Source organism: Saccopteryx bilineata, chromosome 7 (genome assembly GCF_036850765.1).
Source record: "Saccopteryx bilineata isolate mSacBil1 chromosome 7, mSacBil1_pri_phased_curated, whole genome shotgun sequence".
Lineage (NCBI taxonomy): Eukaryota > Metazoa > Chordata > Mammalia > Chiroptera > Emballonuridae > Saccopteryx > Saccopteryx bilineata.
Genome location: NC_089496.1, coordinates 104691000 through 104762245, shown reverse-complemented (window position 1 = coordinate 104762245; position 71246 = coordinate 104691000). Strand labels below are relative to the sequence as shown.

The window sequence follows — 71246 nt, the reverse complement described above, 5'->3', positions numbered from 1 at the left end:
GGAAGAGCAGTAAGCATTCACTCATAGTAGTTGCTTCCTGTATGTGCCGTGACCAGGTAAGCCCGGGGTTTCAAACCGGTGACTTCAGCTCTCCAGGCTGATGCTTTATCCTCTGCTCCACCAGATCAGGCTTTGTTTTATATTTTAACAAAAAGATTGATATCAGACTTCTGGAGATTTGACTGGATATGGATGCTGAATGATGGATGGGGCCAGAGACAATCAGCAGAAAGGACGTTCCAAGCCGAGGGGTGACCTGAGCAAGCACACAAAGACCTTAGTTTAAACCGGTCACTTCTTCAGGACAGTAGTCCCTGGCTCCCCACATGAGGTCCCATCCCTGTCTCACACCGCCACTCAGCCCACAGTTCTCCTTTGGAGCACTCACTGCGTTTGTGCAGGTCTATGGCCCCAGCAAAGGAAGCTCCCCGAGGTAGGTACCAAGTCTGTCTTGGTCACCCACCACGTCGCCAGCTCCTGCTTCTGTACCCAGCACACAGCAGAGACTCAAGAAATATCTGTGCTTGAACAAAAGCAGGAACTAAGGCAGGAGAGTATATAGTTTCGCAAGATCAATAACGCATATGGCCCACACGGAGGGGCCTGGTGTTCCAAGGTACCGCAGAGCGGACCAGAAAGAGGACTGACTGGAGACCAGGGCCAGGCTTTGTAAGCAAGGGAGAGCTGCTACTCTTGTAAAGCACAGATTTCCTGGACAGTTAGCATGGTAGTGACAGAGAGGAAATACATAGTGATACATATTTGACAGGGCTGTTGGGTGGATGCAGTGCAGTCATAGCGCCTGGCTCGTGGAAGGTATCCAGGAAACAGTAGTTATTACTAGAGGAGGGAAAGGCTGGGGTCCACCAATCGGTTCACTCGTTTATCAGACGGATATTTGATGAGAGCACCTAGTGAGTCAGGGAGAGAGTCACCCCCCACTCCAGGATGCACAGAAATAGAATATATGTTCAAGGGTTTTAAGTCAAGTGGGAAAGAAAAACCAACCTTTATGCAAATCTCCAGTAAAAGTTGAATTTGAACATGGCTTAACCCCAGGCCCAAGGGAAATGGGGTCATCCTCTCTCTCCACTGAACTGAATGGGGCAGGACCTATGGGACAAGGGTCACTGGACCTACCCATCCAGTCACAGTGGAGACACTTACAACTCCCTGCCTGCCCTCCTCCAGGGAGGTGGCCTGTAGGGTGTGCTAATCACACAAGAGCATCCTTTCTGAACTTGGGAAGTGAGAGAAGGGTGGAGGCTGGGGTCCTGCCTTTAAAATCAGTTCCCGCAACACTGATGAGAGTGGCTAATCTGACTGACCACCTCTCCCTCGGGAGGGAGTGGTTAAAAAATGAGAAGGGTGAGTGGTCCCTCTGGTATTCTCTCAAAGGGAGAGAGAGACAGGGGTCTCTTCTTGGGCCTAAAGAAGAACTAAAGAGGAATGAAAATTTGATCCGGTTCTCCTTAAGGCCAGATGTTTGAGGTTTGGGGAGGGTGTGGCTGGATAAACAGGAGGATGCACGAAGGCATGCAGCCACAAAAGAGAATAGCAAGTCTGGGAAAGAGTCTGTAGGTCATTTTGTTCAGTGTAGTGACAGGAGAGGTTTCTGGACAGGTGGGCAAGAACGAGATGGTGTGTCAGGCTGGTTGATTTGAAGAAAGGTGTCTGCTACAGTCTCAATGTTTGTGTCCCCACAAATTTGTGTGTTGAAATCTTTTTTTTTTTTTTTTTTCATTTTTCTGAAGCTGGAAACAGGGAGAGACAGTCAGACAGACTCCCGCATGCGCCCGACCGGGATCCACCCGGCACGCCCACCAGGGGCGATGCTCTGCCCACCAGGGGGCGATGCTCTGCCCATCCTGGGCGTCGCCATGTTGCGACCAGAGCCACTCTAGCGCCTGAGGCAGAGGTCACAGAGCCATCCCCAGCGCCCGGGCCATCTTTGCTCCAATGGAGCCTTGGCTGCGGGAGGGGAAGAGAGAGACAGAGAGGAAAGCGCGGCGGAGGGGTGGAGAAGCAAATGGGCGCTTCTCCTGTGTGCCCTGGCCGGGAATCGAACCCGGGTCCTCCGCACGCTAGGCCGACGCTCTACCGCTGAGCCAACCGGCCAGGGCGTGTTGAAATCTTAACACCCAAAGGTCATGATATCAGTAGGTAGGACTTCTGGGAAGTACTTAAGTCATGAGGGTGGAGCCCTCAAAAATGGGATCGGTGCCCCTATAAAAGAATCCAGAAAGTTCTCTAGCTCCTTCCCTCATGTGAGGATACAAGAAGCCTGTGACCCAGAAGAAAGACTTCACCTCACCACACTGGCACCCTGACTTCCAGCCTCTAGACCTATAAGAGATAAATTTCTCTTGATTATAAGCTACCCAGTCTGCGGTATTTTGTTATAGCAGCCTGAACGATTGAGACAAAACTCAGAAACAAAAAGCAATCATTTATCCATGAAATACTAAAGGCATTCTCATTAAAGAACAGGCCAAGGAAATCTGTTGTTCCTCATATCAGCCAGCATTCTTCTGGAGGTTCTAGATGATGCAATAACACAGTACAGCAATACCTGAGAGATACTGCAGGTTTGGTTCCAGACCACCGTAATAGAGTCTCTCAATAATGCTAGTCGTCATCTTTTTGCTGGTGGAGGGTCTTGCATTCAATTTGTACAAAATGCAAGATCTGTGAAGTGCAACAAAGTGAAGCTCAATAAAATGAGGTCTGCCTGTAAATAAAACACAAAAACAAATAGGAGGCATGACAATTAGAAAAGACAAGACAGCCTGACCAGGCAGTGGCACAGTGGATAGAGCGTCGGACTAGGACACAGAGGACCCAGGTTCGAGATCCTGAGGTCGCCAGCTTGAGCGCGGACTCATCTGGTTGGAGCAAAGCTCGCCAGCTTAAGCTCAAGGTCGCTGGCTCGAGTAAGGGGTCACTCAGTCTGCTGTGGCACCCCGGTCAGGGCACATATGAGAAAGCAATCAATGAATAACTAAGGAGCTGCAACGAAGAATTGATACTTCTTATCTCTCTCCTTTCCTGTCTGTTTGTCCCCATCTGTCCCTCTTTATGTCTCTCTCTGTCTCTGCCACACACACACACACACACACACAAAGACAAGACAAAATTATCATTATTTACAGATATGACTGTCTACTTCTTGCTTATTACAGAAACAACTGGATTGGAGACTCTTAGGTCACCACAACAAAAATCATAGACTAATGGTTTAAACAACAAGAATTTATTTTCTCCTGGTTCTGGGACTGGACATCTAAATTGAAGGTGTCAGTAGGTTTGGATTCTCCTATGGTCTTTCTCCTTGACTTGCCGATGGCTGCCTTCCCTCTGTGTCCTCACGTGGCCTTGGCTCTGTGGGAGCTCATACCTGGTGTCTTCCTGTTCTTATGAGAACAGAGCCTCACTGTAATGACCCTTGAAAGGCCCTCTTGAAAGGCCCTATGCCAAACTACAGTCACATTAGGGACAAGAACATCAACGTCTGAATTTTGGGGAGACAATACAGTCCATAACAGGCCATTGCTGGGCTTGGTCTCTTTCCTGCTGAGCCAGTCTAGAGAAGGGAGAGAAATAGGAAGGGGGAGAGACAGAGACCCACGGTAGGTGAGCATGCAAAATCTCTCTGCCCAGTTTCTCCACTTCTTGGTGAGAAGCAAGGGGAAGAAAGGATTCTCAAAACTGACTGCTCATTAGAATAACCCGGGAGCTTTACAAAACTGTCACTGCCTGGGCCCCAGCCACAGAGTTTTTGAGTTAATTGGTCTAGGGGTGGGGGATGTCTGGGCTGGTGGATTTTTTAAATTGAGATAAACTTCACATACCATAAAATGTCCCTCTTTAAAGTGTACAATTTGGTGGCTTTAGTATACTCACAAAGTTGTGCAATTATCACAACTACCTAATTCCAGAGCATCTCCATCATCCCAGGAAGAACCTCCAGCCCACAAGCAGCCACTCTCATTCCTCCTTCCTCCTAGCCCCTAGCAACCACCACTTTACTTCGGATTTGTCCGCCCTGAACATGTCTCATAAATAAGACCGTACAGTGTGTGGCGGTTTGTGTCTGGTTTCCTTCATGGGCTTATGTATTGCTTTTTTTTTTTTTTTTTTTGTATTTTTCTGAAGTTGGAAACGGGGAGGCAGTCAGACAGACTCCTGCATGCGCCCGACCGGGATCCACCCTGGCATGCCCACCAGGGGGCGATGCTCTGCCCCTCTGGGGCATCTCTCTGTTGCAACCAGAGCCATTCTAGCGCCTGAGGCAGAGGCCATGGAGCCATCCTCAGCACCTGGGCTAACTTTGCTCCAATGGAGCCTTGGCTGCGGGAGGGGAAGAGAGAGACAGAGAGGAAGGAGAAGGGGAAGGGTGGAGAAGCAGATGGGCGCTTCTCCTGTGTGCCCCAGCCAGAAATTGAACCTGGGATTCCTGCATGCCAGGCCAACACTCTACCACTGAGCCAACCGGCCAGGGCCTGTATTGCTTTTTAAATGTCTCCAGTTGTGCAGTCAGGTTTAAGAACCACTTGGCTGGTGAAAGTCCTTCCATGAAAACAAGAGAACTTTCAGAGGAATTCCCAGGGGCCTCAGGTAGGGTCTCTCCAAAGCAAAAAATTCCCAGCAGCTCCGGCAGAAAAAGCTGGTGGAGGGCTCTGATTGGCACAGACTGGGCCACATGCTCCCCCCTCTGGCCAATCACAGTGGCCAGGGAGTAATTGCTGGATTACTCCTTTGAACTTTAGCCTAAGGAAAATAAGGGCATTGCTGATGGATTTTAAGTAGAAGAGGAGATACCTTTAATTAGTTTTAGAAACATTTACTTGTCTAGAAAGTTTAAACGGGTAAGGAAAACTAACTAACCTCAGATCCAGAATATTAAGAGTCTGATGCAATGATCCTACCAGTTAAAAAAAAAGAAAAGATATTCTATATCATGCACTGAATGTTTATATCCCCCAAAGTTGATATGTTAAACCCCTAACCTCCAATGTGATGTTATTTGGAGGTGAAGCCTCCAAAGGAGGAGGTGGGGATAACTAAGTTTAGGTGAGGTCATGACGGTGGGGCCTCATGATGGAATTAGTATCTTTATAAAAAGAAAGAGATCAGAGCTCTCTCTCTCCATCATGTGAAGACACAGCAAGAAGGGAGTTGTCTGCAAGCCAGGAAAAGGGCCCTCATAGAACATGGCCATGCCGGCTCCCTGCTCTTGAACTTCCCAGCCTCCAGAACTGTGAGAAATACATCCCTGTTGTTCAAACCACACAGTCTATGGTATTTTGTCATGGTGACCCAGCTTGACATATTTTCAAAGACCAATGTCCAGTATTTAAGAAATACAGAAGACTGAGGATCTAGTTAAATGACACCATGGGAAAGCCATCCACAAAACCCAGACTGTGGGAAACTACAGGGCAGATGATGTGTTTCATTTTTTCTTTAAATAAATAAATGCAAGGAAAAGAAAGAGATAAAAGAAGAACTGGCCCTGGCCAGTTGGCTCAGTGGTAGAGCGTTGGCCTGGTGTGTGGAAGTCCCGGGTTTGATTCCCGGCCAGGGCACACAGGAGAAGCGCCCATCTGCTTCTCCACCCCTCCCCCTCTCCTTCCTTTCTGTCTCTCTCTTCCCCTCCCGCAGCCAAGGCTCCATTGGAGCAAAAGATGGCCCGGGCGCTGGGGATGGCTCCTCGGCCTCTGCCCCAGGCACTAGAGTGGCTCTGGTTGCGACAGAGCAACGCCCCAGATGGGCAGAGCATCGCCCCCTGGTGGACATGCCAGGTGGATCCCGGTTGGGCGCATGCAGGAGTCTGTCTGACTGCCTCCCCGTTTCCAGCTTCAGAAAAATACAAAAAAAAAAAAAAAAATCAGAACCAATTTATTAAAAGACATTTAAAGATGTAGCAACCAATCACAATGTATGGAATTTATTTACATCTTGATTTTTAAAAACTTATGACATTTATGAGGAAATTGAAAATCTGGAAAAATAGATATTTAATGATAGTAAGAAATTATTTTTACTATTTTAAGTGCAATACGGTATTTTTAAAATTCTTATCTTTTAGACATTCATACCAAAAAATTAAAAAAAGGAAAGAGAAAAATTAAAAAACAAAATACAAAAAAGATATTCATACTAAAATCTTTATGAATGAAATGATAGGATACCTGAGATTTGCTTCTGTGATGAGGTGTAGATTGAAATAGGGATGTGGCAGGCCTGGCCTGGATTGACAGTTGTTGGGGTTGGAAGGATGGGAACACCAGAACTAAATAATATTCTGTCTTCCTTAATGTATGCACAAAATTTTGCATGTAAAAGTTTAAAAGCAACAAAAGTTTATATTTATATCAAAGCCTGACCAGGCGGTGGCGCAGTGGATAAAGCATCAGACTGGGATGCGGAAGGACCCAGGTTCGAGACCCCAAGGTTGCCAGCTTGAGCGCGGGCTCATCTGGTTTGAGCAAAGCTCACCAGCTTGGACCCAAGGTTGCTGGCTCAAGCAAGGGGTTACTCGGTCTGCTGAAGGCCCCTGGTCAAGGCACATATGAGAAAGCAATCAATGAACAACTAAGGTGTTGCAACAAAAAACTGATGATTGATGCTTCTCATCTCTCTCCATTCCTGTCTGTCCCTATCTATCCCTCTCTCTGACTCTCTCTCTGTCCCTGTAAAAAAAAAAAAAAAAAAGCAGTCCTTCCTCCATTTTTTTTTAGTGGTTTGGGTCTTTGTGCGTATATAAAATTACTAAAACTATACTTCTTTCAAAGAGGTGGAAGAAAAAAGAACACCCTGGATTGGGGGAAGGGTGTTAGAAAACTGAAGGTGAAGAGCCTAGTTAGGGGGTTGTTTGACCCCAAGAACGATGGTGATGACATGAGGGAGAAAAAAATAAAGGGATACTTAGAATGTGGAGCACTGGGTATTTGGTATATAAAGGAATTGTCAATTCTTTTATGTTTGGTGTTTGGTTGGGTGTGGAGAGTGACAGAGAGACAGTCACTGAGTATGAAGCCCAGTTTCTGGCCTGGGCAAATGGGTGGCATCATTTGCTGCTGCAGAGAACATCAGAAGAAGAGCAAGTTCAAAGGAGAAGATGGTTCAAATTCACCCAGTGACTTTGGGGTTCCTCCTGTGAGATCCCAGGTGGAGCTGCCCAGTTGATGAAGGGTCTGAAAAGAGGTTGGGCAGATATATGAAAAGTTGGAAGCTATTTAGCGTAGAGCAGGTGACTGCAGCCGTGTGGAACAAGGAGTGCCTGGAGAGGGACTAGAAAGGAAGAAAGGAAAGAAGAAAAGAAAATCTGGACCCAGAGGGAGGCCGACTTTGAAAGGAGAGGTGAAGAAAGAGGAGCCCCCAGGACAACTGGAAGGAGACTGCCAGACAAGCAGGAGAAGAACTAAGGAGTATACATTTTATGGAGTTATAAGCAGAGGAACAGGAAGAGGGTCAATGGTTTCAAAAGCCACTGAGCATTCGTACAGAGAAAGCAGTGAATGTTATCCATTGGATTCAACAATGAAGACATTGTTTACGACCTCCCGAGAGCAGCTCCCAGGGTGCTGAGCACATAAGCCAACTGCCTTGGGTTGAAGAGTGAATTGAGGGAAAACAAAGAGGCTTCTCATGGGCTGCTCTCCTTTGCATGGCCCCTTCTAAGGCAGGCTGCCCTGTCTGTGATCCTGTGGCCCTAAATAGCCATATCCTGTCATGTGAAGCCCGTGACCTATGACTTACCTCCTCAGTTGAAGAAATTACTGGGGTAATTAGGTTCCATTTCTCTGGGGCATCTGTCTGCTGACAGTGGGAGCTGAGCCAAAGATCCTGAGGTTGCCTGGAGTTGGAGTGCTCATTATGGGATGGTGCTAGATGAGAAGTAGAGAGAGGGGAGAATAGAAGAGATGGTCAGAGAGAAACAAAGAGGGAGGAGAGGAGGGGGAGCAAAGGGAAAGGTAAGGGGGGGAGGGGAGAAGAGGAACATCCGTTTCTGATGAGCTTGCAGTCTCCGTGCCAAGTTCCTGCGAGCACGCAGCCTCCATGCCAAGGCACCTGTGCTTCCGCGTCTTATCTCTGGATTTGTACATGGTTTCCTGTGTGTCCCTACAAGAAACCAGACAGATGAGTCTCTATTCTGGAGGAACTTGAGCAAAACAGAGAGTGAGGAAGTAAAGGTGGTGAGTATAGACAACACCTTCAAGAAGTTTGATTTTTCAAGGGAGGGGAGAGATGGAGCAATCCCTGTATAGATTGATGAGAGTGACTTACAGATATCTTAGTGCTGTTAGGAAAATCCAGAGAGTGAGAGAAGTTGTACACACAAGAGAGTGTAGGCCTGGGACATAGAGATGGATGGGACCTATCCTTTGCCTTCAGGGAGCTCCACACAGCCCGCGTTCTAGACAGCACTCCCCAGCCACCATGATCGAGTCACCGTGACGGGAAGCAGAAAGTCCATATAAGGAAACATGGCTGCCAGGGCTCCCCGTTATTGAATGCCCTACCCCTCGTTTAAATGAGCCTTAATAAAAGAAGTCAATTCCACAAGGGAGGGGCTGCTCGGCCTGTGGAGTAGCCTTCTCTCTGTCCCACTCTTCACTAATAAACTCTCTTTCCTTTTAAACTCTGTGCTGAATTGAATTCTTTCCAGCACAAAACCAAGAGCCCACAGTGGGTTACGGACCTTCGGGTATCTGGACCCCCAAACACCTGCATCATCTCAACATCCCCCTTTGTCACAGCCCCCTCAATCACGCAGCTAGACCGGATGCCCTACTCTTTCCCTCCAGAAACTCTCCCCTCTTCGCAGTTTAATCCTGTTGTCCAAAACTTGGTTGTTGTTTTTTTAAATTTTTTATTTGTTTATTTATTTTATAGAAGAGAGAGAGAGAGAAAGAGAAGGAGGGAGGAGCAGGAAGCATCAACTCCCATATGTGCCTTGACCAGGCAAACTCAGGGTTTTGAACTGGCGACCTCAGTGTTCCAGGTCCACGCTTGATCCACTGCGCCACCACAAGTCAGGCAAAAACTTGGTTTTTTAAGGGGAGCTTGGGTTTTGTTTTTTCTTTAAGTTTGCCTATTCTATCAGTTCCCAAGAAATTAGTCTGAAAACTTCCCAATACGTGGATGTTAACCTAAAAATAAAGAGCTAAAATGAAAGGCAACAAGTGTTTATTTGAGATCAAAGAATTGCAATAGAAAGGCACAGACTCAGGCAGAAACCCATATGTGTCCCGAGTAGAGAGTGAGGGCAAGGGGTTTTTGTGAGAAAAAGAAGGAAAATAATTACATGATAGAAGAAAGGACTTTCTGTAGCTGCGAACAGGCTGAGTTACTCTTTAGCTATGTACGTGGCTGGTTACTGATTCTAAAGAGTGTCCATTGTCATCTCTCCTTGTGGTCAGAATGTCTGCCTTCCTGTTTGCTTTATAAACGTTGTTTGTAAGACATGTTGCTTTGGCACGGTGAGAAGTTTATTTTGCCCAGTCCAAACATTCTGAAGATCCAAAGAGCAAGACATGTAAGTAGTTCCCCTGGAATGGCTGCTCTGGCTCTACTTTATTTTTAAAACTAATTTATTTTTCAATTAGTTGACATACAATATTATATTAGTTCTGGGAGTACAGCCCAGTGATTGGACATTTATATAACTTACGAAGTGATCACCACGATAAATCTAGTACCCATCTGCCACCACACACAGTTATTACAATATTATTGCTATGGCTCTGCCTTCAAATGGCTCCACTTATGGCAATTTTTCACATGGATTTGTCTATCTCTTTTTAATTCTGGCAATTTTGTTATCTATTTTTAGCCCTGTTATTTATTAGGTCCTAGATATCATATACAAAATATAAATACAACTTGAGGCTTGGGGCTGATGCTGAGGTTTATTTTTGCTTCTGGCAGAAAGTTCAGGTCTAGACAGATACCTTTAATTCCCATTATTAGAAGAAAATTTTATACCCTGATTTATCAATGTCACCCCATTAAAATTAATAAATAAAAAAGAAGGAAATTCTAATCAGATTGTGAATTAGATTATTTCTGATTCACAAATCTCCCGTTTTAGAAAATGGGAGGTGTGGCTTTTATTCATTGGAGTAAAAAAATTAATGAGGCCCTGGCCGGTTGGCTCAGTGGTAGAGCGTCGGCCTGACGTGCAGGAGTCCCGGGTTTGATTCCCGGCCAGGGCACACAGGAGAAGCACCCATCTGCTTCTCCACCCCTCCCCCTCTCCTTCCTCTCTGTCTCTCTCTTCCCCTCCCACAGCCAAGGCTCCATTGGAGCAAAGTTGGCCTGGGCGCTGAGGATGGCTTTGTGGCCTCTGCCTCAGGCGCTAGAATGGCTCTGGTTGCAACAGAGCGACACCTCAGATGGGCAGAGCATCGCCCCCTGGTGGGTGTGCCGGGTGGATCCCGGTCGGGCGCATGTGGGAGTCTGTCTGACTGCCTCCCGGTTTCCAACTTCAGAAAAATACAAAAAAAAAAAAGTTAATAAATTCACGGCTGTGTTCCAATCTTTAGACCTGTGCTGCTGCCTGTGTTTGCGTCCTTGAGTTGATATTCAAATAAGGCCTTAGTCTTCGCTAGTGCATCCCTTGTATTATACAAAAGGAGAAATAATGACAGAGGTATTCATTCTGAAGTGGAGCGACTTACTGAGAAAGCAGGGAAGGATTTCTGGGAGCTGGGGTAAAAAAAGAAGGCATAGTCAGGAGTCGCCCCCTTTTGGTCAATAAGATGAAATCCCTCACCTCAGATTTTAACAATTTGTGGGAATGAGTCCTTTATTAACAATCGGAAAGAAGCAGAATTTCTTGAAACCAGGGGGAGGGGTTTGCTAAAACACACAGTGAGTTGCTGACAGCGCTGGTGAGGAGCCAGGACCGCAGGGCTCTAAGCCTGGAGGCCACCAGGGCCAGAGGCTACCCGCCTTCACCTGTACTTACAGACTGATCCCCCTGGAGATTTCAGACCGTCCAATCGCTTTGGTGAAGCTGTAGCTCTAAAGAAATAGTCTGAATTTAATTTTCTGATGTATCAGAAAAAAACCACTTTATGCAAAATCGACCATTTCAGCCAGGCATTTTGTACTAATTAATAGTCAGTTATTCCAGGAACAAACTTCTTTCCTTCCTTCTTTCTTCCCTCCCTCCCTTCCTCCTTCCATCTCTCCCTACCTGCCTCCTTCCCCTCCTCCTCACCCTCTCTCTCTTTCTTGTCAGTCTAAGAAACTTAATTGTTAAAACTGTTCATGAAATAATTATGGAATGTCATTGCATTTTTATTTTTATTTTCTTTGTGACAGAGACAGAGAGTTAGAGAGAGGGACAGACAGGAAGGGAGAGAGATGAGAAGCATCAATTCTTCATTGCGACACCTTAGTTTTTCATTGACTGCTTTCTCATATGTGCCTTGACAGGGGGGGGGGGCTACAGCAGACCGAGTGACCCCTTGCTCTTGCCAGCGACCTTGGGCTCAAGCTGGTGAGCCTTGCTCAAACCAGATGAGCCGTGCTCAAGCTGGTGACCTCGGGGTCTCGAACCTGGGTCCTCCACATGCCAGTCCAATGCTCTATCCACTACACCATCACCTGGTCAGGCTGTCATTGTATTTTTAAAATATTTGCTGATATCTTGATCATTAGGGTAAAATACATATAATGAACCAAATGGAAGAATTACCACATCTTTTCCTTTTATTTATTCCCGAGGTTTTTGTTTTTGTTTTTGTATTTTTCTGAAGCTGGAAACGGGGAGAGACGGTCAGACAGACTCCCGCATGCGCCCAACAGGGATCCACCCGGCACGCCCACCAGGGGGCGACGCACTGCCCACCGGGGGGCGATGCTCTGCCCCTCCGGGCGTCGCTCTGGCTGTGTCGCGACCAGAGCCACTATAGCGCCTGGGGCAGAGGCCAAGGAGCCATCCCCAGCGCCCGGGGCCATCTTTGCTCCAATGGAGCCTTGCTGCGGGAGGGGAAGAGAGAGACAGAGAGGAAGGAGAGGGGGAGGGGTGGAGAAGCAGATGAGCGCTTCTCCTGTGTGCCCTGGCCAGGAACGAACCCGGGACTTCCACACGCCAGGCCAACGCTCTACCACTGAGCCAACTGGCCAGGGCCTATTCCCGAGGTTTTAAAAATATATTTGAGATAATGATCTTTTGTCCAAAAGAACTTTGTTATCCAATCAAAATTCATCAAAAATATCTCTATTTTTTTTAATATCTCTAATTTTTAAAACATAACTGGTCACCTATTGAGAGAAATTTCTACATTTTTCCAGCTGCTTCTATGTCAGAGGGTGGACCCAGAGAGTCATCTTAGGACTGTCATTATTCTTTGAGTGGATTCTTTTAGTTTTGAAAATGGAGGGCAAGTAGACACTCGTTGCCCTGAGTGGAAAGTGGCATAAAGCTTTTTGAAAGTGTTGATGAAGGCTGCCCCTCCCTTAATCCTTCCTGATGGGCAAATGCGGCTGCCTGAGAGAAAGGGTATAAACTCACCTGAGTCGAGGGGATTCCTGGGCACAAAATCTCCAGATACCAGCCCTCCGCCCCCCACCCCGAGATTCAAAGACAGGAAAACCACTTGCGGTAGATGAAGGATCTTTTGACAGAAAAGAATACCAAAGTCCCGAGGATAAGCTGTGAGAGAAATCTGAACTGGCAGTCAGGGGTGGAGGAGTGTGGGGGTGTGGGGTGAGGAGGGGGTTGGGAGGTGGCTAAGGAACTTAGTGAGGGTGCACTGGTGGACATACCTAGAGGTCCAAGGGTGACTGTCCACAGGTAAAAATCAGGTGACTATCCAGCTGTTAAAGTTGGCTAAGACCCCTGTTCAGGTGAAAGTGTTCAGAGGAGCCTTGTTCTGGTGATAAACACCTCCTCCATGTCACACCTGGAAGGGAATGTCAAAGGTCAATGTGCAGCCAAGTGGAGGGCTTCTCAGGGCCCCTCGTGCTTTTACCACTTGACGCTGAAGGCCACGGGTTTGCAGGCTTCTCTGTCAGCAGAATGTATGTTGCTTACCATCTCATTAGCCCTCTCAGCAGCCATATTCTTTATGCTAAGCAAACTGTTTATCTGTTTGTACTAATAGGCATGTGAGTTTGCAGTCCAATGACCTGGAAAGTTCCACGCCCATTATTCCTGGGCCTCAGGCCTGGGCTGGGTCCTCATGGGGACCACGTGCTGGTTTCTGCATAGGATATGGCTGAGGAGGAAGCTCTGGACCCAACTGCTGGATGTTATCAGCATGATCCAAAAGAGCTTTGAACTGAGAGCTTGGCAAGCAGCCCCAGATTGTGGCCTTAGGGATTCAGGCCAGGTCCTTACAAAAGGAGCAAGTGTCTACCCAAAAAGGATGGCCCTTGGTAAACAGCAACACTGAGGACACCTTGAAAGACTGGTGGTGAACGAATCCCATGTCCTGTCCCACCAACACCTGCGGAGGATTGAGTCCTGCTGACCGGAGTGAGTACACCCCTGAGGCTCCTGGACAATGCAGGGCGGAAGGGTGAGGCCCTGTAATGGAGACATGGGACCTCTTGTCCATACGGGCAAGCAGGTGCTCCAAGCCACTACCTGGAAAAGCTAGAGACCCAACTGTATGTGAACCCCTAACCATAAGTGGTTGAAGCAGATCAAACGAGGTCTAAGTCTCCTAGTTTGTCTCCTGTATAGTCCCCAGAGAAGCAATGCCATTTTCTTTCTTTGGCCTGTTGCCCTCTGCACACATGGCCCCAGATGAGGCTGGTATCATCCCCAAGGTCTCCGCCTTCAGGGGATCATGTTCAGACCTCATCTTTTCCTCTGCTGAAGGGATGAGCATTTGGTAGCTACGTTTTTGTTTTTTCTTAGAGAGGAGAGGGAGAGAGAGAGAGGAGAGACAGAGAGAGAGAAGGGGGGGAGGAGCTGGAAGCATCAACTCCCATATGTGCCTTGACCAGGCAAGCCCAGGGTTTCGAACCGGCGACCTCAGCATTTCCAGGTCGACGCTTTATCCCACTGCGCCACCACAGGTCAGGCTGGTAGCCACGTTTTGAGTCACGTTACTCCACTTCGCCACTCTGGCCCTAGCTGATTAGACCAGGGCAGTTGTCACCCTCTCTACAGACCCTTCTGCGACTTTCTAGAACGCTGCCTCACATAGCTGTAAGTCAGCAGAACTCCATCCTGTCTTCCAGAATGCAAAGAATCAGCTCCGACAGCCTTCTACCTTGAGAGTTCGCTCCACTGCTTATTCCCACACTGCAACAGTCATTGGAAGTGGGCATGTCCAAGAATTTACAGCTCATACCGATTCACCTTACAGATGCTGGAACTTGTCCACTGGATGTCCATGTGACTGATTCCCGACCCAGGTCTTTCTGCTGGAACTTGGTCTCTTCCGTCATACCCTTCCTGACCTGACGGGAGAATGACACATGGATGTGCAGTCCTCTGAGTCTGGCTGCATATGCCTTTAAGGCTGCAGGTCAAGAGCCGGCCCTCACATCCGTTCTGTGTAGCTCGACACCCACTCCTAGGGTTGAATTGGCCTACATTTTATTTGGAAATGTGTAAAGGGGCAGACTTTTTGTGTCTCGGTTTTGGAATTGGACTGTACCTCTTAGTCATTACCCACCCACATACATCATGTTGAGGGATGCTGATGGGCAAGTGCCATAGTTAGGTACCAACTGCCAGGGGCATTAAGGGGCGGTATGCACTCTCAGCCCCACTTCTATATTCCTGGGTGTCTCTGTGTTCCCTACGGCAAAATCCATGCTTAGAATGCACTGTAAAGCTGTCATCCCAACACGAGCAGGAGGCAGCAGAGATGGAGAGTGACAGCAGGGAGAGAAGAGCTGAGTCGTGTGTCCTCTTGAGGTTGGAGAGCAGGACCAACACCTCAGACCTGTTCCTTGGTCCTTTCCTCCTGTTACCAGCTGGCATGAGGGAAGACTGGTAGAAACAGTGCTCTCAGTTGAGCAAGTTGTCCTCAGGATTAAATGTGTCACGTGGTGTAGAATTAGCCACTCTGATCATCACTGTTGAACTGAGGGAGATCCTGAGGCTCAGGAAAGTTAAGAGCCCTCCTGCATTCACATTTACCGAATGAGGAAGCCAGAACTGGAACTCGGCCCACCTGACAGCAGAGCTGGCTCAGGGCCACCGCCCTCAAACGGCCCGTGAGCAGCGCAGGCCAGTAAGAGAAGGGACTTGACTGTGAGGTGACACCAGGGGCTTGGAGGCAGCCCGCTGATCTCCCCAGAATAGGGGCACCTTGAACTACGTGTGACAGGGCGCTGCTGGCAGTCTCCGAGGGAGGATGGAAGCCCAGGAGGGGCAGGAGAATAAGAAAGGGCGTGGCAAGGCGGGAGCGGGAGCCCATTCCGTCTCTCTGCGGCCATTGCTCCCTTCCTCTCTTCTGCCCCAAGTGGGGTGCAGTCCAGTGGAAGAAGCCTGGCCAAAGTCCTTGCTCTCTCAGCTCACAGGGGCCGAGGGAAGATCAGAAGGAACCGGAGACACAAGTCTTCACAGCACAGAGGGACTTGGGACTTGTAGCTGGCAGCCCCAGTGCCAAATCTGGCCTGCAGATGGGTTTTGTGGGGCCTGCTGGTTTCTTTAAAAAACATTTTAAAATATTTAAAAATTAATTCTCAAAGAACAGATTTCTGGCTTTTCTTGAAAATCTGAGAGCCATTTGTAATCCTGGACCCGTGACCCCACACGACAAGCCCTGGCTGGGGCTGAGCAGCGAGGCAGCCCCTCACCCCCACTGTGACAGCTGGCTCCGCCTCACCTCCACCTGGTGGCCTCTCGAGCATTAGAGACTGTGCCCATGGATTGGAATTCTAGGGTCCTGCAGACAGACTATCGGGTGAATGTTCACGGTCCTGTGTGCCTTGTAGGCAACGGTACCCCTAAGATTGATGTTCATCAGAGAGTACCCCAAACAGCAGACCCAGTGGTGCCCGGGCCTGGGGAGGGGAAGCCGGTGACCCAGTGAGAGTGTATACAGTATGTATCAGTCAGGGTTTCCCAGAGAAACACAGAGAGAGAGAGAGAGAGAGAGAGAGAGAAAGATATTTCAAGGAATTGGCTCATTCAATTGGAGGGACAAGCAAGTTGGAAAATCTGTAGGTCAGGCCAGCGGGCTAGAAACTCAGGCAGGAGCTGACGCTGCAGTCTTTAGACAGAATGTGTTCTTTGCCAAGAAACCTGTTTGAGGCCCATCCACACTATCCAGGGTCATCTCCTTTATTTAAGGTCAACTGATTGTAGATGTTAACCACATCTACTACCAAATACCTCCACAGCAACACCTAGACTAGGGTTTGATTAAATCCCTGGGTGCTATCACCTAGCCATGTTGACACATAAAACTAAAAGTCCTCAGTGTTAAGAGCCATGGGTTGGGGAAGGGAGCCAGAAGACACATGGGTGGAGTAGGTGGGGAGGAGGGCGAGCCTGTCGTTGTGATGGGCGGAGCCTAGGAGAAGGCTCGCCCAGAACTGCAGGTGTTGGCCCACAGGAGAGGGCGTGGCTACAGGGGGGATGGGTTACAGGGGGCAGTGTGGTGCATGGGACGCCAGGGGATGACTTTAGCGGGCTCTTTCAAAACACTTGATAGTAAAAAGGGTAAACTGAGGAGCAAGCAAGAGAGGGTTCTTTCCCGTCTACACTTTTGTAGGCAAAGGAGAAAGAAGGAGCCCGTTGTGAGAGTGAGAGAGAGGGAGATAGAGAGAGAGAAGTGGAAAGGAACAAGGGAGGGGCCAGTGGTGGGATTTCTCTTTGGACAACAGAAAGCCTTCTTCCTTAGCAACATGGCTGTGGAGAAAGCACAGACCCCATGTGGGCAACCCAGGACATGGGGCGAAGCTCTGGCTAGAGCAGATAAGGACAGGAAAGGGAATATTCTAGAAAACGCCCTTTCTACCAGGAATACTTTTTCTGATCCCTTCTTCACCTCCTCCAGGCTGGCTTCCAGTTGCACCTGGAATTCTGCCCACATTGTTCTGGGCTTCAAGTCTGGGGAGAACCCGAGCAGATGACCTGGAGTCGCCTTCCACTCGCTTCCACTGTGCACGAATGGCAGAGAGCATCACGGCTGGCTTCTCCCGCTCGCTCCTCTGGTCCCAGCCCCTTCTCGCCTTGCTTGGCAGTCTCCGGGGACTGAAGGGCTCTTTCTGGCCTCCGCTGGTTCCTGCCTGGTGAGAGGTGCCAGACAGTAGGCAGCTTGAGTACCCAGAGAGCTGGGGCTCGCCCAAGTGCACACACTGTAACTGGAGGAATTTAATAGTTTTTCAATAGCAAGAATATATAACATGGCAAATTCAGGTCATCCTTACACTTCTATGGCTTTCTATTGTTATTTCACATAGGAGGGGAGGAACCATATTTTTTTCCACGCTTAGAGCCTCCAAGGGATTCATCCAGCCCTGCCCCTCACTCCTATGGTGGTGGAGCTCAGAGGGTATGGTGGCACAGCCCAGAAACAAGCAGTCCGGCGCAGGAAGGCACGCAGAAACACCAAGGGCGTGAGCACCTGCTCAGGCTCCTTTTTGTGTGTGCTGCCTCAAAGTTCAAAACATGCTGGAACACAAAAAGGAAGGTATTTGCCTGAGTGACTCAGACATGTTCCAGCACTTTCCCACAGGCTCCTGCACATCCCAAAATAACAATCCTGGATCCTGTCCCCTGGCATATGATTACATTTGTATAATGTTACAGAGCAGTGGGCAAAGTGGCTACACTCACATGGGAGTTGCAGGAATGCACAGCTCAGAATGGAGGCCATGCTGTAGGGCTGAGCTGGAAGTCGGGAAAAAGCACAGAGACCGCCACAGGAAGAAGGATGGACTCACCAGCATCATCCACAGCACCAGGAGGGGCCAGGGTCAACACCTGCCTTTCATGTGGGGAGAAAAGGTCCCGACAGAGGAAACTACTTGCCCAAACTTACACATCTGGGGATGACAAGAGAAAGTTGGAGGGGGAGCTGGTCCTAAAGTGTTGCCAACTAATATTGATACTTGTTTCCAGATAGAAGTCAATTTAGCCTTGGAATCATTAATATCTTAAGAGAGCCTGACCAGGTGGTGGCTCAGTGGACAGAGCATTGGACTGGGATGTGGAGGACCCAGGTTCGAAACCCTGAGGTCGCCAGGTTGAGCAAGGGCTCATCTGGTTTGAGCAAGGCTCACCAGCCTGAGCCCAAGGTCGCTGGCTTGAGGAAGGGGTCACTCGATCTGCTGTAGCCACCCGGTCAAGGCCCATATGAGAAAGCAATCAATGAACAACTAAGGTGCTTCAGTGAAGAATTGGTGTTTCTTATCTCTCTCCCTTCCTGTCTGTCTGTCCCTATCTGTCCCTCTGTCTCTGTCACACACACACACACACACACACATCTTAGAACTTTAAGGGCCCCAGGCCATCCAGGGTCCCATAATATGCCCAGGTCTGGACAATAATACTGAAGCAGGTGTCAGAATAGACCTGCCCTCAGGGAACTTCTAGAGCTGCTTAGAAAATAACTAAAGATGTTAAACCTGTAAAACAAGTGGGCTCTAGACCAAAGGCTGGTGAGAGTAGAGGAAAGTCAAGTCTGAGGAGGGTACTGTCCAAGTAGGGGAGGTTTCACAAAAAGGTGGGCCAGACCTGGAAAGGGGGACAGAGAGTATGAGCACAGGCATCGAAGGTGGGAAGGGCTGGGGGGGCTGTGGACACTGAGGAAGGAGGTGCTCCCGAAAGCCTTGGAAACCAAACCCAGGGATCTGAGCTGCTAGTGTTAAGGCCGCAAGTGACGTTCAGAATAGATGCCATTCCTTATGAGTTCCAAACCGCTTGCTCTGGGAAGACAGAAATAATCTCATAGGTTTTAGACACATTATATAAAATAAATGTCCTGACCTGGGAAGAGGTGAGAAGTTCTTAGATAGCCCTTTCCCTCTTGACCACCACAGCCCAGTTGGTGCTTAAGATGGTGAAACTAACATGGCCTTGGATGTCTCCTGGGCCTGGATTCAAATCCTGCCTCTGCTCCTGGCCGTGGGCATGAGCACATCACTTCCTGTTTCCTCACCCAATGCACAAAGATGTTAAGAGCGAACATTCGTCATGTGCCATCCCAGCTTCACTTATCTGAATTTATTCATTCCCTCACTTACTTTCTTTTTTTTTTTTTTTTTTTTTTTTTTTTTTTGTATTTTTCTGAAGTTGGAAACGGGGTGGCAATCAGACAGACGCCCGCATGCGCCCGACCGGGATCCACCCAGCATTCCCACCAGGGGGCGATGCTCTGCCCATCTGGGGTGTCGCTCTGTTGCAACCAGAGCCATTCTAGCACCTGAGGCAGAGGCCACAGAGCCATCCTCAGCGAACAGGCAAACTTTGCTCCAGTGGAGCCTTGGCTACGGGAGGGGAAGAGAGAGACAGAGAGGAAGGAGAAGGGGAGGGGTGGAGAATCAGATGGGCGCTTCTCCTGTGTGACCTGGCCGGGAATCGAACTCGGGACTCCTGCACGCCAGGCCGATGCTCTACCACTGAGCCAACCGGCCAGAGCCTCACTTTCTTTTTTAACACTTGAAGAAACCAGGAAGGATAAAGCCATGTAACTTTTCCATTGTCCTAGAGCTATTACATGAAACTGTGATTTGAACCCAGTTCTGATTCAAGCCTGTTATAAACTATGTTTTCGTAAAGGGCGTTAAATAAAATTAAAACCCCCCTGACGCTAGGCAGATCCTCAGCAGGGATCAGTCTCCTACAGGGGCAAAGACAGCTGAAGAGCCTTGTGGCCAGGGACCCGTCTACAACCAGCCTGTTGCCCACATGCAGGGCGCAGGGACCGCCATCACAGGCCAGACTAACTCCTGTCCTGATAGCCACGTACCTTCTAATTTGGATGATTGAAACTATTCTAACTACACTAAAGGGTTACCTACTGCTGATGTTTAGTGATAAAAATAACACCAACCTAATTCAGTAACCACTCAAGAAGTCTTAACGCTGAGGCCCATTGAGAATAGATGCCCAAGTCACAGCAAGAAATGGTCACATTTTTCATCTCTGATTCATTGTAGAGATAGCCCAGCGGGCTCTCCCCCCTATTTACATGGTTGAGTTTCTGGAATCCGTGGCGTGTCTGTAGCAGTCAGCTTGTACTCCCCAAATAAGTTCACCCAGGAAGGATGCTGGCAGACTCCCACGGGAATAGCTTCAACCTTTCTCAACAAGCTAAGAGTGGCGAGTCCGCCAGCATGCACTTTTGAGCGGCTTCGTCAGGCACTGATATTAAACTCAATACAGGCATGAGGAACTTGGCTCAGGTCTCTGAAGTCAGCGTGCGCCCCAGGAGTCTTCCGAGATCTCAGGCCCACCTCCCTCTTTCCATTTCCAGGTTTACTTAGAAAGCAGTTAAGAAAGAAATCTAGCACATTCTGGGGCCGTGGTCCTTCCCAACCTCTGAGCCACTGGCACAGAAAGAAGGGTCCTCTTCCAGCCAGTGGCTTCTAGGAATCCAATCTGGGAAGAGAGCTCCAGACTGGTTTGGTGACTCAGAGAAGTGTCAGATAAAGATGACCCCAAGACTCTCAAAGAGCACGTTCCCAAGCCCTCCTGACCTGGACTCGAAACACCACCGTGGCCAGCTTCGGGCAATACTGGCAGCTGGTTTCCCTGTGCGCGTCTGAACCATCTCAGCAACCTGGTGAGTCCTGCAGATCGCCTGGGGCCAGGTGGGCAAAGACGTTGCCCAAGTGGCACCTTGGCTGGTGCAGTGTGCAGAGATGTGGCCCGCACATAGCCCTTACCTGCGTTCACAGCCCCAGGTCTGCCCAGCATGCACTGTAACCCGAGACTGAAAACTGACGACTCATTTTCTCATGAGTGGGGCCAGCAGAAGTGGTAGGAATCCCAGAGCAGGCTTGGAAATGCATCTCCATTTATTTTCCCTGCAGCCAGTGAGAGACCATCTGGATGCTGCCACTCTCTTCCAATTTTTACAAACCACAAGAAACAGAGTCATATTACTACTTTATTTTCCTTTTTTAAAATGTAGCATTAAAGTCATTCAACATACAGATATTCCCACGGCTCCTTACACATTTTATTCTATCTAAAGTTAAGTATTTCAGCTAGGAGATGAAGAAAATCGTCTCATTAAAATGGCAACATTTCTGACAAAATGGGCTTCATATTTCTGTGATGGGAAATCGATTCCCTATTTCCCCCCTGAAAACACTCCTCCAGTCCAGAGCTACAGGGAGACAGCTCACACCGTGGCTAACACGTGGTGCCCACGCAGAGAGGGCCCCAAAACAAGTGACGTTGTTCAACTTGTGAAACAAACAACTTCTTTATTTGTACAGTGTAAGAATAAGAATACTGAAGAAAAGCATAATTTTCCTTTTAGCCTTTTTACTGCTTTGCCTCCACCCAGGTTACTGCGTATCAAGCGGCTATGAATAGTAAAAACCAACTGATTTCAAGTCCCTGAAATGCATGCAACTTAGAATTCCCGAACCCGCGCAGTCAGTTCCGTCCCGAGTCTGCTTTTCACTGAGACTGCGGTGCTGCCGGGTCACCAGCCGGGTCTGTCGTGCTGCCGGGGTGGGAAGCGGCCGCTGCGTGGGCTTCTGGCTGCTGGGTCTCAGTCTTGGTATTCTCTCCATTTCCAGCACTTTTCTTGCTCTCGTCTGCTGCCACGGCTCCCATGATTTCCTGCAGGGGCTGATCGCTTTCAAAGGCACTGGGCTGCAGTTCATAGACCTGGACTTGACCTGGGACATCTATTGCTTTCTGCTCAAGTTTCTCCAGGATGGTCTGAACCTTCCTGACGCCGTCTCTCCGGGCCTGACGGACATCTGCTCGTCCTTCGGGGTCCACCGAATCCAGGGCCAGCAGCTCTTTGGTCAAATATTCTTCTATCATCAGGTACTTCTTGTCTGTCTTCTTACCTTCAAAGCTGTCCACAGCCTGCTCCAGCCCTTGCACCTTCTCCAGGATGGCTTCTACCTTCAGCACGCCGGGGTGTTTGGGGGGTGTCTCAGCTTCTCCTGGTTTTGGAGGAGTGGCTTCTGCCGGGGCAGGGCTGGGGGCTGCCCTCTCTTCGGCAGCCACATTCTTGGGGGGCGAGGGGACAGCAGAAGGGGCGGGGCTGGGACCGGGAGCAGAGGGCACCTTTCCCTCCACCTTCTCGGAGGGAGGTGGGGGCTTCCGGGAAACAGGCTGAGGATCCACCTCCTTTCGGATCACCTGGATTGGGACGTGTCCAGGAAGGACATCTGGTCCAGCTGGGCCTGGTTTGCTTTCTGGTTTCTGTTCAGGCTGGGGAGCAAGTGAAGGTTCTCGATGGGCCATCGGCTGCTGAAGAGAGGCAAGGACACAGAGGTGTTTTTAATAACTGGCTGAGGGTCACAGGATGCTGTCTGTAGCTACTACAATACTGATTAGAAAGAACACTGAGAAATGGCATTTTCTTTCTTAAAGTTTAACAGTATAGAGATCTTCAAAGTCAGTAATGGCTGTTACAGAGTAGAAATGTGTTAATCGTGTGTGTGACCAAACCACTTGTCACACTTCCATTCATCCCCTTGGTCTATTAGTCTGTTACCTCTCGCTGGGTTTTTCTGTAGATGGCATTCTTGGGGCAATAAAAAGAAAGCCAATGTAATTTTCAGAAACAACAAATACTAAAAACTCGTGCTGACTGCTGAGCTAGTTTAGCTCACTCAAAGAACAGTCCTGATGACTCAGACTTCCAGGTGACACAGCTATGGAGGAGTAATTGTCACTTGTTCCCTTCCTCATGATATGGGGACAGTCTCTCTGTTCAGACTGTGTTTTTCCCATTTCCTGTTTTGGAAAAGTTCAAAGCTTTTTTTTTTTAACCTATGACAGCCTAGTGGTTTCTACCCAAACTGATAGATGTTTTGAGAAAAAGCAAGATGTATGAACTAGTTAACCTTGTAGGAATTTTGCTGGGCACATCTGTGCCAGAGCTAACTACTCAGCCGGGCATCTCTGCACTGACCTCTGGCTGCATAGGCTAAGGCACTCTTTAATGTGACTAAGTTAGAGCCATGTTTTTTTAAACAAGCTATGCTTAAAAACCAAAATATCTTGGCTCATCTACATTTAAGTGAGTATCTAAAACCGTTTAAGAATCTCATATACCCCAATTTCGTCAGCTGGGAAATAAGAATTGGCTGGGGTGTGGGGCGCTGAGAGACCTGGGCCCCGGGTGTGTGAATGACGCCGCCTCCTGCCCAGCTGCTCCCATTGTGGTGGGACCTGCCCCCAGGCAGCTGCCCTGAACACAAGCAGACGCTGTAGAAAGTACTGAGGGTTTACAGCCAGGCCTGCTCCTGCCTTTCTGTGGATAACCAGCCATTTCCAGGGCCTCGTGCTCCCTGTTACACGTGTGTCATCTAGGGAGGGCTGTCGGGGGACCCGGGGCACTCCCACAGAGCTCCTCGCCCCCAAAGGGAAGCTGCGGTGGCTGGTCTGGCGACACTGACTCTCGTACCTGAGGCCTGTCGACCACAGTGGGCACGCGCCGGGGTGATGGGGAGTGCACCGGCGTGCTGCTTCTGGCTGGAGAGACCTCCCGGCTGGACGCACTCCGGGCAGGCGACCGGAACGGGGATGTCGCCCGCCGGGGCTCCCAGTCGTCCCCCTGGATCTTGTGGTACACGGGCTGGTGGGTCTGGTATTCGCCCTGCTGGGCTGGGTAGTGGGTCTTCTGGGCTTGGTGGAAGGGCTGAGCGGCTGGCCGGGAGACATTCTGCTCGTGGATCACAGGAATGGGGATGTAGCCCCGGGGCAGCTGGTGGCTGCCCAGGCTGCTCCTGCTGGAGGAGGGCAAGCTGGCCGAGGAGGAAGAGGACGAGCAGTCTGACGTGGCCGGAGACTGGGATCGCTGCAAGACACAGAAGGTAGAGGCGTGGCCCCACAGCGGACCCTCTGCCTGGCACTCTGCCCGCCTCTGCTATGTGCCTGCTCAGGACGGCAGGTGTACAGGCCCCCCATCTGCAAGCTTTCAGACTGTAGTGTTAGGGCGGGGTGCTCTGCAGCCAAGGGGCCTCGGTTCAAGTTCTCACCAGCTGAAGAGCTTCCCGAGCTTCATCCGCAACCTGGGAAAGGTACCTCCCTCCCCGGGCTGGCTGGAAGGTGTAAAGCAAGCGCGACTGTGCCTTCTCCCAGTGCCACAAACAAGACGTGCTCAGTACACTGCATTTGCTATCACGCGTCACCCTGTCCCTGCTGATCCCCAGAGGACTCAGCGGGGCACTGGGAACTGTGTCCCCTGTGCGGCCTAAGGCAGGAAAACCAAGAGGGCCTCCTGCTCAAGAACCCTACTGGGGTCCACTGGGCCTCAGATCTCGGCTGAGAATCCGATTAAGAATTATTCTCTAGACATACATGCACTGAAGTATTATTGGCTTCAGGCTTAAAACCCTGTTGCCAGAAGCTGCCTCCCTGCTGCCTTTGCTGGGTGATCTCTGATGCTCAGGCCAGGCCCAGATGCCCTGCATTCTATCAGGGGCCAGGCCGGGGGTGCTGGCAGAACCTGGGACCAGACTGAGAAGCACAACAGCTCCCGGTCGCACCCACAGGCTTGAGAGCCAAGCCTGTCCTTACCTCAGGTCTGTGGGAGGCTGGGGGCTGGGCTGCCACCGCTGCTACCGCCTGTCCACATTGTTTATCTGGCTGGGTGGTTTCTGCCACACCCTGCAGAGGTGACTGGGACCTCTGAGGAGCCGCAGCGGCGGCCTCGGTGCGGAATCGCTGCGCCCCGGGCTGAGGAGAGGCAGAGAAAGGCTGCGGCTGCCGGCTCTCCGGGCCTTCGTGGAGGACAGGAATGGGAATGTAGCCTGGTCGGAGCTGCGGGTACACCGCGTGGCCTTCCCGAGCGGGCAGCAGCCGGGAGCCCTCCCGGGAGGGGCCATTTGCAGAGGATGAAGCTTCCTGAAATAGAGAGAGAAACAGACGGGTCAGAGCTGGGAAGGAAACACCTGTGAAGCGGAAAAAGCAAGGCGCTGTGTGCTCCCACCTTCCAGAGTGACCCTGCCCCCCCCCCAGCTCGGCTGAGCCGGGAGCACAGCTGCCCCCCATTTCTGCCAGACCCCCTTCCTACAGAGGCTGCTATCTGGCCAGCAGTTTAAGTATTAGAGGCATCAAAGGAAATCAGATGAGCCAAGGTATCTGCTGAGCACAGAGAGGTCTCCATTGCCCACACTGGTAAGACGGTTCTTTCCCGGGCAGCACCGTGTACAGGTGAGCCACTGACCGTCTCCCAAATCTTCAGGGACCCGGATCAGCAGGTGCGAGGGGGATTCAACTTCAACTCGCCCAGTCAGAGCCAGCTTCTCTGCTTCCTAGCAATCCAGAGCTGTGCTGGCCCCAAACACAGGCCACAGCTTGGAAATCTCTGCACAAAAAGAAGAGGCTCCTCCTCTGGAATATCTGCAAAACGAGCTGCAAGGAAGGAAGACACCCAAGGAATGCAGGAGCAGCGCAGGACGAGAACAAAAGCCAGGGATTAAATGTGCTGGATTTCTGATGCCAGCAGAGCCTGCCTGGAGAGGCGTGGCCGGTCCCTCCATGTCCTCCCATGAAGCTCTCCCTTCAGTGGCCTATTTTGGGACCCTTGAGAAGGCCAAGCTCCAGATGTACCACAGAGAGAGATCCTGTTTCAGACGACGAGGCTGGCCAGTCACCACCAGGCAATGTCATTTCTCAGCAAGCAGAGGCTGGGCGACTGAAGCCAAGGAGCCCCCGGACTCTTGGTCCTGACATCTCCTGAGCACTGGATGGTCTTTTCACATGGGGGGGAAGGGGGGCTCCATCTGAGCGGATCAGCTATTAAGGAGAATGATCCCTGCTTAGGGAGGCGTCTCTGAACTGCAAACAAATGTCAAAGACTGAGCCTCTAGGAGCTTGCGGGGTACATAATTCCCACTGCGGCCAGCTCGGTCACCAGTATCGGAAACCAAGGGCTGATCTGCATTTTGAGTGATGGACCGCTGTAAATCTGCCATGTTTCTGTATCTGTGTGCACCAGGTGGCTGACCCAGGAATTCAGTCTTTCAAACCCATCAATTGCTTCCCTCCTGCTGAGCCCCTGCCCAGAGGCCTCCAGCACACAGCAGAAGCAAGGGTGTCACCGTGTCCTTGGGGACACCAACACACAGGCGCTCTCAGATTAGAATGTCCACGTGCTCAGGGTAGCAGCATTATTTTAGCCTGCTCAACTCTCAGGTCACCCAAGATCAGGGAGTGAGTCCAGGCCTCATATTCAAAACCGAATTCCTGACGTGAGACAGGCACCAAAAAGAGGTGACAAGAAACACCAAGAAGCTCTGTGTTACTTGGTGCTGACTCCTACCATGCCACCTGGGCACTTCTTCCACTCACTGGGCACACCACTGGGCACCCCCCCCCAGGGCTCAACCAGGACCTGGACAAGTCCTGGGACCTCTCTGCTGGCTGCCAGGGGCTCTGCACCCTCCCCGCCACCACAGGAGCCTTGCGCCATCTGCACAGTCCACGGAGCTAAGCAGTTAGCCAGCCCTCATCCCCTGACTACCTCCTGGTAAACATCCTGCCAGCGAGGGGCTCAGCACGATGGGGTGACCAAACCAGCAAGCACCAGCGCCGTCAGCGAGGGCGTACACAGGGCAGTTTAAGGCTGCCTGAACCAGACGGGAAGAGCGCTACCTGGAAGGCATGGGGCCCCTGTGGATGGGGAAACGCAGGGGCTTTTCTGGCTGGGCTGGGACTCCTGCAGACAGGTTACAAGTCCACTCTTACCTCCATTATTACCAGTTCTGGGACAGCTCTCTTTTTTTCTTTTTTCTTTTTTTTTTTTTTTTTTGGTGGCAGAGACAGAGAGAGTCAAAGAGGGACAGATAGGGACAGACAGACAGGAAGAGAGAGAGATGAAAAACATCAATTCTTCGTTGCGGTTCCTAAATTGTTCACTGATTGATTTCTTATATGTGCCTTGACTGGGGGGGCTACAGCAGACTGAATAACCCCTTACTCGAGCCAGCAACTTTGGGCTCAAGTTGGTAAGCCTTGCTCAAACCAGATGAGCCGTGCTCAAGCTGGTGGCCTCGGGGTCTTGAACCTGGGTCCTCCACATCCCAGTCTAACGCTCTATCCACTGTGCCACTGCCTGGTCAGGCTGGGACAGTTCTCTTAACCTCTATGACCCTTACTCCTTTTCCAGAAAAGGGAGATCACCACACCCATGTCACAGGACTGCTGGAGGCTTTATGAGAGCAGTCAAGAGCTGAAACACATGTGAGACCCCAAAGTGTCAAAGGAATCAAAACTGAAGGACAGCTCTGACGAGTTAGCTCAGTCAGTTAATACTGTTGTCCAGAAATCACAAGGTTGCAGTTCGCTCCCTGGTCAGGGCACATAAGGGAAGCAACCAGTAAATGCATGCCTGAGTGGAGCAACAAATGAATGCTTCCCTTCCCCCTTTCCTCTTTCTCCCTTCCTCTTTCTGTCTCTCTAAAAATCAATCGATCAATAAAAAAATTAAGCCCTGGCTGGATAGTTCGGTTGGCTGAAGCATCGTCTTAGAGCACAGAAGTTGCCAGTTCAACTCCCTGGTCAGGCACCTACAGTAGCAGCCTGATGTTCCTGTCTCTCTCTCTCAAAAAACAAACAAAACAAAAAACCTGAAGGACAAAGTGACCTGATTCCGGAAGAAATGGTAGGGACTCAGGAGGGTCCTGAAAGAACCTTTTGAGACCAGGAAATGCACTCTCTTTCTGGGCAGTGACAAATGAGGGTACGCTGCTGCACGAATCTATCAAACTGTGAACTTCTCTGGAACCCCACGCTGCCCGTTCCCTGCCACATTCCCCCCACACCGTCCGGTTTGCACAGGGGAGGGCCGCCAACCCTACCATCCCTGCACAGCCAGGGCTCAGCTGTGCCTCCAACTCAAACCCTGCCAGCCTGGAAACCTCACAGGCCTGGCTGAGCCTGGGCTCCCTGGGGGCAGCCTTGGGGACAGAAGGCGCTGGCGCTGGCCTGCCAAGAGCTGTGCACTGTATGCATCTCACTGAATATATACGGACTACCAGAAAGTTCTGTCCGTTTTTGGAATAAAACAAAATGCAAATTTTTCTTACCGTCAATAAACTTTATTAAATAATATAATTGCCATTATTAATTAGTGATTTCTTGCCAGCGTGAGGGCAATTTGTATATCCCATTTTTGAAAAATGTTTTATCTTTTGATGCGAAAAATTGAACCAGTGTTTGTTTGATACCTTCATCATTTTTGAATTTTTGCCCTTCAAAAAATTTTGTAAGGACAAAAACAAGTGATAGTCGGAGGGTGCTAAGTCCGGGGAATATGGTGGATGTGACAGAATTTCCCAGCCTAGTTCTGCAATTTTTTGACGAGTCCCCAAAGCAGCATGTGGCCGGGCATTATCATGATGCGGTATGATGTTCTTCCTATTGAACATCACCGGCCTCTTTTCTTGGACTGCTGTCTTTAAATTGTCCAGTTGCTGACAATACTTCTCCAAATTGAGCTTTTCATTCGGTTTTAAAAGCTCATATAATGTATTGGTCCTCAAATGTCCCACCATATACACAACATTCTCTTATTCAGAGTCAAATTTGGTTTAGAGGTGGAAGGGCTAGGTTTTCTGGGTTCACAATATGCCCTTTTCCTTACGATGTTTTCGTAGGTAATCCACTTTTCATCCCCAGTTATCATCCGGTTCAAGAAGGGCTAAATTTTGTTCCGAGCAAGCAAAGATGTGCATATGACGACTCGATCATCCAAATTCTTCTGACTTAATTCATGTGGCACCCATCTTGAATATTTCCACACCAATCCTATCTTCTGAATATGGTCCGAAATGGTTTGCTGAGCTGAATTAAGCCTTTCTGCGATCTCCGATGTTGTCAGAAAAGGATCTCGCTCCAACATGGTCTTAACAACATCGTCATCGATCAAAGATGGTCGCCCAGGATGTGGCTTATCAGAAAGGTAGAAATCACCTGTTTCGAATTTTTCGAACCATCTTCTGCATGTCCTATCAGAAACTGTACCTTCACCAAACACTTTCAATAAATTTCTACATGCTTCTGTAGCATTTCTTCCTTGTTGAAATTTATAAAAATTACAGTGGCGTAAATGAACTTTATCAGTAGCCATGGGTACACTATCACTTCACACATAAGACTAATGTGAATCAACTTTTAGTTAATTTGCTACGTCAGTATGTATACATTAAGTGATAAAAATAGAGAGGCACACATGCGCCAAATAAACGTGCTTACGTATCGAAACTTGTTGTGATAGAAACGAACAGAACTTTCCGGTAGACCTGATACTTTGTATTTAGCGACAGAGAGGAAGGACAGAAAAGGAAAAAGGGACGGAGGGAGGCTATTTCTGCCTGCCCCAGGGCCTGTGACAGCAGATGCTGCTTCTTGGGGCCACACTGGGGTCACTGTGGGCAGTGGAGTGGATGTCAGAGGAGCAGTGGGAAGGGGCGGCCCCTGAAGGTGAGTGCTGAACAGAAAAAGGTGAGGCCAGAGCCCCAGAGGTCCACTGTCCTGTGAGTTGCTGACAAGACACCTCACCAGGCCATGTTAGGAAACAGGAGAAGTCAAGGATGAGAGCAAGGAATGAGGACAAAGCTGGGGACAAGTGCAGGAAAGGAAGGGTGACCCAGGAGGAAGAGGGAGGAAGGGGCCAAGACTCGAGTTCTGAGCCTGGGGTCCACTGAGAAACGGCGCTGTCGGCCGGCGCAGACGGAAGGCAGGCATGGTCCCGGTGGCCTGGGGGCTGCTTCGCCTCCAGTCCGGAGGCCTGCTCTCCTGGGCCAGGTGAGTGGGTGCCCCCTCTATCCAGGTAATAAAACACCACACATCTCTTCAGGAGCCGCAGGTCTGAAAGGCAGTGACTCCCCTACCACGCCGGTGGGATTTTGTTTAGAAAAATACTGCTTTAGATACATCTTCAGTTTTACAGAACAGACAACTGAACACTTCTTTCTACATGGATGAAGAATTTAAAACACAAATAATTCTGAAGTCTGTACCAGGAATGAGGACGCCACCTTCTAATGTTCTACTCCAACATGTCTCTCTGTACCTCTCCCTCAAAAAACAAACAAACAAAAAACCTGAAGAACAAAGTTACCCAATTCTGATTCCGGATGAAATGGCAGGAACTGGGGAGGGTCCTGAAAGAAGCTTTTTTTTAAAATTTTTTAAATTTATTTTTAGAGAGGAGAGAGAGGGAGAAGAGAGAGACAGAGAGAGAGAAGGGGGGAGGAGCTGGAAGCATCAACTCCCATATGTGCCTTGACCAGGCAAGCCCAGGGTTTTGAACCAGCGACCTCAGCATTTCCAGGTCGACACTTTATCCACTGTGCCACCACAGGTCAGGCCTGAAAGAAGCTTTTGAGGGAACAGAAAGTGCTCAGGTTTTACTAACTAAAGACTACCGCCCGAGAGTTCGTTAAACTGTCTTTTCCATCTCCTATGGCACTTTCATCACAATCCAGTAAAAAAAAAAAATTTTTAATGAAAAACGTTTTAAAATATGTAATATTTATGATCCTCCTTGACTATGACTAGAACCTGTCTCTTCAGTCCCATAAGAATTGTTCTTAAGTTCAAGCACATGTCTAGAGAAAGCCTATTGGTTACAATGGAACCTTTCATCAAGTCTCATAATCTTACCCCGTCTGACTTCCGCGGGGACTCCACCTTCTTAGGGCTATTCTGTGTGATCATGGGTAGGGACTGGGCATGATCACAGGGACCGAGCAGACAGGGCCAAACCTTGCCTCACCACGGCCTGCTATAGCTTCTTAAGGAGTAATGATGGCATCAGAGGAACTATTTCCCCGGGCAGCTCAGCTCACTCACCGTATCTTTAGCCAAAGACAAGGAGCACATACAAACAAAACCCACATAGCAAACAGCCAGCATCCCGACCTCACTGCTGATCTCCCCACATTCATTTATCACTAGTATATTTATTACTGATTTTTAGAAATGGGGGAGAGAGGGAGAGAGAGAAAGAGGGGAGAGAAGTGGGAAGCATCAACTCATAGGAATTGCTTCCTGTATGTGTCTTGAACCGGCAAGCCCTGGGATTCAAACAGGCGACCTCAGTGTATCAGATTCACGCTTTATCCACTGCGCCGCCACAAGTCAGGCTCCCTGCATTAATTTATAAAATGAGTTGGTTAATTCTTCTTCCCTGTTTGCACACACAAGAAAATCCTCTGAAGTGTGTCTCAGAGAGCAGCAAATAACTCCATGGGACAGCAAGGATAAAAGCAGGAAAAATGACCCCAGATGAGCCAAAATTTGTCCTATTGTGTACGAGATATTATTATTAGAGAAGCCTGGGGTCACCTGAGCTTGGGTGAGCCCTTGGGTTTATGCAAGTCTTGTTTGTCTAACAGCACACTTAAACTTCATTATTTGTTTTTAATCAAAACGTGGGTGCTAGGGCACAGGCAGGAGACACGGAAGGGGAGTGCCCTTTTCCTAACCCTGGTTCTGCCTAGACAGGTGTAAGCGGTTCACACCCCCCCCCCCGGACTTTATAGTTTCCTCAGCTGTAAAATGAAGGGGAGGCCAAATGTTCTGGAAAGCAGTGCTTCTCAGATTCTAAGGAGCTTCAGGAGCACCAGGAAATACCAGAAAAATGCAGACGCTATTCCCAGCCCACAAAAGTCTGATTCAATAGGCATGTGGGACGGCCAGGCAAGACTGCACCGAGAAACTCTGATCCAAATGGAGTTCCTTCTAGCTCTGACAGGCTCTGTGGCCTCTGGTTTCCAAGGTCCCTTCCAGATCTAAGCCACCTACATAAAGCTAAAAGACCAGGAAAAGTTGATGTCACAGAAATCTAAAAAGGACCACGCATACTGCACTCAGTTAAACCCTATCAGAAATTGCTGGAATTCTAGGTGCCTCTAAATTTTCATGTTTACCAAACGAAGAGGAGGAAGCTGCTGACCCCCCACCCCAGGACACCTGCCTTAGAAGCAGGTCAGGAATGACGGTTCTTGGGCACCTGCCAGGTGTATGCCAACCACTGTGCTGGGGTGTCACACATCAACTACTGTAGCTGCTTTGGAGACAGCCGTGGCACAGGGTATGCCCTGACCCATCCACAATTGGTTCCCTGTACAAAGAGTGACCTCTGAATCCTGAAAATGGCCCCACTGTAAGCCTCCAACCTCAGTTCCACAGTACAGCGCTCTGTGGGCTAAACACCTACACACCACCGCTCCCATCGGTGTGGTTGGAACGGAAGTGATGGCCACAAGGGAACTCGGAGGGCTGCCCTAGGCAGTCCTGGAGTCTGAAGTAGGACACAGACTCTAATAAGTGGGTTTTCAGGCCAGAAGAGCCTTCACACGGGTCAGGTGTTGACATTCATTAATGACATTTCTAAACTTCTAAAACAAAAAAGGATGGAGGAAACAAGAATCCTGGAGCACCCCCATATCTAGGACCAAGATTCCCCTGTATGGCAGGAGACAAGAGGCAAGCTTCCTCCTAACGAGCAAATAGAGCTGAGCTTCAACCTCCTACCAAAACGTTCCATGGGTATCACAGGCCACAGAAATGAATTACCGCATTCCTCCATGTATAAGAGGCACCCTTTTTGGAAAAATTTGGGGTCTCCAAACTGGGTGCATCTTATACAGTGGTTGTAAGGTGTTTTTTACTTGCATTTCCCGCCTTTTTTTTTTTTTTTTACAGGGAGAGAGTCAGAGAGAGAGAGAGATAGGGATAGACAAGAATGGAGAGAGATGAGAAGCATCAATCATCAGTTTTTCGTTGCGACACCTTAGTTGTTCATTGATTGCTTTCTCTTATGTGCCTTGACTGCGGGCCTTCAGCAGACCAAGTAACCCCTTGCTTGAGCCAGTGACCTTGGGTCCAAGCTGGTGAGCTTATTTTTGCTCAAACCAGATGAGCCCGCGCTCAAGCTGGCGACCTCGGGGTCTTGAACCTGGGTCCTTCCGCATCCCTGTCTGACGCCCTATCCAATGCGCCACTGCCTGGTCAGGCGCATTTCCCACTTTTTTGCGGGAATGAATTTTATGATGAATAAAACTAACTTGAGTTCAATGACTTTATGTAATACATTTTTTTTTTTTACAATTTCGGGCCCCAAAATTAAGGTGCATCTTATACATTTGAGCATCTTATACATGGGGAAATACAGTAAGCATTATTGCTGACCTGCAGCAGTGGCGCAGTGGATAAAGTGTCAACCTGGCCTGACCTGTGGTGGCGCAGTGGATAAGGCGTCAACCTGGAAACACTGAGGTTGCCGGTTCAAAACCCTGGCTTGCCTGGTCAAGGCACATATGGGAGTTGATGCTTCCTGCTCCTCCCCCTTCTCTCTCTCTCTCTTTCTCTCTCTCTCCCCCCTCTAAAATGAATAAATAAATAAATAAAAATTATAAAATAAAAAAAAAGAAACCAAGCACTTCTAAAAAAAAAAAAAGTGTCAACCTGGAACACTGAGGTCACCAGTTCTAAACCCTGGTCAAGACATATATGGGAGCCTGACCAGGCAGTGGTACAGCAGACAGAGTGTTGGACTGGGACGTAGAGGACCCAGATTTGAAACCCCAAGGTCACCGGCTTGAGCGCAGACTCATCTGGCTTGAGCATGGGCTCACTAGCTTGAGCGTGGGGTCACTGGCTTGAGCTTGGGATCGTAGACATGACCCCATGGTCGCTTACTTGAGCCCAAAGTCACTAGCTTGAGCAAGGGGTCACTCGCTCTGCTGTAGCACCCCATCCCCATCAAGGCACATATGAGAAAGCAATCAGTGAACACTAAGGAGACTAAGGAGCTGCAACAAAGAATTGATGTATCTCATCTCTCCTTTCCTGTATGTCTATCTCTATCTGTCCTTCTCTCTGTCACACACACACACAAAAGACACATATGAGAGTTGATGCTTTCTGCTTCCCCCTTCTCTCTCTCTCCTCTCTAAAATGAATAAAATCTTTAAAAATAAAGTATTATTGCCAACCTGATGTATAAACAGTCCTTTGTATGCCCACAGCCAAGCTCAAAATTCTTTCAGGTCCCACTGAATTGTGATCAGGGGTCTGTCCCACAATCCCAGCCCTGTTTTGGACATATAATGGGCATATTCTGAATAAGTGAAGGTTACATCCACCAAAGTCTATTTACAGCACTCCTGGTAAGACAAGAGTTTGTACTGACCACAAACTCTGTAAGCAATTAGTCACAGGTGACTGCAAGTTTTATGTAATGTGTTATTAAAATATATGCATTTTATGCTAGGATTAAAGAGGTAGCCATCCCTTTGTGTTTCTACCAGGGAAAACTTTTAGAGCATGAAACTCAACACGGCTTCCCTTTACAGCTGCGTTCAACAGCAGGATAAACCAGCATGAACCCAGGTCTTCAAGTTGTCACCCTGGGCTCCAATCCCTCCCTGCTGCTCACCAGCTGTGCACCCTAAGACAGGACTCCTTGCTACTGAAGACTCAGTTTCCCCAGCTGTAAAAACCCCCACACCTACCAGGGATTTTTGCAGGGTTTAAAAATGAGATGAGACACAAGGAAGTCTTTGTAAATTCTGAGCTGTGCCATGCCCTACACAATCGCCTCTCTTCATTCCACAAATAGTCACTGATCGACCCTGCTTTGCTGAACAAAGCCCAGTTCCTTGGTGGTCTCACCAGGCTGGCATGAGTCTGTTCAAGTTAGAAGCCCCTTTATCTGAGTCTGACGAGCACGGTGAGCAAGGAGACCAATTTCTCTGCTGAGAACTGTATCTAATGTCTAGCAACCTGGAAGCAAATACAACCGAAAGCAACCTCAGAGGCTGAAGCCTTAAGCTCCCCCTCCATTCAACAGGCCCAGCCAGCTGCTCCGAAGGAACTGCACTCTGGGCAAACTCACCACAAGAATCCGTACTCAACTTGCAGTGACTGTGGTTCCTTGCACACATGCCTGAGACCAGAAGACCTGGTCTCCTCCCAGAGTCCTCAGCGCGGCCCCGTACCAGAGGAGCGATTTCCAGGCCGGGCTCCAGTGCCTACAGCTGCCTTTTCCCCCCATGGGGGGAGTGCTCAGGGCTCAGAGTCAGCAGCTGTCCCCCTCAGTCCCAGTACCCCACGCCCTGGAGTCCTCCTCAAGGATTCAGTGTAGATGTGGTCCAAGGTCACATGGGAAGTTACTGCAGAACCAGGCTGAGAACTGCACTCACCAGACTCTCAGCTCCTGAACTCATGCACACCGGGAAATGAAAAACTACTGACCTGCTCTTCAGAACAAAATAAAGAGTAGGGGTACCTTCTTTAATCATCTGAAGCAGGAACACCCATGGAAAAGCACCTGAAATTTCCACGCCTGGAAGCAAACTGTCTGAAGTTAGAGAAGGGACCTCTGCCTGGTACGTTTCCATGAATTTCTCCAGCACTTGTCTCATGCTAGGTTGCGCACTGGCCAATAAATCGGCTCTTCCACCTGCTAGAAGCCAACCACGCAAGTGTTTGCTGGTATCAGAGCGCAGGGCTTCACTAGACATGCATTTCGTACAGAATACAATTTCCCAAAAGAAAAACCTACAATTCACCAGTGACTCAGAGAGCACCTCTGGTCGATGGTGGCAGCCTTGGGGGTCTCCCAAGCAGCTGCTCAGAGAATTCCTCCCCAGCAACCACATTCCCACAAGAGGGCAGTGACAATTAGAAAGGCCCTCCTCCTCTGCCACAGTGACATTTCTGCCGAGAGCTGGGTCCAGAATGCTGTTTAGATGGCTGGCCCTGGGTTAATGTGGCTCAGTTTTCCCCCAACACTGACTGGGCTCCTACTTCCTACAGGCACTGGCCCTGGGCCTGCAGAGATGGGCAGGGGGTCAGGGATTAGTCTACAGGCTGACGGGGCTGTGGCTCCAGGAGACCCAACAACCTTCATGCCACTCCCTGCCGCATCCTCAAGTCACCGCCCAGCTCGGTCCTGCCCTCACGAGGAGCACAGGAACCATCCGGGAACAGTGCCGAGGACGCCTAAACACTGGCTGAAGGAGAGTCAGTTAAAGGGACCCAAGGGGATAAGAGACCTTGCTTCTGAAAACAAAACTTCTGGTCTACCTGGGAGTTGGAAAGACCCATGTCTGACCAGAACTGTCTACTGTGTAGAAAAGCCAAATGCCTCCCTGTGACTCCCTTCCTAGTTCTCAGCGGAAGCTGTGAGCCCTTCCATGGACTGCCCACATGCAGCCGGCCAGGCCCTGACTCCTCACCTTCCGTATACCATCCCCCACTGTCCCCACAGCCTGCTGGACCGCTACTGTATGCCCGTGTTATGGAAGGGGGTTGAGACCCTAGGAGGGCGAGGGATTTATCTGAGATCGCTTATCTGACGGCAAGACCAGGGCGTGTCAATCCTTTCCCTGCTCCTGCCACACCACTATGCTACTTGTGGCTAATGTCTTCAGATCCTTCATCTTCCTGGGGTAAAACGCAGCGAGAGAAAAAGCACTTCACTCTGCCCGGCCGAGCTGGGCCGAGGCTCAGACCGGGAACATTCAGTTCAAGCGCAGCCAGGCCAGGGCGCTGGCGCTGCTGCTGAGTCACTGCAGGCGGGAGGCAGGGCCACTGCTCGCTCTGAGTCACCGCGGAGCTCCCGGCGGCCAGCCGGCCAGCCAGCCAGCCACGGAGCTGGTCCTGCTCCCGCCAGGGACCCGCAGGACTGCTCGGGAAGATTCAGAAAAGGGGCTGGCTGCTTCTCTTCTGCACAGACACGGCTCTCAGCCACTCAGTGTCCAAGAAGGATCTAAAGTAACCAGGGAAATTACCATTCTACCTTAAAGAACACTCAGGAAGTTATTTTGAAATAGGAAATGTCTGTTCTCCAGCAGGATGCTAAGGAATCAATCTGCAGTGGAAAGTCTCGCCTCAATTACTAGGGCCACCACTCTGTGCTGGGAGCTCTGGGTAGCTGTGCTGTTTACAGGCTCCCGATACAGACCCTGAGCAATCTGCAATCCTGGGCTCTTCTGAAGTGACAGTGAATAAGGAGCTCGCTGTGCAGTGTCTGATATTACTGTCAGCCACAAGGGGGAAAAGGCGCTCCGTGCAGCTGGGGGTTAGCAGGTCTGGCGGCCGTCAGCAATCAGCCTCTCCAGCAGGCCGGCTCCAAGATGCTGTGTCACTGGTGGGGACAAAAGAGAGTCTCTCCAGATCCCTGAGAATGAAGCTAGGGAATCAATACCAGAGCCCTCGAGGAAGAAAAGGCCATTCAGATGTGCGATGAAAAGGAAGTGGCACGGGGACATTTATTTGGGAGCTCAGGACAACACTACAGTGCTTGGGAAGCAACAGAAGGCATCCTGTGACACACATGGTCTGCTTTTCGGTTAAGGGCCTCTTTTCTTTAATCAGCCAGCCCACTCTGGAGCCCAGGCCCATGTCTTACTCTTCTTCGTATAGAATCATTTAATTTTTGCCCAGCTTGTCGACCCTGCCAGGCACCAAGAGGCAGAAAGATAAAACAGATGCAGGCTCTGCCTCTGGAGCTGTCAGCCCACAGACATGTGACCCCCCAGGCCAAGCAGAAAGTGCTGCCTTTTGGAGGAAAGATTCAAATTAATGTGGGGACAGGGCAGGGACAGCCTGCCTCCTAACCAGCGGTGTAGGAAATGCTTCGTGGAGAATGGCATCGAAGGGGCAGCACGGTCCTCTACACAGCACTCAGCACCATGGCTTGCAGAGCGCAGGCACGCAGTCAATTTCGGATGGGATGAAGGAGGGAGTGAAGACTCAGACCCATCTCCAGGCTCAGACCCAGGCTCAGCAGATGAGCCAACACTTCTCATCAGCTGTCCAGACATGCACCTAGGCTGCTGATTACTGGGACCACGCCGGGCAAGTTCTCAATGTGAAGGACTTTTGAGAAGGCCCGCTAGGGGCAAGTCTGCCTGTCACCCCTGTTGGCCTGCCGGGTGAGGGTAAATTCTGGCCACAACAGCCTTTCTGTTTTGTCACAGCTGACACCCCCCCCCCCCAGTCTGTTTTCTCGTGGAGAAGATGCACCTGAATGTTTCTATTTTAGAGAGCTGCTTGGAGGATTTAAAGACATAAGTTTTGGAAAAGCACACACCAGGGTCTGGCACATATGTATAAATACGCTGACACACAAAAAATATACCGGGTTCATTCCTTCCTAAAGAAACTCTGATTAAGCTCTGCAGGCTGCCTGGCTTCCTGAATAGCTGCCAAGCCCCTCCCCCCAAGAAATCTCCACAGAAATACGTGAAGACTGGCTGGCCTCAGATTTCTCACAGGGTCTCACAATGCCAAGGCTGGGGGTGGGGGTGGGACCCACTTCCACATCTGCCCAAGGCAGGGACCTGGAGCTGAGCTCCAGAACTCCAGCAGTGAGGCTGAGAGCTGAGGAACAGGAGGGTCCCGGGCTGCAGACCTGATTCAGGAGGCGCGGCAGAGAATTCCAGGCAGGTAGGACAGAGGTTTCTCTGGGGTTATCAACACTAGAGGGGCCTCAGAGGTTCCTGCCAAGAAAGGCCTTTGTCTTCCGTTCCCAGTTTTTCTCCGTAAGGTGTCATCAATATTTAAGAGCAATGTTAAACCAGCAAAAAATGTGAAGGAGAAAGTGTAGGTTTGGATTAGCCTGGTTTCCTATTATTTTTTTCCTGGATTCCTATTTTTGATGATAAACATCAGATCATCTTAAAACATCAATAGGAAATAACAAGCATGTAGAGTGGTTTATATAAGGCAACCGTGTGTCATTCAAGAAAGGAGGACAATGCTAATCAGGCCTCATGGGTGGTATGAAGTATTCTGACTCACCACCAAACCCAGCAGCATCAAGCAGCTAAGCCGCCCAGGCCCTGGTTAACGTCAAACGCCGCGACAGTTGCTGTGTACCAACTCTACCCTCATAAAGGGCAAAGCTACTCAATGAAACAGGGACAAATTATGTTCAGTCCTTGCATAAGCCAAACCCCGACTGTTCTTAGAGGGGAAAATGAAGGCCCTGGTTGAGCTGGACCTCTGGCCACACTCTGTCCACCCCAACAAACTGTTCATCAGTCACAAAGGAATGTGTCCTCGGGAGCTGCGACTTGCTAGAAATACAAAGGAGAGAGTGGCCACTCGCTTCCGACTTCTCTGATCCCTCTAAGATGCACTAGAACTTGTAATCGATCTGCAAAAGGCAAAATGATCTCATCTTCAAGAAAAATCAGGAGGCTCTGCTGAGCCTGAAGCAGAATCAATGGGTGTCTTCACTTCAATCGTGACTCAAAACATTCCCCCTTTCCTTGGAAAGGCTGTCCCTACCTCTCTCTCACAGGGCTGAGTATATTTGCTGTCATATTATTATTGCAAACTTCTGCTGGGAGGGCAAGACAGGAAGGAAACACTGGCTTGCTTTCCTCCTGGGGCGTAGGAGGGTCTCCGGACCTCCCTGGGTCTGGGCTTCTCCACACCTGGCTCTGCCACCCCACCAGGCCCCGCCCTTTCCCACACCACCCATCAGTTACATTCCCAGAAGCCGAGCACTGGGGATTTCACCAAGAAGGAAAATGGAAGCTAGGACAAAGCCTCTGCAAGTCAGATGGTAAGCAGGTGCCCTGTGACGGATTCCCAGGCCTACACGCAGGCGCACTGTACACTAAGTCACAGTCTGCCACCCCTCCACCCCCTCAAACGAGATCACTGCCACTCAGTGGCTCCCAAATGCAAGTCTGGCAGAGTCAAGAATCATCAGGGAAGCTTTCTTAAGTTACATATTTCTCGGTTCTACCATGACTGATTAGAATTCGTCATGGGGTGCGGCTGGGGCAGGGGGTGACACAGCTGGCAATCTGTGTTCTTAAAAGGCTTCCCTTGTACAGAGGGACAAATATATGCTCCACGTAGGTGGGGTATAAAGAAGACTCATGGACGTAGATAAAAATGAAGTGGTTTCTGCCCGGGAAGGGGGAAGGTAATGAGGAACAAATGGATGGTGATGGAAAATGATCTGACTTTGGGTGATGGGCACACAACACAATCAACACTTCAAATGTTATAGAGATGGTCACCTGAAATCTATGTACTTTTATTAATCAATGTCACCCCATTACATTTTATTTCTAAATCTAAAAAAAGTTTTTTTAAAAAAAGGCTTCCTTGAAGATTGCCCAGCTTGGAATCTGTGCTGGTGACCTCCGAGATCTGGGGAGCTGGAAAAACCTGCTGGGGAAGGGAGCAGGGTCTTTTCCGGGCCAAGAGGGCTTGGTGACAAGCAATACAGTCAATACAGTGACATCCTGCCAAGGAGCTGGCCTGTTTCTTCAGTGGGGAGACCCAGAGGAGGGATTGCAAGGGGCTGTGCTCTCCTGACTCCAAAGCCAACACTGACCTCTCCGCCAGGGGAGGAGTCTGGACTGGTATGAACTGGCCAGGAGATGAGTGGGAAGCCCACGTGTGCAGAAAATCGATATCCAGGAAGACTGAAGGTAGGGAGGGTCACTCGGTGGAGCTGGATGAAGCCCACGTCTGTCTTTGCCTCCAGCTGTCCTGCCTCTGCACTGAAGGAAGTGTGAGACAGTTGCTTTCCCTTGCCCCCTCTGTAATAATGGGGATCAAGGATCACTCTAAGCACCTCAGGGGAACGTGAGAGACCAATCTGAGAAGACAGAGTAGAAGGCCAAATGAAAGCCCTTCCTTTACCAACATGGTTACACTGTAAACACATGGGAGCTGTCTTCCCCCCAAAGAGGGCTCTCTCTGTTATTTCTGCTTAGTGAATAGCTCTTTATTGACTGACAGCACCTCCTCTTGAAGATAAAGATGCTTCAGTCCTATTAGCTCAGTTGTCCCAAAACAGCCCTTTGTTTTGTGCCAGGGCCCTTTTCTCATCATGCATTAAGAAACCAATTTCTAATATAAAGTAACAGTAAAGGACTTTCCACTACATTCAGTCTGGGATAGAGTGTAATTCATAAAAGTGAAACTGAATCAGTCACCCAGATGTAATGTGTACAATGTATCAAAGCACAGGTTTGAAAGCAATGAAGCCCAACGAGATAATGAACCAAAAGTTAGTTTTCACCTTATGTGTTGATGCCATGCTGACAAATCTCAAGAAATTAATTTGGTAAGACACTCTTTTCTTGAGTTGATTACAACCAGCTGTCATCATCCAAGTAATCACAGCAGAGATATCAGCCACCCAATACTTGGTGGTCAGAAGGACACAAAAATTATCAAGTATTCTAGCCTGCACACTCCACAGTTTCATAAAAATTCAAGATACTTCTACCTCCTTCTGAATACACACAATGCCTCTTCTTAGAACTTTCTGGTGTGGTTCTCTGTTTGGTAACAGTTGAGTGACCTTTGAAAACACACACATATTCTGAGTTTCTCAGTATAATAAACAGGCTGAGCTAAAAGATCTCTAAGAATCTTTCAACTTTAACATTCTGACTTGAATTTTCAAATAAACTTTTTCAGCGTCTGGCTTCTAATTTATTAGCTCTTATCGTCTATGTGTTGAGAATAATAGTATTTCAAGCTGTTTTTTTCCACCCTTAAAAAGCTTTATAAAACCACAGCCTAGCCCATCCACTGGATGAATGCACAAAAATCTCAACTTGCTGGGTGAGTTTTGTATTGGGGAAAAAAAAAGAGTTAGCAATCTGGGTCTGAAACCGCATTACCAGCGGATATGTTCAGACTTGACCTTCACTCACAAGAAAGGTGCCAGCAGATTCTAACTGCCCGGGTCTCCATAGGAAGAAAACCTCAAAACCACACTAAAGACCTAGTCCCCAAAGACTGCAGTAACAGGGCTGGTTTGAAATGAGCATTAGTTTCACACAATAATGGGCTGAACAGACAAAACACGCATACACACAAATGTATAATTATGCCTCTTGTACTAATTACAGTTGCTTGGACTAATTTTCAGAAATAAATATACAATTAATTTCTTCTAAATGTAAGTTGCTGAATGTTCAATGTCTCACTATGGGCACCAGAGTTTGACCAATATTTTAAAGAAAGTAAGTTCACAAAATCAAACTGAACAATATAAGTATTTCTTCTAACATAATTTTTAAAGCATTGTTAATTCTGTGGATTTTTACATCCTCAAAATAACTTAATAGTTCTTCACAACTTTTGTTTTCATTTTGCCCAGACAGCGTTAACGGTTACTGTTCTCTAAGATATTTTCTTTTGAAAAAGCTCAAATTTATAGAAAATTGCAGTAATTGTACAATTAGTTATAATTTTTAAAATTAGCAGACTCATTTCAAATTTTTATTTTCAAATATTCATGCTCCTAAGGATTAAGTATACATCTTTGAATATACATATATGAATGAAGCATCCTTCTGCTGTCTTCACAGAAGTATTAGTACTCAGTTATTTGCGTATTAGAAACAAGTCTAGACGTTTTAATTCCATAACAAGGAAGGGAAAGTATGCCATTTTAAAAAAATTTCCTTCTCGCCAGTGTGAGGCAATGTCGTCAAGCGACGGCCAACTATAAGACAGTCTCCCTCCCATCTTTATTTCAGAAATCGCCCAGAAGAGAAACTGGTTTTTAACAAGTCACACGAAAACAGATTTCCAGTGAAAACAATACAATTTTAATTTCATATATGGGGGGGGGGTAATGCATTTACACCAGTTTCCTGAGTCACTGTGCCTGAGACCGGAGAGTGGACCCTGAATCGAGCCGAGGGACGGCAGGAGGTGAGCCCGAACCACCCCCGGCTGTGAACGGCCCCTGGCGCCGGCCCAAGCACGCTCCGCCGAGTGAAACCACGATCGCCCCTCCGGGAGGCTGGGCGGCGCCGGGCCTGGCCTGCGCCTCGGGTGCTGACCAGGCCGGCCGTCCCTCGCGGAGCCCAGGCCAGCTCCAGCCACCTCGCCGTCAGCCTCTCAAGTCGCGCCGGTGGACGGGACCTATGCCCGGGCCGCCCCTGAACCTCCCGGCGGCACAAGGAGGACGGTCCCCTCCGAATGCTCCCCTCGCCCCTACACTGGCCAAGGGCGGGCCGGGGAGGAGGCTCGTGGGAGCGCAGCCGGCCGACCCCCCGGAGCTGGGGCCGGGCGGGGTTCCTGCGCCCCCGGGGACCATCACCGACATCGGGGGCTGGGGCGCCGCGCGTCCCCGCAGCCCGGGCCTGCCCCGCCGTGCGCCGTCGAGCGGGGGAGACCGGCTCACCTTGGGGCCCTCCGGGGCCACGCGCGGGTCGTTCCACGTCGTGGTGCGGCTGTTGTGATCCACGAAGAAGGGCCAGCCGGTCTGCGGGTCGATCTTGATTTCCCAGCCAGGGGGAAGGGGGTCCCCGGACGCCGTCTGCACCATGGGCGAGTGGGTGGCAGCGCTCATGCTGGGTCGGGGTCGGCCCAGAGGGGGGGGACCGCCGGGTGCGGGGTCGCGGGGTACCGAGTCTCCGGGCGCGGGGTGCGGGGCCTCCAGGCGCCGAGTCGCTCGCAGGCCGCGGCCGGAGCAAGAACCGTGCGCGCCGCCGACGTGTCCGGGAAGCCGGCGCCGGGCACCTTTATGAATTAAAGGAGGGGGTGACGTGGCCCAGGAGGGGTGGAAGTGTCTGGAAATAGCCTCCCCGCTGCCAAAGGGGAAGGAGGAGATAAAGGGAGGTAGCAACTGGCCGGCTAGAAACTTCTGGTCCCATCCAGAGAAGTTGGCGGCGGCGCGGGTTGGAAGCGGAGTTCCGCCCTGAGTCATCGGCTATAATCGTGGCCCGGCGGGGCGGGGCCTCGGCCCGACCACCCCTCCCCCCTCGCGGACAGACCGGGGTGGGCGGCGGTGCGCCCGCCGGTCTGCCGCGGCTGGGGGTGTCGTGTGTGCGCCCGCGGCCCGCTTTCCGCTTTCACCATCGCTCCCTCTTCTTGGATTCCCAAGAGTTCCTGGAACTGGAGTCCGCGCCGCGCGGGGCGCCTGCCGCGGCTCCTCGTATAAAAACAAAGTCATCGTTAGCCTGGTCTTAAACTCGAGTCTGGCTGGCCCCCTACCCGCTTTGCGCCCTCTTCCACAGATACTCGGGACACTGGCGGCTCTCAGTTTTGTTTTCATCACTTTCTCTTTCTTTTTTCTTACGGGCCCTGGGATGCTGATCTTGACACTAAGGAAGCCAGGGAGAAAATGGAAGTGCGAATGGAAATTCACCTGCCTTTCCTTTGAAACCTAAAGAGGATGCAAGATTGCATCAGCGCGTGGTTTTACACTCCTGAACCTTGAATCTCAAATATAGAAACTATCATTGCAGCAAGCAACTGTAAGAAAAATCACGTTCTTTTGGGTTTTGGTCCTTTTTATGGTAGAAATTGGTTCTTGCTATCTTAAATCCTGACCTCCATTTGGGAAGTAAGGTCTAAATTGAAATGAAAAATTCTTGTTTGGTTGATACAATGGTGATTGCACTTGTAACCTCAACCAAGCATCCTCTTCCTCGAGAATGTACCACCAAAGGTTGAATGTTTGGGAGGTTCCATTTTAGATCCTTAGGCATGCAAACTCATTCCCTTCCTCAGAAACATTTTGAGAAGTTGCCTTGGACTGATATTGGGCCCCATTTTCTTTTTCTTTTTTTTTGACAGAGAGAATCATAAAGAAGGACAGATAGGGACAGACAGGAAGGGAAAGATGAGAAGCATCAATTCTTCATTGTGGCACCTTAGTTGTTCACTGATTGCTTTCTCATTTGTGCCTTGACGAGAAGGAGGGGGGTTCCTTCCAGCAGAGCAAGTGACCCCTTACTCAAACCAGCAACCTTGGGCTCAAGCCAGTGACCTTTGGGCTCAAGCTAGCAACCATGGGGTCATTTCTATGATCCCACGCTCAAGCCAGCAACCCCAAGCTTAAGCTGGTGAGCCCGTGCTCAAGCCGGTGACCTCCGGGTTTCGAACCTGGGTGTACCGTGTCCCAGTCCTATGCTCTATTCACTGTGCCTGGTCAGGCGAGCCCAATTTTTCAACTGAAATTCAGAGACTACCCTGGAACTCTCAGAGATACCACTTCCTGTCTCCTCTAGCCCTAAATTACTCCTTTGGAGAAAATGCTAGAGGCCTGCTGATCATTTCCCATGGCATGAATCCCACTTATGTAGGTATACTCATCAGTTCTGAAGTCCAAAAATTCAATTTTGCAAAAACACAGAGTTGAATAAGCCCCCAGCAACTGACTCAGATCACCAAACATACAAGAGACTGATTTACAAACCTAAGTGCCAGTGCACTAATCCATAAGAAGTATTACTACTGAAGGAAGTGGACCTTCAAATTCACTGGTCAGTTTCTATCTTATTCTTTCTTATGCTGAAAGCCCTGAGAACAGGTTGAGTGCAGAGTCCATATTCAATAAATATTGTTTAACAAAACAACAAATTGATGTTTTGGATTGAATCCAAAGTGAGCATTTATATCTTCTTCCTTTGCTTGATTTGATTTCCACTACAGCTACAGTTTAAACACTAAGAGCAAAGCCATCGCCAGGTAGCTCAGTTGGTTAGAGTGTCGTTCTGATATACCAAGGTTGTGGGTTCCATACAAGAATTAACTAATGAGTGCATAAGTAAGTGGAACAACAAATTGACATTTCCCTCTCTCTCAAATGAATAAAGAAAAACTTAAAAAAAAAATTAAACACCGAGAGCATTCTTTTTTTTTATGTATTTTTTATATTTCTAAGTTAGAAGTGGGGAGGCAATCAGACTCCCACAAGTGCCAGACCGGGATCCACCCACATGCCCACCAAGGGGCGATGCTCTGCCCATCTGGGGTGTTGCTCCGTTGCAGCAGCTGGAGCCATTCCGGCGCCTGAGGCGGAGGCCATGGAGCATCCTCAGTGCCCGGGCCAACTTTGCTCCAATGGAGCTGTGGCTGCAGGAGGGGAAGAGAGACAGAGAGAAAGGAGAGGGGGAAGGGTGGAGAAGCAGATGGGCGCTTCTCCTGTGTGCCCTGACTGGGAATCGAACCCGGGACTTCCACACGCCGGGCCAATGCTCTACCACTGAGCCAACTGGCCAAGGCCTGAGAGCATTCTTTGCTGGGATTTTTCTTTTTCTACCTAGACAAAAGCAGGGAGGTAACCGGTTTTCCTCTGGGATTAATAGAGCTGCTTCTGAAAGCTGTACTCTCCCAGTAACTTCAAATGGGTTTTTCTACCATGTAGCCATAAGCCTCCAAGAGTTGGCTGGAGGAAGCTCCATTGAGCCATGCTGAATAAGGAGGAATATGTCTATTTTTAGTGTTTTTTTTCTCTCTAGTTCTTAGGACACTTGTTCCCCAGGTGCTATATAGACTGCATGTTTGTGTCCCTTCAAAATTCATATGTTGAAACCTATTTCCCAACATGATGCTATTTAGAGGAGGGACCTTTATTTAGTAGGTAATTAGGCAGAACCCTCACAAATGGGAGTAGTGTCGATATTAAAAAAAAAACACAACCTCAGAGAGTTCTCTTACCCCTTCCACCATGTTAGGACAGAGCAAGGAGGCAGCCATCTATGAACTGGGATGCGGGGATCCAGCAGACACTGAATCTGCTGTTGCCTTGATCTTGAACTTCCCAACCTCCAGAACTGTGAGAAATGCATTTCTGATGTTTCTAAGCCACCCAGTCTATGGTATTGTTACAGCAGCTCCATAGACTAAGGCATCAGACATCTGGAGTTCATTTTTCCAGATCAGAAGCTTAAACATGACCCTGGATGTTCCTTTTTCTCTTACCATCCAATCATCAGGTCTGTAGACTCCACTTCCTCAATATTTCTTGACACTGTGCTCTCTCCTCCATTAGTGCTACCAGCTTTATCCAAGTCGCTTTATTCTTTCTCTCTTATCTGGGCCTGGCAACAGCCTCTAATCTTGTCCAGGTCCAATCCATTGCTGACATGGCAGCTGAGTGACATTTTCAAGCACAAACGGGCCTTGTCCTTTCTCTGATTAGAATGCTTTAATGGCTCCTCACTGTCTTCTGTATATCCAAGTCCGCACTCCTTGGCCTGGTGTGCACAAGATCCTCCTCCCCTCTCCCTGGTGCACACTGTGCTGGGCCTGCTGAGCTGTATCCTGCACACACTGTGCTTTCTCTTGTCTGCACACATTGCCTCCTCTACCTTCTCCTCCGCCCCCCACACCTCCCACTGCCTTTGTCTGGCTGACTCCTCTTCACCTCCAGGCATCACCTATTGGCATCACTCTTACTAATCTGGGTCACGTATCCCTTCTAGATGCTCCCATACAAATCCTGGGCCACCCTATCAAGTGCACTACCTTGTAATTGCTTGTTTGATGGTCTGATTAGCTTATGCATTGAGTTTCTTAAAGACAGAAGAACCCTGATCGCCATGGTGTTGTCCCCAGCATCTGGCACAGTGCCTGGCAAATAAGTTATAGCAACAATTGTAATGGCTGCCATTTATTAAGCATTTACTGCATGTCATGTACTGTGTTATGGCTTTATGTGGATTATCTCATTTAATCCTTGTGGTAGAGGCTGTGATCCCCTTTCAGCAATGAAGGACTTATTTCCCAGACGCTGTGAGCACTGCAGGAAGACGAATCTCAGCTGTTGTTAGGTGTTGGCTCAGCTGAAGAGAAAGACCTCGGCCAAGCCCTTACTTTCCAGGGAAACCTGCATCCCAGTGACTGACCTATGGAGAGTCATAATGGCCCTGCCCTTAAGGTCCAACTGAGATCAGGGCTCCCGTGCTTCCCCAGCTCCAGAGCGCCCTCTGGGGTTGGCTGTCGCTTTCTGTGGAACTGCATCGCAGCTCAATTTTCCCCTCTGCCCATTCCTGCTTCCTACTCTCCCTTTTACTGGCGTTGCTGTTAAGAGAATTCCCTCATAAAGCCCTGCTTGCCCACTTCTGTCTCACAGTCTGCTTTCTGAGGACCCAAACCTGGAACAGGTCCCTCAGCAAGCAGCCTTATGGGTAGGTATTAGTATGATTCACCCTTCACAGACGAAGCAATTAAGGTTAAGAAACGCCAGTAACTTGCTCAGTGTCACAAAGCTCATGATTTGTAGAGGTGGGATTTGAATTTAGGCAACTGGTTCTAGAGCCCATGCTATTCACCAGGCACTCAATCGATAGAGTAAGTGAATCAGCCCTGGCTGGACAGGCTGGTTGGTTAGAGTATTGCCCCAAAGCACAGAGGTTGCTGTTTCGATCCCTGGTCAGGGCACCTACAGGAACAGATTGATGTTCCTCTCTCTCCCTTCCTCTCTATACAAGAACAGGTGGATGCCTGTCTCGCTCTCTCCCTCTCTCATTTCCTCTCTATAAAATCAATAAAAAACATTAAAGAAAAACGAACCCATGGGCTTAGTTCCAGTAGTCACCAAAGAAAACATTTACAAAGTTACAACTCAGAAACAAAGCTTTGTGCACATAATTTTTCTCAGTGCCGTGGAAGATGTCTGTCAGCCCCGTCCATGATGTGGCCAGGCCTGGCTGACTCAGCACAGTTCGCAGAGTGAGGACTCAAGCCCAGCTATAATGGTGAGTTCACAAAGGAAATGTTACCCAAAGATTTCAGTACTTACATGATTTAATCCATTTCTAATGGGACACATGAGCTGGTATAAGAGAATAGGCCGCTCTCCCCAACCTGTGCAAAATGCTGATCAGTCCAAGTCATTTTGGTTTGTTTCTGGGATGTTGCCAGAGATCGACACACACGGCCATGCACAGCTTCACCAGCCAGCCCCTCCCAGGAAGACCTTCCCACTACGGGCAGCCTAGCAATGGCTGGCCAGGTCCACCTGGTAAACGTTATGGCCTCTCTCTAACGTCCTGATGGTCAAGTGCATCGGGAGAGAATGGCCTCAGCAGTGGGTGTTAGAACAGAAAGGGAAATGGGAGATGTCTGCTCTGCTGCTATAGAGACCTCCATGATAAGCTCCAGAAATATATCCTGGTTGAGGGGGAGAGGGAAATTAATAGGGTTTAGCTGCAGAGTTTCAGATTACAGCACTAATTTTGCATCTGTTTGTTATTAAAAGTTAAAGTCCATTGACCTTGTGCTCTCTGACCTTCTGTGGCAGGTAATCCTGTACCAGGCCTCAGGGCCTTTAATCATAAACTATCTTGTTTTGCTATTTAACTGTTTATGTTCTTCCCTTAAATAATAGAGAATTCTAGCATTTAAAGCTTTTTTATTTTTTTTTTAAATTCAGTGAGAGGAGGGGAGGCAGAGAGACAGACTCCCGCATGCGCCCTGACCGGATCCACCCAGCAAGCGCACTGAGGGGGATGATGTGCCCATCTGGGACATTGCTCTGTTACTCAGCAATTGAGCTCTTCTTAGCACCTGAGGCAAAGGCCATGGAGCCATCCTCAGTGCCCAGGGCCAACTCGCTCCAATAGAGCCGTTGCTGCAGGAAGGAGGGAGAATAGAGAGAGAGAAAGAGAAAGAGAGAGAGATGCAAGAGGGGGAGGGTTGGAGAAGCAGATAGGTGCTTCTCCTGTGTGCTCTGACTGGGAATCGAACCTGGGACATCCACATGCTGAGCCAACACTCTACCACTGAGCCAACTGGCCAGGGCCTAACGCTAATCTTTTTTAAAAGGATCAGGCTCTGGGCTAAGGATGCGAGGACCCAATCTTATTTATTTCACCTAACAACTCAAGGGGGCATTAAGTCCATTGCACAGATGAGAAAACAGGCTTAGAGATGTTGTGTAACCAAGTGTGTCTGATTTCACAGCCTGTAATTTATTTTTTATTTTTTATTTTTATTTTTTTTCATTTTTTTTTTTCTGAAGCTGGAAACAGGGAGAGACAGTCAGACAGACTCCCGCATGCGCCCGACCGGGATCCACCCGGCACGCCCACCAGGGGCGACGCTCTGCCCACCAGGGGGCGACGCTCTGCCCATCCTGGGCATCGCCTAGTTGCGACCAGAGCCACTCTAGCGCCTGGGGCAGAGGCCACAGAGCCATCCCCAGCGCCCGGGCCATCCTTGCTCCAATGGAGCTTTGGCTGCGGGAGGGGACGAGAGAGACAGAGAGGAAAGCGCGGCGGAGGGGTGGAGAAGCAAATGGGCGCTTCTCCTGTGTGCCCTGGCCGGGAATCAAACCCGGGTCCTCCGCACGCTAGGCCGACGCTCTACCGCTGAGCCAACCGGCCAGGGCGCACAGCCTGTAATTAACTACAAGGTTAAACACTCCCTTGCCTTTTGTTGCTTCTCTGTCGGCAGTGAGTTCTAGCTCAGCAGCTATAGTGAGTTAAATAATATTCCCTCAAAATCGTATCTACCTAGAATCTCAGAATGTGACTTTACTTTGCAGATGTAATCAAGTTAAGATAATGCCATACTGGATTAAGGCAGGCCCTAATCCAATAACTGGTATCCTTATAAGAAGAGGAAAATTTGGATACAGAGTCACATACACAGATATAATGCCATGTGACTGTGGAGGCAGAGATTGGAGGGATGTGTCTACAAGCCAAGGATTGCCAGCAAACACCAGACAGTAGAAGACCCAAAGATGGATCCTTCCCTGCATTGTCCCGGCAGAACATGGCCCTGCTGAAACTTTTTTTCCATTGATTTGAGAAAAAGGAGAGAGGGAGAAAGAGAGAGAAAGATACCCTGTTTGTGGTATTTTGTTAAGGCAGCCTAGGAAACAAATAAAACAGCCTCTATCACCCACTGCAAATGTCACTTATATAATCCATAGCAAGAGCTACCCTTTGGAGCATGGTTGACAGGTTCTTTCATTTGTCTCTCATCAAGCACAGCAGCTCAGAGAGGACACCTTTCCTGATTCCAGGCAAAAAAATCAACCCTCTTTCTGTTTAAGGAACTATCTCCTCTGAAAAGTACTAAACCCTCAACTCATTTGAAGTTAGACCCTTAAATGCGTATTTAATGTTTTTTTTCTTCCACCTATCCTCCAAATCCTTTTTTTTCTTTCTTTTTTTTTTTTTCAGTGAGAGAGAGAGAGAGAGAAAGAGAGAGACAAGAAGGGAGAGAGATGAGAAGCATCAATTCGCAGTTGCATCACTTTAGTTGTTCATTGACTGCTTCTCATATGTGCCTTAACCAGGGGGCTCCAACTGAGCCAGTGACCCCTTGCTCAAGCCAGCGACCATTGGATCATGTCTATAATACCATGCTCAAGCTGGAGAGAGCCTGCCTTCAAGCCAGATGAGCCTGCACTCAAGCCAGAGACCTCAGGGGTTTCGAACCTGGGATCTCAGTGTCCCGGGTCCACACTCTATCTACCGCATCACTACCAGTCAGGTCTATTCTCCAAATCTTTATCTCCTTTTAATTTATTTATTGAGTTTCAGAGAGAGGAGAAACAGAGAGAAAGAGGGGAGGAGTAGGAAACATCAACTTATAGTAGTTGCCTCTCGCATATGCCTTGAACTGGGCAAGTCTGGGGCCTTGAACCAGTGACCTCAGCGATCCAGGTTGATGCTTCATCCACTGTGCCACCACAGGTCAGGCTAGCCCTGTGGTCGGCAAACTCATTAGTCAACAGAGCCAAATATCAACAGTACAACAATTGAAATTTCTTTTGAGAGCCAAATGTTTTAAACTTAAACTATATAGGTAGTGCCCGCACGTGGTATTTTGTGGAAGAGCCACACTCAAGGGGCCAAAGAGCCGCATGTGGCTCGCGAGCTGCAGTGATGAGAAGCATCAATCATTAGTTTTTCGTTGTGCATTGCGACACCTTAGTTGTTCATTGATTGCCTTCTCATATATGCCTTGACCGCGGGCCTTCAGCAGACTGAGTAACCCCTTGCTTGAGCCAGCGACCTTGGGTCCAAGCTGGTGAGTCTTGCTCAAACCAGATGAGCCTGCACTCAAGCTGGAGACCTTGGGGTCTCGAACCTGGGTCCTTCCGCATCCCAGTCCAATGCTCTATCCACTGCGCCACCGCCTGCTCAGGCAAGCCTTTATATCTTAAGGTCAGGTTTCAGTCATGACATTCTGACTAAACATAAATCAACTAATAGCTTATCAAACCAAAAATCAATAAAAAGTGATGAAAAATTAGGGAAGCGAGTTAAACATGTCTAGTTACTCATGTTCTATCATCCCAGTAAACACTTGAGAGCCTGGCTCTAGAACTATAATCATAAAGAAAATGTTTGTAGGTTTAGCCCACAAGACTCTTGTGGAAAGCTAAGTTATATTACAATCTGGTAAAAGCTGTTGCAGAGATAAAATGTTCTCAGAGTCTAAAAGATGGAGCAATCAACCCAGCCTGGTGAATCTGGGAGGGCTTCAGGGAGGAGTGAATATTTGTATTGAAAAAAAATTTCAGCCTGACGTGTGGTGGCGCAGTGGATAAAGCGTCGACCTGAAACGCTGAGGTTGCCATTTGAAACCTCTGGCTTCCCTGGTCGAGGCACAGATGGGAGTTGATGCTTCCTGCCCCCCCCCATCTTCATCTCTTTCTCCCCCCTCTCAAAAATGAATAAATAAAATAATTTTTTAATTGGTAATACAGGTGCATAATACAGAATTCAAAAGACGCCAAAGAAACCCTGACAGGGTAGCTCAGTTGGTTAGAGCATCATTCCCATATGAGAAGGTTGTGGGTTTGATCCCCAGTCAGGGCACATACAGGAGCAGATCGATGTTTCTGTCTCTCTCCCTTTCTCTCCCAAATCAATCAATAAATTAAAAACAAAAAGACACCGAAGGATTCTGTATTAGTTTACTAGGGCTGCTGTACCAAAGTATCACAAACTGGTTGGTTTAGAACAGAAATCTATTGTCTAAAGACAAGGCGTCTGCAGGGTTGGTGCCTTTTAAGGACAGCAGGGAAAGTGTGCCCATTGCCCGTCTCCCGGCTTCATGGTTTGCTGAGAATCACTTCAGTCTCTGCTTCCATCTTTACACAGTGCTCCTCCTGTGCCCACATGCCGCTTTGGGTTTTTTTTGTTTTTGTTTTTTAATTTTTATTTATTTATTTGTTTATTTATTATTTATTTTTTACAGAGACAGAGAGTGAGTCAGAGAGAGGGATAGACAGGGACAGACAGACAGAAATGGAGAGAGATGAGAAGCATCAATAATTAGTTTTTCATTGCGCGTTGCAACACCTTAGTTGTTCATTGATTGCTTTCTCATATGTGCCTTGACCGCGGGCCTTCAGCAGACCGAGTAACCCCTTGCTGGAGCCAGCGACCTTGGGTTCACGCTGATGGGCTTTTGCTCAAACCAGATGAGCCCGCGCTCAAGCTGGTGACCTCGGAGTCTCGAACCTGGGTCTTCTGCATCCCAGTCCGATGCTCTATCCACTGTGCCACCACCTGGTCAGGCCCACATGCTGCTTTGTACAGAGACATGCACACTGGACGAGGGGCCCACGATATTCCTGTGACCTCATCTTAACTGATTACATCTGTAATGAAGGTCACATTTTCAGAAGTTGAGGGTTAGGATAACATATGAGTTTTGTCATAATTCAATTGATAATAGGTACTCAATGAAAAATCTCCTTCTCTCTGAGTCTCAAAGTCTCCCAGGTCTCTGCTGCAGAGGGAACCAGTATCCCTGGGTTACAGGGTTTTATTCCAGGGTCCTCCATGTATTTATCAAAATACTATGTGCACATTCATTCTTTCTTTCTTTTTAAATTTTATTTATTCATTTTAGAGAGGCAGAAGGAGAGAGAGAGAGAGAGAGTGAAGAAGGAGGAGCAGGAAGCATCAACTCCCATATGTGCCTTGACTGGGCAAGCCCAGGGTTTCAAACAGGCAACCTCAGCATTCCAGGTTGACACTTTATCCACTGCGCCACCACAGGTCAGCCTGTGAATGTTCTTTCTGTTCACAAATGCTAGCACATCATATGCATTGGTGTCCTCCTTATTCTCTCTCTCTCTTTTTGAGAGAGAAGCATCAATTTGTAGTTGTGTCACTTTAGTTGTTCATTGATTGCTTCTCATATGTGCCTTGATGGGGGGCTCCATTCGAGTCAGTGACCCCTTGCTTAAGCCAGCAACCTTGGGCTCAAGCCAGTGACCTTTGGCAATAAGCCAGTGACTATGGGGTCACGTGGATGATCCCATGCTCAAACTGGCAACCCTACCCTCAAACTGATGAGTCCATGCTCAAGCCAGAAGCCTTGGGGTTTCAAATCCGGGACCTCAGCATCCCAGGGCAACACTCTATCCACTACACCACCACCAGACAGGCAGCATCCTCCTTACTTTTTTCACTGAACAATCCCCTTGTGAAATTTTCTACATCAGTCCATACAGACTTTCCTTATTCCTTTGAGTGGCTATATAGGAGTCCATAATTTATTTAACTGGTCCTCTGTTAATAGACATCTAGTCTTCAACTACTATCAATACAAACTATGCTACAATGTACATTCTTGGGCACATGACGTTTTGCATGAATATAGGAGTACATCTGTTAATACCTGGATGTGGAAGTGCTTGGCCATCAGATAGTGCATTTTAAAATCCGAGATACTTTGCCAAATTGCTCTCCATGGAGGTCAGAGAAGGTTGGCCTTGCACCAGCAGTATTCACAGCTCATGCTTCCCCGCAATCCCACCGGTCTGTGTTAACTAACACCTGGTCTTTGCCAATTCTATACATCCCATTGTACTTTTAATTTGCATTCCTATTATGATAAGCATAATTGAGCATCTTTTCACATACTTACGAGATATTTTGAATTCCTTCTCTTGGAACAGGCTGCACCTATCCTTTGCCCATTTTTCTACTGGAACTGAGGAAGGATGACAAGATTTATACAGATGCAGAAGAGGGAATAGAAAAGGACACCCAGCCGATAATTGTACTTAAAGGTAGAAACTGACATTGAAAAATGGCTTCAAGAACTATCACCTCTCCAGATGCTTGAAATTTCGGGCCTTGGCCTGCTTCAAACTCCTGTCTAAGCGACAGCCTGCTCTGGAACCAAGGGGGAGCCTGGAAATTAAATTCTGGGTTTAGAATCACAAATTTGAGGTTGGACTGCGAATTGGATGACAAACCACTAGGCCTCCCCTCTGAGCTTGGGGGGCTTGATTAGGGGGTAGTGGAGAGCGGATAAGTGGGGGAAGCATGTTGTATGAATTAATAATAGGCTTGGGAGAAAGAGAAAGGTTGAAACATATGTCATACAAAGATGGTCAGAGACCAGGGGCAAAAATTCCTCCTAAGCCACAACATGCTTTTGCGTTGTTTTGTCTTTTCTTCACTGGCTAGGGCTGAGTTCAAACTAAACGAGCAGACATTTCTGTCTAAACCTGTTATTACTTTGAAAGGCTTGACTGAGTATGGCTGGAGAGCTGTTTGCAGAGCAGACGATGAATCAGGGTTATGTGCTGGGTGTCTCTGCTGCTGTGTCGGCGCTGTGGGGATCAGGCAGATGCTGGTTCTACCTCCTCCTTTGTCTTCAGAGGTGCAGGAGGTTGCTTCCATCGGACCTGTCCAGTCTTGCTCTTTCATTCCTCCACTCTCTGGGGACTGATTAAATACCTCCTGACAGTGATCTCTGAGCTTGGCCTGTTGAAGGATTCAGACATGGAAGTGCTGACCAGTGCCTTCCAAGATGGTAGATTCTAGTTATGGAAAAAAGACTCCTGTGAAGTTTAATTTTATGTGTCAACTTGGCCATGGTTCCCAGATATTTGATCAAACATTATTCCGGATGTTTCTGTAAAGATGTTTTTCATGTGAGATTAAGGTTTACATTGGAGGACTTTGAGTAAAGCAGATTACCCTACCTACTGTGGGTGGGCCTCATTTAATCATTTGACGGTCTAATAAAACAGACTGTGTCCCTGGAGCAAGAGGGAGTTTTGCCAGCAGATTGCCTTTGGACTCAGACAGTAACTCTTCCCTATGCCCCAGCCTGCTTATCTACTCTGCAGGGTTTTGTTTTGTTTTTAAGATTTTTATTGATTGATATTAGAGAGAGGAGAGAGAGAAAAGCAGGGGAGAGGGGAGAAATGGGGGAGAGGGGAAGTTGCCTCTTGTTATGTGCCTTGACCAGGCAAGCCCAGGGTTTCGAACCGGCAACCTTGGCATTCTAGGTCAACACTTTATTTGCCACGCCACCACAGCTCAGGCTCCTCTGGAGATTTTGGACTTGCCCCTCCACAATTGCGTGAGCCAATTCCTTAAACTCTCTTCCTCTTTCTCTATCTACCTTGCTCTCTCTGACTAACACAACTCCTAGGGCGCTGCATGATGGTCAAGGCAGTACTCGACTTAGCACAAGATGACAGCGAGGCTGAGAGAAGGGAGGAAGCGAGGGCCCAGCAGTCAGGGAGGCCTGGAGCAGGAACTAGAGACTCAAGCAGGATTCTGAAGCAAGGTCAAGTTTGAACAGGTGGAAGGAGGAGAAAAGCTCTTTTGGGAGGAACAACAGTGGGAGGAAATGTGTGGGGCTAGGCCCAGGCAGGGGCTGACCCTGGACACACAGGGCCTCTTAGCTCCAGCTGACTTCCCATGGTAGCTGTCACATTTGCAACTGGACGCTTGTTAGTGGGAGCATGTTTAATGCCTGTCTCTCTCTTAGGTCATAAACTGGTATTTATTGAGCATACATATTTCACACGCCTACCTAGATCAACAAGTAGGTGTTGAATAAATATATGGGATGATTAAATCTACTTTGTCCTCCTATTGCATTATAATCTATGGCAGAATTAATCCCCTACCTTGTTTCAAAAGGGGTCAAGAAATTGGTGATGATGGTTATGTAAATGACTATTTCCCAGATGGGGACATAACTTTATTACATCCCATTTCAAAAAACATACTTGTTGTAACAAATTCAATAAAAAAAAAAGAAAAGAAAAAGAAACTATAAAAGATTAAAAAAAATACTTGTAAACAATTCAGACAATGCAGAAAACAAAAAACCAGAACATCTGTAGTCCCATCACCCAGAGATGAGATGTGAATAAAATAACACAAAATCACTGTTAACTGTAAAATGTGATACATTGTCTGTGCCACATTATCAGATCTTCCCTTGCTGTTTTTCCCCATTCTTTCCCCGTTGTTGAGGAAGTGACACATAAAACAGGGAGCTGGACATTCAGTAAGCAGCATTTCCTTGCTGTTAAACCAAGACCAGCATATTTACTGAGCATCTACTTGTTGCATCAGGGACTAAAAAGCACAGGTGACCCCGAGAGAGACATGGCTTCCTTGCTTCTAACCCAGAGCTCTTCCGGGCTTTGGAGTTTCTCTGCCACTGCTTGGCTGCGGGAAGCGCGGGCTTCTGTTGTCGCCTAAGTACACGTTTTCCTTTCCCTTCCAAGGCTGTACTGAACTAATCTCTCCAGGCATTTCTTTGGAGCCATTTCCATCTTATACAAAACGGGTTGTTATATTTGAAAGGCCCTTCTCATTTCGTTTCTTAGATCCCTCTGGAAACTTGGCCTCTCTAGATGAATGATTTTTGGGGTTACTGTTTTGTGTTTAAAGATCACATTCTTCTAGGCCCTGGCCACTTGGCTCAGTGGTAGAGCGTTGGCCTGGCGTGCAGGAATCCTGCGTTTGATTCCCGGCCAGGGCACACAGGAGAAGCGCCCATCTGCTTCTCCACCCCTCCCCCTCTCCTTTCTCTCTGTCTCTCTCTTCCCCTCCCGCAGCCCGAGCAAAGTTGGCCCGGGCACTGAGGATGGCTCTGTGGCCTCTGCCTCAGGTGCTAGAGTGGCTCTGGATGCAACAAAGCAACGCCCCACATGGGCAGAGCATCATCCCCTGGTGGGCATGCCGGGTGGATCCCGGTTGGGCACATGCGGGAGTCTGTCTCACTGCCTCCCTGTTTCCAGCTTCGGAAAAATACAAAAAAAAAAAAAAAAAAGATCACATTCTTCTACTGAGCAGCAGCTACTCAGACTGACAGGCAAAACTGGTTTAGATTTTATCACGTCTCACTAACACAAAGACACAGTATTATCAGTAAATAGAAAGGAGTCATTAGCACCATTTCCTTTGTTCCCGTTTGGATTTTTTTTTCAATAACAGAGGGATGGACAAATATAGGTGATAGAAAATGATTTGATTTTGGGTGCTGGGCACACAACAGAATCAACAGTATAAAAATTTATTTCCATTGTTTTGAGAGAGAGAGAGAGAAAGAGAGAAGTAGGAGGGAGAGAGAAGGGGGAGAAAAAAGGAGGAAAAGAGAAGGAGGGAGAGACAGCATCAACTTGTCCTACTCAGTTGTTCCATTTAGCTGTGTGCTCATTGGTTGCTCCTCATTCGTGCTCTGACCGGGATGGAACCAGCGGCCTCAGATCCCCAGAACAATGCTCCATCCACTGAACCGCCCAGCCAGGACTGAGTTTAAAACTTAAAACACATTTTCAAACAATCTGTGTTTTTTATAATTATTAACATTTAAAAATCCAAACCTGACCAATGGTGGCACAGTGGAGAGAGCATTGTCCCAGCACTCTGAGGTCGCCGGTTTGATCCTCAGTCAGGGCACAAATACGAAGCAACCATGAGCACACAACTAAATGGAACAACTAAGTAGAACAACGAGTTGATGCTTCTCTCTCGCACTTCCTCTCTCTCTGTCAAATCAGTGGGGAAAATAGTTTTTTTTAACTCGTATAAAGCAAGCATTTCATTCAATGAGTCTTCATCTGGCCTTTCTTCACATTCTTTAGAGTTGTTCTTACAGGGCATAGGCTAAAGTTTACCCCACTCGCACCTGGGAAAAACCTGGTATGATTTTCCAAAATTCCCATTTTCCAGATTTTATTCAAAACCTATTGATTACCTTTAGGGATGCCATGCTCTTCATTGGCTACAAGATGCCAAGTCTGACTGGTGAACTGGGACAGGTGGTATTTGCCTTCATGGTGTTTATAACCTGGTGAGACATCCTGTACCCCTTGGCACAGGCCTTGTGGCCCCTGGGAGTCCATACAGTATTCCAGGCCAACAGCACCAGGCTGGTAAAAGTGCACTTTAAAGTCGGGAAAAGCACACACCTGAATGGTCTCAATCCAACTAATGATTGGTGCCATTGATTATGATGGGACTTCTAACTCAAAATGCAAATTTGTTGCAGGTACAGCTTAATCAGAGAAAAGTTGCAAATCAATTTACACTAAAAGTAACAATAATAACAGCAAACACTTCTATGGAGCTCCTATGTGCCAAGCTCTCATAATCTTCTTTGGAGATTAATCTACTTCAATCGTCACAAGAACTCTAAGAAGGAGGTGTTAGTGTTATCCCTGCTATGGTCTGTCTGAATGTTTGTGTCCCCCCAAATTTCTATGTTGGAATTCTACCCTGCCAGGTGATTGTGTAAGAAGGTGGAGCTTTGGGAAGTGCTTAAGTCATGAGGGTGGAACCTTCGTGAGTGGGATTAGTGCCCTTACAAAAGAGGCTCTAACCCCCTCTCACCATAAGAGGACACAGTGACAAGTTACCTGGTAGGAAACAAGAAGAGGGCTTCCACCGGAATGTGACCAGAACTGTGAGAAATAAATTTCTGTTGATTATATGCTACCTAGCCTGTGCTATTGTGTTATAGCAGCCTGCACAGACTAAGACAATCCCTGTTTCACAGACGACGAACAGGTACACAGAGCTCAAGTAACTATCTCACCTAAGGTCACACAGTTGGCAGTGTCAGAGCCTGGGTGCAAGCCCAAGCGGGCTGGCTGTGGAGCGCCCTGCAGCTTCCAGGGTCTTTGGCAACATAATGGTCCCCTACCCAAGGCTGGCCTTCACCAGAGCAACCATTTTTCCAGTGAAAGCCTGGGTGCTTATTTTGCCTCTTGATTCGCTCTACAAACATGGACTGAGACATGTAATTGGCTACAGAACATTTATACAATAAAACCTGCAACTGGCACACTGAATTTTGCTCACTACTGCACAAACCTTGAGTGTGCTATAAGCTGCTTGTCGGCAGGGCCTGAACTTCTAAAAAGGGCTTCTTTTCCAGACATTATTTTCTGAGTTGGTTGGGAGGTTGTTTGTAGGAGGACAAGTTATTTATTCAGTGAAGAGGCCACACAGAGACTTTTTTTAGGTTTCTGATTAAATCCTTTCATTATGCAGATGTGACCATTTTGCTGTTGAATGAAGCTTTGCTTAATTTAGATGCCTGAGGAATTATATTTGTAGGGATTGTTATTAAAGGAAACCAGTGAAGGAGCAGTCATTAGTGGCTCATGAGAATAGATGTCTTACTCTGGCCGGATAGCTTGCTTGGTTAAAGCATCGTCCCAAAGTGTAGAGGTTGTCGGTTTGATCCCTCTGGCCAGGGCACATACAGGGAACAGATGGATGTGCCTCTCTCACTCTCTCTCCCTGCCTTCCTCTCTCACTAAAATCAGTAAGTAAAACTTTTTTTAAGTGTATGTCTTTTGTAATAGAGACTACAGTGTTCCTCAAATCATGCACAGCCCGTGAACTAGAACCTCAAGGGGAAGGATGCTCGTGTGTTTAAGTAAGGCTTCAAGAGAAGCCTCCGACCCGGCCCCACTTCCAGGGTTGTTGTTGGGCTGGGTCCTCATCCCTGTTTCAGATCCTTCGAGAACTTCCCTCTGCTCTCCAGAGGAGCTCAAGTCCTTCACTGCGCCTGCCAACACCATCACAGTGTCGCCCAGCTAATCTGGCCTGCCTTCCCCCCGCTCCCGGTCCCACCACAGCACCGCACCTTCCCCCAGAACAGCCAGTGAGGGCGCCTTCCTGCTGGAAATGCCACGTCTCTGCTCTGCGTCCGGTCCTCTCGGCCGCATCCTTGAAGGCCCTGGGAGAAGTCTCCTTTAAGGCATCTTCCCCATCTGCTCAGATACTTCTAGTATAGACTTATTATACACAAATAGTAATTATTTGCTTTTGGGCATCTTTCTCTCTAAACAGAGGCCAGGGATCAGTTTATTTGTCCTTCTTATTTGTCCACCTGTGGTCCCTCAGCCCAGCACAGTGCCTGGTGAGCCCCAGAAACCGGGGTGGGCTACACCCGAGTTCTAGCCCACCCACCATCTCATCTTAGCGAGACTGTCCTGACCACGGCCCTGTACTAAGGCATCAATGTCTTGGGCCACATGAACCTTGCCTCCCCGAAATGTCTGAGCTAGAAGCGGATCTCAGGAAGCCAACTCATAGGCCAGCATGTGACCTCTGATGACCTGGGAGAAAAGAGAAACTGAGCTATCAGGCTCTGCTTTTAGGAAAGTGAGGTAAGAAACTGGAAAGAACTGGCAGACAAGACGGAGGGGTGTGGCTCAGTAACACAACGGGGAGAAAACAAGTGAAGGCTTAAGGATACCTGCCACTGAAGTGCCCAGAGCTGCCTTGGCTCTAGGGTGCCCTCTGGGGGCCTGGCTGGGCGGTGGCCACTGTCCTTCATTGCTGAGCCCCAGCTCACCTTTATGGCCACTAGCCTCCAAAACCCATGATCACCACCCTCAGTACCCGCTCTGTCTGTGTGAGTCATGTGGGCACCCACCCTCCCACACTGAATAAGGCTGACTCATGTGACTAATAGGATTTGCAGAAGAGACAGGTCTTGACTTCCAACATAGAACATAAAAGATATTGCACATTCTGCCTTTCCTTTTTTTTTTTTTTAAGGTTTTATTTATTGATTTTTTAGAGAGAGGAGAGGGAGAGAGAAAGAAGGGGGGTCAGAGCAGGAAGCATCAACTTATGGTTGTTGCTTCTGGTATGTGCTTTGACCAGGCAAGCCCAGTATTTCAAACCAGCAACCTCAACATTCCAGGTCGACACTTTATCTACTGCACCACCACAGGTCACTCTGCCTTGGTTTCTTGAATGGCCCCATGGTGAGGAGTCAATGACCATGCTGTGAATACAGTCAAGCAGCCTTGTGGAGAGGCCCATATGGGGGGGAGCGGAGGCCTCCTGCCGACAACCAGCACCAACTTGTGGGTGAGTCACCTGGAGGGTGGATCTTCCTGCCCACTCAAGCCTTCAGATGACTGCAGACCTGGCTGGCATCTTGACTGCGTGAAACACTGAACCAAAACCACGCATCCAAGCTGCTGCCAAATTCCTGACCCACAGAAACTGTCTGAGATAATGTTAGCTATTGTTTTAAGCCACTAAATTTTGGGGTAGCATATTACGCAGCAATAGATAACTAATACACCTCTTTGTTTCTTTTGTGTGTGTGTGTGTTTCTTTCTTTTGTGTGACAGAGAAAGAGAGAAGGACACATAGGGATAGACAGATAGGAGGGGAGAGAGATGAGAAGCATCAATTCTTTGTTGCAGCATTTTAGTTGTTCATTGATTACTTTCTGTATGTGCCTTGACTGGCGGGCTACAGCGGAGTGAGTGACTCCTTGCTCATGTCAGCGACCTTGGGCTCAAGCCAGGGACCATGGGGTCATGCCTATGATCCCGCACTCAAGCTGGTGATCCTGCGCTCAAGCCAGTGACCTTGGGGTTTTGAACCTGGGTCCTCTGCATCCCAGGCTGATGTTCTATCCACTGTGCCACCACCTGGTCAGGCCCGAACTATTTTTAATACCTGAGGTGGAGGCTTGAAGGAGCCATCCTTAGTGCCCAGGGCCAATGCACTGGAATCAATCAAGCCATAGCTGCAGGAGGGAAAGAAAGAGAGAGAAAGAGAAGGGGGAGAGAGGAGAGAAGCAGATGGTCGCTGCTCCTGTGTGCCCTGACTGGGAATCGAACTCGGGACATCCACATGCCGAATAGATGCTCTACCAGCTGGCCAGGGCCACACTAAAAACTTTAAGTGGATAATCTTCCTTCTTGAATGAGACATCCACGAGGACAGGGATTTGTCCATAACTCTACACCTGGAGCACATGGCACACAGGAAATATTTATTTAGCAAATTTCACTGAATGCTCACAGCCTTATGAAAAAGAGCAGAGTAGCACAGTGGTTAGTGCATAGGTTCTAGAATCAGTCTCCTGGATTTGGATCCTGGCTCCATTATTTCTAGGGAAGTGATCTTGGAGAAGTCACTGACTCTCTCTCTTTCTCTCTCTGTGACTTGGTCTCCTAACATGCAAAGTAAGAACAATAATAGTACCTACCTAGTTAAAATACCTAAGAGTGGTATGTCACAGAGTTATCCCGAGGAAGAGGCAATCCATGTGAAATACCTGGAACAGTGCGGACACATGATGAACATTAAATGTCAACTCTCGTAACTGTTGCTACAATGATCCCCATTTTACAGACAAGGAAATGAAGACTTGGAGATGTTCCGTAAGCCACACATGCTTTTAACTGTGTCCTGCAAATATTTCCAAAAATGGTGTTAAAAGAGGGCAAGTCAAGATCCGTGTCAGCATATTTCCTTGTAAAGATGAGGAAGAGTTAGTTCACATCTGAAGACGATGGTCAATCAGTGGAGAACCTCCCGTGTTCTAACCCAAGGTCAACTGGCTTCTGGCCCCAAGCTGCTCTCACTGCTCCGTCTCTCAGAAAGCTGCTCCTGCCGGCAGAGAACCCGCAGGGTGCGGAGAGGGGCTCGCTGCTGGAGCAGCCGTTTCCAACGAGTCACCAGGCAGTTTATAGCTCCATTAACTTCACTGGGGATAGCAGGATTACTAATCACGCTGTCTGCTGATGTAAACTCTATTTTAAATAACCTCAAACACAATGATCACCCTGAGGATGGGACTAGTTGAATGACTAGAGAAATATCGTTCAGATAATTCATTAATTACAGAGCTACATGAGCATAATAAGCCAGGCCCCGGCGATAAGTCACAGAGCTGAGCTCAGGGGCCAGAGGGGGTTCAGCACACTCCCCTGGCACCAGCATCAGGACGGAGTGTTCTTGATGGACTAAGAGGGGCTCTTCCCCTTCTTGCCGTCTTCCTAGCATCTGTGGAAAGGTGCCACTGGAGGCCCAGAAATAGGTCCCTGCCAGGGCCATTCACAGGGCTTCCAAATGCTCCAGGCCTCTCCTGGGTTGCTCACTGCACTATGTATAACTCAAGGCAGCTGGGCACTCATTTAGTTAAGGAATCTCTTATCTTTGCTGTCCTGAGCACTGTGTGGAAGCATGTTTGCTGGGGGCAAAGCCCTCCGCCCTACTGTCTGAGGAGCCCCTGCTGATCTCCCAGCTGGAGGAACATGAATTCTCAGTACACAGGACAGGGTGGTCACCCCAAGGCAGGATTGGTTGCATTGACCCACATAGGAATTCCAATAGTTGTTTAAAGTTGTAAAAGTGTTTGCAAAGCAGTAGGGGACCTGCCACCTTGGACAAGTCACCCTTTAAACCTTGGTTTCCTCAACTGTAAATGAGAATAATATTAGCATCCACCTCAAAATATTGGATCAAATGATGGAAGGGATGTCAAGTTTTTAGCATGATGCTTGGCAAAAAGCCAAAGGCTCAGTAAACGTGAGCTATCCTTCTCCTTGCTGTCATTGGACCCCATGCACAGTCTCATATCTTCAGAAGAGGATGGATTCATACCTCTTCTCCCTCGCCCTGGGGTGCTCCTTCTTTCACTGTTCAGGCCCTCTTGACATTCGGCCTACCTTGTGACGGTACTAGAGACTGATTACTCAAAGTTCTTTTCCTGAACTTTTTTTTTTTTTTTTTTTTTTTTTACAGAGAGAGGGATAGACAGGGACAGACAGACAGAAATGGAGAGATGAGAAGCATCAATCATTAGTTTTTCGTTGTGCATTGCGACACCTTAGTTGTTCATTGATTGCTTTCTCATATGTGCCTTGACTGCAGCCTTCAGCAGACCGAGTAACCCCTTGCTCGAGCCAGCGACCTTGGATCCAAGCTGGTGAGCTTTTGCTCAAACCAGATGAGTCCATGCTCAAGCTGGCGACCTCGGGATCTCGAACCTGGGTCCTCCGCATCCCAGTCCGACGCTCTATCCACTGCGCCATCGCCTGGTCAGGCTTTTCCTGAACTTTTAAAATCAGTAACAGTTGCACCTTGTCTCCTGAACAGCAAAGGTCCCCCAACAACTTCAGGTTAAAAGGTTAAAATTGGCAAACCTCCTCTTCCTTGCCATTGTTTTTGAAAAAAACCATTCTTTTTTTTGTTTTGTTTTTGTTTTGTTTTGTTTTTAAACCATTCTTTAAGAGAAATATAATTGAGCCTAGCTAGCTGTACTACCCTATTTTTCTATTTCCTCCAAAGTAAATGCCAGACATTTGGGGGGCCAAAGATGGAGTTAGCATTTCTCAGCATGGTAAACACACCCATCTGGGTTCAGTATAGGGGGCATTAGTGCTCCAACCATTTCCTGTAATTAGCTTGAAGAATCCAGGCCACAAGCTTAGAGATTAAATTCCAGAAGTGATTTTTTTCATCCTGGAAGGTGTTTCAATTATAGCTTCTTGCAGATAAACCTCAGGTAAGTGGCGATCTTACAAGCCCTGGCGCTTATGTGATTGGTCGGCACAATGAGATCCTTGTGACACAATGAAAAGGCCACCTGGAGGCTGAGAACATGACCACTGGGCAGAGCGGCACGCCTGCTCTGAGCACCTGCAGACATGCCAGACATCAGTGAGACTCTGGGCGATGCCAGGGGACTCAACCCTGAGCCCTGTCCTTAAAGACTTGCAGTCCAAAGCCGGTGCAGAGACATGCTTCCATGTTAACGGGCTAAGAGCTTTGGAATAGGCAGTAAGCCCTGCTGCTGTCAAAGTTTTAGCCTGGCTTTGGGTTGAGGATGTGATCGATACCAGAGCTGATTGATACAGCAGTCAGTTGTGTGAAGAAGGTGGGAAGGCATTTCAGGCAGAAGCAAGCTGAGACCCACATGTCTGAGACACTGGGCATGTGTGTCTGTGTGTGCATGCATACACACACACGCATGCAATTCCAGGAAGCTCAAGAGCGAGACAGGGACTAGCTGAGTACACATTTGCCCAGACATCATTTTTAGCAAGATCAAGTCCTCTAGGAACCACCCCAGGAGGATGTCTTAAGACACTAGATTTCTAGGGCATAAGATTCAGCATGATGAGCCCTTCCAAGGTGTGCTCAGGCCAACCACCCCCATTTCCAAGCTCCGCCTGAGAGGGCCTAAATGTTAGAATTGGGGTTCAGCGGTGGCAGATTAGTCTGTGGAGGCTGAGGCCCCCGAGCCTGGGGCAACTGGGGGAACTTCAGGACACAGCAATCAATCCAGCAAGGTTTTGTCTGTAGGCCACAGGAACAAGATTCAGGGCAGTTTCAGAGGTCCTCAGGCAGGTGCCACAGGATGATCTGATGATAGCAGGCCCTCTTTGCTCAACGATCCTTCAGTGTGGAAGGCTGGGAGCAGACAGAGCCTGGCTCGTGAGGCAGGAGCTTCGCACTCTTCCACTTGTCTGTATCCTACATTGTTTGGATGAAGAGTTCTCAGTACAGGAGGGCTGAACATACAAAACCCGTGACAGCTGGCTGCCATCAGCTCACCCACAGGACCCCCAGCGCGGGAGTTAACAGGACCAGACAGACCTGCGTTCAAGTCCTAATCTCGCAGTTCGCTCTGAGACTTAAATTACTGAATTGCACAAGGGCCAGATTCTTTGCTGTTAAAATACGGATAATGTTCCTTCTGGGCTGTTGTGGGTGTCAAATGAAGTCTTAGTGTGAGTTCTGGCACTGCAGTGGCTGCTGACGAAAAATGGGTATTATCCAGGTGCTCTAGACAAAAGGCTGCAGCCAGCAGCTCACCTTGAATTGTTCGGGCTTCTTGGGGGACATGTGCCGCCCTTCAGTTCGGAGGCCTCCTTTAATGTCGCCACGGTGGGCAGTGTGGTCAGCTCCTCTGTGACCGCATGTCTAGGAAACCAGAGTTGGTTGTTCTGGAAGGGCTTCCAGTGGCTTTCCCTCCTTCCTGCGCTCCTGCTGCTCTGGGCCCTGCTGGGACTTCCGACCACCCTCTCCATGCCAGGCTGCCAGAAAAAGGGCCCCGGCTAGAAGGGAGCAACCAGCATTTGCACTCACTGTTCTAGTAGAACTTGTTGAGACTGAACACAGTCCCTCTCGGTTTCAAAATCCAAGTGGGAATGATTTGAAGTTATTGACTTTTTTTAAAAATTATAAAAGTAATGCAGATTCAAGGTTTTAAAAAACAGCTCAAATAATACAGGACTCTGAGGTTGAGTAATTTTACTTTTCCTGGCTTCAGCTTCCTAATCTGAAAATGAGAGACAATAGTCATACCTTCCATTTGTGCGGATCAAATGATGGCATTTGAAAAATGGTTGGTGCCGTGCTGGGCAGAGCACAAGGATCTGCCATGTTCGCGATGATCGTCACAGTCATTCTACTCCAGAGACGACAGAGGGGCTTTCCCCAAAATATCTCATGCTTACATGAAAATACATACACACACACACACACACACACACACACACAGATTGATGTTATACTTAATGCTCTGCAACTTACTGTTTTCACTTAACAGTAATCTTGGGTGTTTCCATATTAATGCATATTGATTGTCCACAGTCTAAGAATTTTTCTATTGATTTTAGAGAGAGGAAGGGAGAGAGAGAGCAAGACAGAATAACCAATGTCTTCCTGCATGTTCCCTAACTGGGGACCAAACCCACAACCTCTGCATATCTGGATGACAATCCAGCCAACTGAACCATCTGGCCAGAGCACCCACTTTCTTTTTAAATAATGAGGCAGGATTTCACTGAATGGTGAACCACAATTTACATGACCAATGGAGAGTATTTAAAATATATCATTACAGCCCTGGCAGGGAAACTCAGTTGGTTAGAGCATTCTGATATGCCAAGGTTGTGGGTTTGATCCTCAGTCAAGGCACATATAAAAATCAATCAACGAATGCATAAATAAGTAGAACAACAAATCGATGTTTCTCTCTCTTTCTCCCTTTGTCTAAAATCCTCTTTGTCTAAAATCAATCAAAAATTTTTTAAAATATTTCTTTAAAAAAAGTATCATTACATATTTGTTCAGAGATTTTATATTAAAAAATATATGCATCCATTTGAATAATACAAATATTCAATACAAATAATATAAATATTCTTTTTCAATATTCACAAATCTTAGCCTGACCTGCGATGGCGCAGTGGATCAAGCGTGGACCTGGAATGCTGAGGTCACTGGTTTGAAACCCTGGGCTTTCCTGGTCAAGGGACATACATATGACAACCAATCACTGAATAACTAAAGTAAAGGAATTATGAGTTGATACTTCTTGCTCCCCCCTCCTCTCTCTGTAAAATTGATAAAATAATATATATTTTTTAAAATTTCACAAATCTTATAAACTTCTCCCACATTGTGTACCAACAGCTGCTGAGAGGCAGAGTAGACCTCAGATCACTGAGGACCGGCCAGGGCGTACATACCTACTGGGGGGGGGGGTGACACACAGGGTACTTACTATGCTTACTCCAGATTAATTTGGAACAGAATACAATGTTAAAGGATGTGTGACAGTTGTTTGTTCAAGCTTTTCACTACAATATAAAAGGACCAGTGGTTTTGCTATTACTTTCCTACTTCGCTCCCTGCACCTCAAATTCCATCAGTGTCCCGCTGTTCAGACGCATTCTGGAGTGTGCAGGTCTTAATTGAAGCGGCAATGCCTGAAGCCAGAGTTAACACCAAGAGCAACAGGGAGTCTAGTTTATGGAGGGAAATTGTTGCCAGCTCTGCATTTCAACTACTTTTGGCTCCTGGGGTCAATTTAAATCCTGATGGTAGGCTGGATGGCTGGGAGCTGGATGGGCCCAAGCTGTGGCTCCGGCTCCGGCTCCGGGGAGTCTGCTGAGCTCTGGGTTCCCTCGGAATGTGAGAAATGTAAGAAATGAGTTCTGCTACAGGGTCCAGGGGCTGTGGTTGAATATGACCTGTGATATGAAGTCTACCAGATGCATCGGGCACTGTGGAGGGAACTCGAGATAAAATGGACAAGGTGAGACAGGGTCCCTGCGCTGTAAGGTTCTCAGTGGGGAGACAGACATGAACAAGCAAGCAAACAGAAGAAACAGAGCTTATGATTCACCGCCATGGAAACAAACAACGATGAAACAGAGAGGAACCCCCTTTCCACGTCTGGTTGGGAAGGGGACACGTGAGCTGAGACTTGATAGAAAGGCCCGGCTCCAAGATGAGTTGAGAGACACCCTTCTGGGTACAGGAAGAACAAGGGCAAGGCCTGGGGTGGGGAAGAGCCAGTATGTTTGGTGAACAGAAAGCCCACGTGTCTGGATCACAGTGAGGAAGTGGAGCAGACACTGTGCCAAGGGGCCCATATCTTGCATGGTTGCAGAGATCACAGCAAGCAGTTTGGGTTTTGTTCAGTGCTACGGAGGCCACAGATTTGAGGCACAACAATGCAGTAGAATTCCTATCTTTTCTAAAAGCTCACTGACTTCTATGTGGAGAATGCACTGGAAGGAAGGTGACCAGCCCTGGAGGGACGGCTCAGCTGGTTGGAGCATCCCCCACATGCAGAGGTGGCTGGTTCCATCCCAGCACAGGGCACATGCAGAAACAGGTCCATGTTTCGGGCTATTGGGCAGATAAAATATATTATGCTCACTTTGTTAAAGATGGCACTGCCCACGTGGAAGCCTGTTGCCCAGGTGATAGTATTGGTTGCCCTTCTTGCTTGGGATGGGTGTGATTATATTAATGTGTGTTGGGTGGGCTGTGGGCAGGCAGGATCCTTGTAGCCTGGGGCTTGGTTTTGGGACTAAGCCTTTCCCACCCTTTTTGATGTGGGGTGATACACTCTCATGAGGAATCCCATTATGCCTCAGATAAGTGACTTTGTATCAGAGACTTCCTTGTTTGTATATTGGATTAAAGGTTTGGATTTCTACACTATTAAGTGGGGCAGACCGGGAGCTTGCTCTCTCTCGGTTCTTGAGATTAGCATTAGAGGAGAGAGCAGAGAGAGGCCACGTGGAGGAGGCCAGGAGAAGCAGCCAAGATGGCAGAGTGCTGAGGGAGAAGCCAGTTTGTGCAGAGAGAAGGAAGGAGATGAGGAACAGAGGTGAATAAGGCTGGTGAGCTAGAAACCTTTGATTCTAGGAAACTCGGATAAGTCAGTAGCTTTGTGAGCACTGAATGAGTGGGTTTTGGAGCCCAGTGTGTGTTTTTACTTGCCCGCCAGGTGCAAGCTACGATTAAAGGTAATGGTCCACCAGTTCTTGGCTCCATTGTTTCATTACTGTCTGTCTGAATCTAATGTGAACCTGCATGGGCCAGGTGGCTGTGATGGTGGCCGTGGATACTGGCTTTACATAGGCTCTGTCTCTCCCTTCCTCTTCCTCTTAAATCAATAAATTAATTTTAAAAAGAGAGAGAGCAGAGGAGCGGGTGACAGCTGTTTTCGGTGCACGAGGGATGGCAGTGGGGCAGCGGCTCCACAGAAGGGGCACAGCTTAGTCATCAGTCCCTCAAGCAGGTCAGAGCCCCCCACAGGGATCTCCTTCCCCTCTCTGCGCATGCTTGGGAATTTCTTCATACTCTCTCCCCATTTACTCATTTTTTTTTCAAATATGTGTCAAACTTACTGTTTAATCTGTACAATAAATTTTTTTAAACAATTATGTTTTTCACTTTTGAAAGTTTAATTTATTTTTCAAATCTGGGCTTTCATTTCTTGAGAAAAGTCAGATCATTTACAAAGGAATGACAAGAAGACTGCTAGGAGACTGAGAAAATAAAATGAAGACTGAAGGTGAAATAAGAAAACAAGCTTTTTAATTGCCTGTGGTTATTAACTGGAATAAAAGGGTACTACTTCAAATCAAATATTGGGAGCAGAAGGGTTGGAGGAAAAGGAGATTACTAGAAAATTCTGGAACCACTACAGTAATAATTGATTCAGGCAAGAATCAACACTAGATGCTAAAACCATTGGTAAAACAATGTTGAGGAAAAGGATATTTATATGGACTCAAATATTATCTCAGATTACTTATTAATTACAAAAGGTAAAAGGAATCTTTCCATGCCTGACCAGGTGGTAGCACAGTGGATAGAGCGTTGGACTGAGATGCAGAGGACCCAGGTTCAAAACCCTGAGGTCGCTGGCTTGAGCATGGGATCATAGACATGACCCCATGGTCACTGGCTTGAGCCCAAGGTCACTCACTTCACTGTAGCCCCCCAGGTCAAGACACATATGGGAAAGCAATCAATGAACTAAGGAGCTGCAACAAAGGATTAATGCTTCTCATCTCTCTCCCTTCCTGTCTGTC

The 71246-nt window shown here is 48.4% G+C and overlaps 1 protein-coding gene across 2 annotated transcripts; it reads right to left on the bottom strand.

Moving 5' to 3' along the window:
* Positions 1 to 21034: 21034 nt before the first annotated feature.
* Positions 21035 to 43957, bottom strand: BAG3 (BAG cochaperone 3). Of its 2 annotated transcripts, none has more exons than XM_066239268.1 (4): positions 43281 to 43957; positions 24656 to 24982; positions 23541 to 23933; positions 21035 to 22378 (listed from the first exon to the last, which is right to left on the bottom strand). In XM_066239268.1, exons 1-4 carry the CDS (start codon positions 43803 to 43805, stop codon positions 21569 to 21571), a joined length of 2055 nt encoding a protein of 684 aa, XP_066095365.1. In that variant the 5' UTR covers positions 43806 to 43957; the 3' UTR covers positions 21035 to 21568. The 2 variants fall into 2 exon arrangements, with proteins under 2 accessions (XP_066095365.1, XP_066095366.1); XM_066239269.1 differs by having other exon boundaries at positions 21035 to 22375.
* Positions 43958 to 71246: the final 27289 nt, after the last annotated feature.

Excerpts from the sequence above, each read along its gene's own strand:
- BAG3 (XM_066239268.1), bottom strand. The coding sequence starts at position 43,805 with ATGACTCAGGGCGGAACTCCGCTTCCAACCCGCGCCGCCGCCAACTTC. Across the intron at positions 24,983-43,280 it reads TGGCCCCGGAGGGCCCCAAG|GAAGCTTCATCCTCTGCAAA; the intron begins GTGAGCCGGTCT and ends TCTCTATTTCAG. Across the intron at positions 23,934-24,655 it reads CAGCCTCCCACAGACCTGAG|CGATCCCAGTCTCCGGCCAC; the intron begins GTAAGGACAGGC and ends TGTGTCTTGCAG.